Here is a 60910-nt window from a genome sequence, read left to right on the forward strand (position 1 = left end):
GTTCCCTTTCCTTTACGGCTATTTATTCGGCCAGCCTTACACCAGATCTAGACTCTAGCTTTTCTTCTTTCTTTTTACCCCTAAGGGACAGCCCTATCTAAAACTGTCAAATAAATTATTTGAGTTTTTCAAAATAAGTAGGGCATGTATGAATAACACAAAACCTTTCAGCAGAAAGTAGCCATTTGTTTCTCATTTGGTTCCATACTGCTTTTACAATATCTTCCTAGAAGGGGGTCAAAGGATGGGAGATGTGACAACAATGAGCTCAGGGGATTAGTTTACTTACTTTTTTGTTCATCTTTTATTAGCCCTCCTGATGTTTCCTTGATAGATCTCCTCCATTGTATATCTCTATGTACATTTTAGAGCTAATCTGCGTTTTACAAGCCCACTTTGTGTTAGGAGAATAAGTTAAAAGAAGTTTGTTTTTGTGATGTGATTAGCAACTTTTCATTACAATAATAGGAATGGAATTTAGTAAGATTCAAATTTACATCTCCTTTCACTAGGAAAGAACTGAAGGGAGTTGTCTGGAAAAGCATCTTCCCCCATCCGCTCAGCGAACATCTAATAGTTACTGCTCAAGCCAAAAGATTTCTATCAAGCCTTTCTGTGCATAGATCCCATACATTAATTGAAAGTAATGACAATATTAAAACCAAGTTATCATAATTTCTTGAAACAAGAACCAGCATTGGTGAGATCCAGCAAGGGAAGAAAAGAATGCCCTATAAGAAATCAAACCATTTTCCCTCAGTTTCTGCTTCATATCTGGTTGGGGGAAGGAAGTTACTATTAGAAGGAAGAAATGAAAATGTTTTATGTGGATTTTTTTTTGTTTTGGTTTTGAGTGTTTTTTGTTTTCCTTTTTTCTCTCAAGGATTTTTTTTAACACGCTCATCAATGTGCAAGTAAATGGTTCCAAATGCTAATTATATGTTATAACAACAAATTGAGAACTACATGTAGTTTCGGTAAATGATGTGTGGGTGAGGGTAAGGAAGGTGTGTCCTCATGTAGCGTTTGTCAATTTCCATGGTATAAATACCACCACCATGGCTGATTTCAAGCTACCAACACAATGTTAGCTGAGCACAGAGTTGGTAAGAGATGTGACAGTCACCTCTTCGAAGTCGATATAAGCAACGTCCAGCGCACCACTGAGACTACGATTAATGTCCACCAGATGAGCACTGCTTAATAAATGAAGGCAAATTTATATAATATTATAATACTACCTACAATATTGCATAACTGTGGGCAAAAAAGAGGCCACATGCCAATCCTGACAAGCTCAGGGGAGGCTTGCATGGTGGGCCTCAGAAATTCAGAGACCAAAAGTAACCACATAGGTTGATCTGAACATAACAATTCCTAAAAGCTGGTCATGGTTAGTTGTCTCCTCCTAGTTCGGTAGCTTCCTTGACAACAATCTGTACCTTAAGTGAGTCTGTTTATTGTCTTTTTGCTTCTAAGATAACTTATCTTTGAAATGTCAGAGTAATCTTCTTTTCCAGACCCCTCAAGGCACAATCTTGGTCACCAGAGCAGGGGACCATAGAAGCCCTCATTGTTATCTTGTTCCCTGCATACCATCTCTATGTGCTGTACATGCTAATTATTAACTACCATGTATCCACCAATGTAAAACAAGTATGTGTCTTTCCATTTTGTTTTTTATCCAATCCCAGCGATTCCCACCCAGCCGCCAACCCCACTTTGCTTTCTCTCTCCCCCTTAATCTACCACTGATGGATTTTGTGTAACCCTCCTTACATATCTTACTTTTATTCTAACATATAAAATAAGCTGCAAAACTGCCATTATTGAGAAAACCTTGTCAGTATGTTGAGATTTTGCTTCCCAGCAATTGTCATCAGTTTGGCTCAAAAAAAATTCATAAAAATTCTCTGCAGGTTTGTACATTTCTTACGTTGACATAATCCTTAAAAGAATGTGATGGAAATATATTAATATAAAAAAATTTCAAGGTGGATATTATTAAATAAAAAAATAAAATTCTCTGATTCACATGTCTATAAAATTAATATATAAAATGCATATTATACAAACATAAAAAGTGGTTAACCTTAAATGAAAACTTAATAAAATGCCATGTGTACAGAGAATCATTTGTATCAGCTCATTAAATATTTGCAATTTCTTGACAAGGTAGGTAGGTATATTATTATCACTTTAGAAAAGAAGAAACAGAGCATCAACTAGTGAGTAGGAGAAGTCAGAATTTAGACACTTAGACTTCAAAACCAAAGCTCTTAATAAGTTTTCTTCCTATATATGTACTAACTACAAATGCATAAGAGAAAATATCTGCAATATATTTACCAATTGTTTACTTTGGTATGTGAGGAAGGAAAGAGATTACAGATACTAGACCATTTACTAAACCAACATATCTATAGTATTTTAACATTTACCACATTTATTATTTATTTAGTCAGAAAAAAAAAACAACTTTTTTATCAACTGCATCTTTGCCTCTTGCCAAACAGAAAAAAACAGAGATATTTACTTGTTACCGAAATTAGCGAGATAAAAATCAGTACTTGGCTCTATTATAAGATCAACTACTAATAAATATATTCATAGCACACACAGACACATATATACGACAGCAACAAATATTCAATATTGTTAAAGAACAACAGATCTAAAACTGAGTCACTTATTCTAAGCCCACATTACCAAACTGAGACTTAATTATAGTTTCGGCCCTCCTAGAACTGGAATCTTAAACCAGTCAATCAGGAATTGAGTAATCAGCATTAGTTAGATAACCCGCCTGATAGACTCCCGGTCATCCCCTATAAGGAAAGTAACCTTGCAATAACCAATCAGCTTTTTGGCCTATTATAACTTCCTTGTTACTGCTGCCTTCTAACTATAACATCTCTTGCCAAAAATGTATTTAAAATTTACTTAATTTGATTTTGGTTTTTAACAATATGGTCCTAAAATAGGTCACATCTATTATGAAAGCCTCGTTTTCTGGTTTTGACATTACTTATAACAATGTACAGGAACATACAGATGGCCGACACATGAAAAGATGCTCAAAATTACTAATCATCAGGCAAATGCAAATCAAAACCACATTGAGATATCATCTCACACCTGTAAGTATGGCTATCATCAAAAAGACAACAAATAACAGGTGTTGGTGAGGATGTGGGAACCAACCCTGTGCACTGTTGGTGGGACTGGAAACTGGTGCAGTCACTATGGAAAACAGTATAGAGAGACTTCGAAAAATTAAAATAGAACGACCGTATAACCCAGGAATTCCACTTCTGGGTATTTATCCAAAGAAAACAAAAATAATAAAAGATATATACACCCCCGTGTTCACTGAAGCATTGTTTGCTATAGCCAAGATATGGAAGCAACCATAGGTGTCCAAATAGATGAATGGATAAAAAAGATGTGGCACATATATACAATGGAATATTACTCAGCCACAAAAAAAAAAAGAATAAAATCTTGCCATTTGTGACAACATGGATGGACCTTGAGAATATTATATTGTGAAATAAGTCAGAGAAAGAAATATACCTTATGATTTCACTAATATGCGGAACCAAAGAAAAAAAACAAAAGAAACAAACAAATAAAACAAAAAAATTATAATTGCCAGAGGCGAGGGGGTGGGGAATGACTGAAAAGGGGACAGGTATTAAGAAGTACAAATTTCCAGTTGTAAGTCACAGATGTAATGTATAGCATAGGGAATAGAGTCGATAATATTGTAATAACTCTGTACAGTGATAGGAAGTTACTAGATTTATTGTGGTGATGAAACTGTAAGGTTTTTAAATGCTGAATCATTATGTCGTACACCTGAAACTAATATAATACTGTGTGTCAATTATAACTGGGTCCCTCAGAATGGCAAAGGAAAAGGACAATAAATCCAGATCACATTAAATACACATTTCTTGAAAAAACTAGAAATGCCTGGGCTGGAGATGAAAAGGCTCTGGGAGAGGCATACAGTTCTTCTCCAAATACTTAAAGGTATTTTTCATAAAACACTATTTCAAAAGAAGAACTAGACATTCTAGAATGCCACAAACTTCAAAACTAAAAAAAAAAAGTTCGCTATTTCGGAAAGGTATAATTCATTATCATCTTAGAAAACAATTTTATTAGAAATTAAATTTTTCAAATAAAAATACATTTTAAAAATGAAATCTTTTCAATGGGCTTCTTCGGAAATTAATTAACTAATCCTCATTGGAATTGTTGAAGATGACCATCTCTCTAGGATACTGCTAAAGAAATTCTCCCACTGAGTGAAAAAAAAGAGATTAATAACCTATCAGTCCTATAATTCTGTGAAAAGTTATAGCTTAGTTCTCTTTAGAACCATCAGAAACTTCCAATGATAAGAAAACAGATCCACTGTGATCCACTATTTACCACCACAGACATTCATTTTCTTATCCAGCCATAAAGTTTGTATATTGACTAAGAGAATCTTAAGGTTGGCTGAATCCCAATAATATCTAATCTAGAAAACACCTCACCATTCTCCCACAAAAAGCATTCTCTAGTATATCAGAGCAACTCCTCAGTTCATATTAAACTGAACTCTCAAGACTTCACTGAGCCTTTTACCTAAATTCCAGACTGAATCCAGAATCTATCTATCCTAAGGAACTGAAACTCACATTATATCCTAAATTAAAGGAATTAGTGCAAAATCAAAGCAATTTAGAGAATACAGAATCTGGCAAGATGTATCAATTTTTACTTCCCTTGTAGTAAAATTTTATAATAAATAAGGAGGCTGTCCCATTTTAAAAATGATACTTAGGCACTGGAAATTGCAGTGATGAAAGTAAAACAGTCAGATTTACTGTTGACTGGTTTGTTTGTTTGTTTTTTAACTTTTATTATCATTCAAACTATGGTAATCAATGCCCAGGCCTAGTTCCTCATTCCGCATTTCAAGAGCTTTCTCTGAAAGCAGGTGGAAATAACTATCTGTGTAAACCCAGGCAGAATTTCACTTACTAGGCTTGTTCTCCACCATGAAAAGATTGGATAGATAGTCAGATATATAGGCAGAGTTATGGTCCTTTCCCACAATTTCAGAATTGAGAGTCATTTAAGAATTTAAGTTAGAGGAATCAACGGGTTCCATGATAACTTTATTTTCCTCAGAAATGTAAGTGTGTCTTTCTTTTAGTATTTTTTCAATGTGAAGCACACACATCTTAGATCTTTCAACTGAGATCCAGCTACCTCTGCCTCGGTAAAATTAGATTTTCCTTCCTCAAAGAAATGTTCCTCGGATGACTTCAGTAGGGAACTGGTTACCTTCCACAGGCTCTTCTGAGGGTGTCTTTCAGTGACAAGTCCTGTAGTCTTCATTTGTCATATTAAAGTCTAGGGTGTTTATTTAAAAGTACAGTTGACATTTTCTCAAATCTTTTTTAGCCATTTTTTGAACTAGCATATATATTTTAGACTCCTCAAGTAAAATAAATTATGACTAATGAGATTAATTTGGAAATGAAAAATGGAATTGAAAATTTGTTGCCCAAACTAGCTATTCTAAAACTTCTGTTTTCTTTCTGATGACCCATTCCCATCAAAGTTAAGTATACATCTTCCACAGAGCCAGCCAGCTCTCATGATCACAGTTATTAGTTGGAAGGTCTATGGCTCCTTATAGATGTAGCCTATGATGCTCTATTAGACTTGTATGGGTTTCAGGGAAATGTCTAACTCAGGCTCATCACTCATTTACCACTAAGTCTTCTTGGTACATGCATAAGATTTGAAGAAGCATTGCATTTTTTTGTATGCCCCCCCATGACCACTGGTTACCAGAAAGAACACTTCTGTCGCCAGCTAGCTACCACCTATAAATGAAATAGTTTTGAAAAAACATTGCTTTGTAGCTTTAGAAATATGCAATACTCAAAATTCCACTTTTGGAAATTGATCTTGAAAAAACACAGTACATGTTCAGAAAGATGCTTTATAAGAATAATCATTACAGTAATGTTTATGACCGCTAAAATTGGAAACGTAAAATGTACAGATGATGATTTGAATAAATCATGAAACAAAAATGATGGAATGCTATAGAGCTTAAAAAATGATTATTTTGCTTATAATTTATTAAACATAAAAAGGCACAGGTATAATCTATTAAATAAATAAAAGATTTTAAAATAGAATATTATTATTTTTAAAATACATGTCATTTTGCATAACATAAAATCTGGCATAAAATTCACTAAAGTGTTATCTCGAAGTGTTAGAATTCCTATTGATTTTTTTCTTTTTTCCAATTTTAATAAATATTGATATTTTTCAATCTATGCTATTGCTTTGCAGAACGATATACAGTTGACCCTTGAACAATGAGGGGTTAGCAACATTGACCCCTGTGCAGTCAAAAACTTTTGACTTCCCAGAAACTTAACTATAGTTTCCTTCAATATCCACAGGGTATTGTTTCCAGGATCAAAATCCACAGATGCTTAAGTCTCTTATATAAAATAGCATAGAACATTTAGAGGATACAGAATCAAGATGCACCAATTTTTACCTCCCTTGTGGTAAAATTTATAATAAACAAGTAGGCTGCTCCATTTTTAAAATGTTACTTAGGCATTCGAAATTGCAGGTGTTCATTTCAAAATTCTCTTTTTATTTATGTTTACATTTTTCCACAATAAAAAGTTTTTAAAAAGCCACAAAAGAGTGAGTTGAAGAGAAAATGAGAGGAGAGAAACTGGAGGCATATCGTCAAAATAATATAAGCAGCTCTTTGAAAAGTTTGTTTTAAAGAAAAGAAATAGATGGTAACTAGAAGGTATCTGAGGTCCAGAGAGAATTTTTTTTTAAGATGGTAGAAAGTATAGTATTTGTAAATGATTCAGGAAAGCGACTGGTGGGAGGGAATTAATGATGCAGAAGAGATTGAGGGCCACCTGCTCAAGGGATAAATTTAAGTGGGTGAGGGTAAGAGAGGATTATGAAGGTAGAATGGCCGGACATAAGTGGCAGGAAGGTCCGGGCCAAGATGACAGCCTTAAATCCTCCTGTGTGAGGCTGGATTTTACTCAGCAGATTATTGGGAACTTTCAAAGGATTTTAAGCAGAGGAATGGCATGTTAAGTTTGTGCTTCAGATAACAACAGCTATCTAAAATGGAATTTAATTTAGAATGTGAATTGGCCTCTACTGTTCAATATTTAGTATTTGTTATTGTGCACCAAATCCCGCAGTGTTCAAGTTAATTCTTTGGATGGCATTTTACATCTTTTTGCTAATCCTTTGAGTGTCAACAAAGTTGTCTAACAAAAGACAAGTTTGTCTCACAAAAGAATACCAACATTTATTATGTCACTACACAATGGTCAATATTAGAAAGTGTAATCATTTTTCTTTGTAATTTATTATACAAAAGTTGGTATTTTATCACTGTTTTACATTACATTTATTCAACTTCTAATGAGACTAAATACTTCCATGTGTATATTCGTTTTGTGTATTTCTTTTTCACTGTATTGTTAGTAAACTTTATTGGAGTTGTTATATAATGTGTTTTAATAACTCAAGAAGTCTCCTAAAGTAAAACAAGAAACTGTTTCTTGACTGTTTCTATTATCAGCCCAGAACGTCCCTCTCAAAGAACCCTAAGCTTTCAAATTGATGTACAATATTTAGTTTTAACTCTCTGGACATAGAGTATAAGGAGCTCAAAACACAGTAACCATTATAAAAATACTTCCTCCCTTGCAGACAATGTAGTCAGATCTCATGAGGAGACTATTCTTGGCTGTCCCATTATAAATTATGTCAATACACGTCTTCTGTTAGTAGCTTTTTATGTCTGCAAGATATAAACATCACTTGTAAGCTTTTTTTTCTTTCTTTCTTTTTTTTTTTTTTGGAAGGAATATACAGACATTCACACAGTATTAAGAAAGAAGAGAAAGTAAGAAAAAATCTAAACTTATTTTGGGTTATTTGCAATTTAAGGATAAAGCTTTCGTGTAGTCCTCAAAAATATTAAAATCATCAGCTCCTATTAAATAGCTATCTAAATGTCTCTCAAGTTTGGGAGTGAGAAGGAAGTACAGTATGATATTTGTTTCTATAATGTAGATGTGAGTAAACTTTTTCCATAAAAGGCCAGACAGTAAATATTTTAAGCTTAACAGGCCATACGGTTTCTGTTGCAACTATTCAATTCTGCTGTTCTGTTGAGAAAGCAGCCATAGATATTAAATGAATAAGCATGACTGTATTCTGATAAAATTGTATTAATGGTCACTAAAATTTGAAGTTCATATTACTTTCACAGGTCACGAAATAAGATTCTTCTTTTATTTTTTTTCCAATTACTTAAAAATGTAAAAACCATTCTTTGTTCGTGAATTGTATAAAAATAGGCATCAGGCCAGATGTGGCCCACAGTCTGAAGTTTATTTACCTTTGGTGTAACAGATTGATTTTTTTTTTATCAGCATTTCTGAAGGACTCCGAAGGTAAAAAGCCCTTCTATTCCCCAGTTGAAGATAGTATCATAAATACTACATACTAAATGACAAATTGCAAAGAGCAGATGAACAAGTGTGCTTGGAAGTTGAAGGTAGTATTAAATTCGATCATGTAAACAATTCATAGCAATTCATTTTTTTTAAAGGAGTGTCTAACATTCAAATGCTTGTCGTTAATTACATGAATGTATCTACTTGGCAGCTAAACCATGGCAATAACGATAATGGATAAGCCCTGGGAAGAGACTTCGCAGCTTCGAAACGAGCTAGCTGTGTGATCTGGGACAAATCATTTAAACTTTCTTGCCTTCCATTATCTTATCTATAAAATAAGACCATTAAATCATATTATACCTAAACATCCTTCCAGCTATGAGTTTTTATCAGGTCTAATGATTTACCGCATAAAATATTTAACCTACCCCATATTCTTGGAATTTATGCAGCCCAGGAAGATAGAACATTACTAATCCATGTTTGTCTTTGGTCATCATTGATTCTGACTCCAGGATCTAGAGAAGTACCTAAAACATAGTAGGAACTTAATAAACGTGTTGAATAAATAAAAATATATAAATTTTCTTACTTTATAAAACAAGATATAAAAAGCAATTTAAATAAGTTAATTTATTTATTCAGCAAATATTTTCTGAGCAACTATGTGTCAGTTACTGAAACTGGATAGACACCGAGTGTAATAAGACAAAAATACCTGCTCAAGAAATTTCACGGCCTGGTGAACCTAAGGGCAGAATGGAGTTGGGCAGGGTAGTAAAATTTATTTATTTATGCCAATTTTACCTTTCATTTTCCTTTTATAGGTCTAATATAAGCACATAATAGAAAGAGTTAAATCTGAAATAAGACTGTTCCTATGTCTCCGGTCCTTGTCTTTAGAAATAAATAAATATTATTTGCTATCATTTGCTCTCTCCCTAGCATAGTGTCTTTTTTACTCGTATACAGACAAACACACAAACACAAACAAACACATGCATACCCTCGTGGATCTTCCAAATTATGACCTTTTAATTGTCATGTCTGAAAAATGAGTAGCTGAGTTGAGAAAAGAGTGCAACATCAAAACGATCGCTCATACTGTACTAAGTAAACTCTGGACCACACAGTCTTTAGTCTACAGGATTATAATTTTAGGTGCTTTCTTTAAAAAAGTTATCAGGAAGAGATATATACATTTCCTTGTTCATTGCAACATTATATACAATAGCTAAGACGGGGAAGCAACCTAAATGTCCATTGACAGATGAATTAATAAAGAAAATGTAGTATATACATACGATGAAATATTTTTAGCTTTTAAAAAAAGGAAAATCTTCCATGTGTGATAATATGAATGAACTTTGAGGACATCATGCTAAATGAAATAAATCAGTCATAAAAGGACAAATACTGCATGATTCCACTTATATGAGGCATCTGAAATAGTCAAATAGTCTCGGCTCATGAAAGCAAAGAAAAGAATTGTGGTCAAGGGCTGGAGGGAGGGAAAATGGGGAGTTGCAAATCAACGGGTATAAAATAGTTAAACACTGTGCATGTAGATCACAATACTATACTGCACACTTAAAAATCTGTTAAGAAGGTAAATCTCATGTTAAGTGTTCTTATCACAATAAATTTTTTAAAAATTCATTATGACAAATATTCACTGTTTTACCCTGAATGGTTTTGGGCAAAGTCCTTTAAACCTCAGTGAGTTCAGCTCCTTTTTCTGTAAAATGGAGACAATAAAATTTCCACATTATAGTACTTATGTCAGAGTTAAATGTGAAAAGAGAGAGAAAAGACTCAAATATGCCTGACTCAGAGTTACCACCTCATAGTTATTATTCTTTTTATCTGCTTTAAATTATATTTTTATTGATAATGAGATTAATATGCAATTATATAAATACATAGTTTTCTATAAATTTTTGCATTTCTGTTTTTCCTTTTGTGTCTTGCCTGTTCCTATGCCTATTTTTTATTATGTGTTCATCTTTGTTCTCATCGATTCATAAGAGTGATTTATATTTTAAGGATAATAATCCTATTTGTAACATATTTAGCAAATATTTCTTAAGTCTATCAGTTGAGTCTTAACTTAGCATTTTTGATTATGACTTTTTATTAGAAAAATTTACCCAGCAAGTATGCAACTGTATTTTAACAATTCATCACATTTCCTTTATCTCTATATTTTTTTGCTGAAAATTTTCAAAATATGTTGCAGACATCATTTCAGTCCACATCTACATGCATTTTCTAAGAACTTCAACATTCTCATACATGTCCACAAGCATCATCACCACCTCAAATATTGTCTACACTCCAGTGTAGAGAAGCTTTTAGTTGTCTCATTAAAATTCTATAAATAAATACATAAGCCTGTTAGTCTTCAAAATCAAAGGCAATCTTTCAGTGACTATTTTTCATTCCTATAAAATTTCTGGTGAGCCTATGAGAAGCTATAAAAATCAGAAGATTTTACTTTTGCCCACACATCTTCGCACCTCAGCTGCAGTAAAAAATAGAACTTGAGCATTTTCCTTAGGCTGAGAGAGGCCCACGTCACCCTTGTTCATCCCCTGCGTCTCTCTATTCTAAATAATCCTCATAAAGCAATTCAAATGAGAACAACAGCTAAACAGAAGACACCTGGAACAACCGCCTCAAAGGCAATTGTGGAAGTTGTTAGCCTCATATAAACGTGAGTAAACAGACCAAATAACAGCTTGAAATATTTAGTTTAACCCTCATGAATCTACCGGATGTGCGAGTCATTTGTCTTGTAATGACCTCCTATCTCCTAGGCACAAATTTATCCTGCTTCAAAAATTCCCCAGCAGAGCAGCCTTTTTACAATAATACATCCTGGTGCAGTCCAAAGAGAAGGCATGATGTTCCCAGAACTTTTGTGCAACCACATATGTAATAAAGACATATTTGTATTTTTTCCCAACCATTTATCTCTACTCAATACTCCACAGGGAGAATCTTGTTATTGAAATCTTAATCAAATGATACAAAATAGGAGTTATAAATGTGTACTCATTTGAACTCTCTTACTAATATGACTATAAAAACTTGGGAGGAATTCAAATATTTTACTTTTAAATATGACTTAACAGAGGCTGGAAGACATTAAAGACTACAGAGCTCAGCACCTGTTTGGTGACATTTAATGAAAAGCAGGAGCATCTCCTTTACCCACAAATGCAAACAATTTAAAATTATTACCAGTTACGGACCTGAAACCTATTATGAAAAGTGTGGTTTTTGTGCCCTGGAATTTATGTCATCAGCAACTCCTTGGAACTAGGAACTTTGGCTGTATCAGCAGAGAAGAAAGCAAGCATCCACAATGATCTTGCATGCACCCAGGCACTCATGAAAGCCCAAAGTAGCCAGCCCCACACGCTAAAATACGAGAGCCGTAGGAGGGCGCGTCCTCCTATGCTCAGCCACACTCCTTCTTTGCATTTAAGACTGGAATTCTATTCCAACAAACAGATGTTACTTCTCCACATCTTACTGATTCATGAAAAAGAAAAAAGCACACAATAATAAAAGTATCAGCTAACATTTATGGTTATTTCAAGTTTATGGGATGCCTTTGTGTAAATTGTTTCAATATATAACGTAATACACACACACACACACACACACACACACACACACACACACACATATATGCAACAGAGTTCTGTTAAATCATTTTTCTCATTTTTCAGTACTTCATGATGATCCTTCAAGAAAATATGGATAAGTAATAAAAGTGGAGTTTAAAGAGATTTTATGACTTTCTTGATGTCATACAGGAAAACGATGCTAGGTCTGTCTAAGCAGGCAAGTGACAGAATTGAAACTATTACCAAAATTTTTTTAAATGTAGTGCTTGTTCCACCATGACTCATTAGAGTCTTACTTTTCATAAGTGGCAAGGCTCTGGATATTTCTACGCTGGGCACCATCCACCTCTAGGGAGGGCAATCTTAAAGATAGGAGCTGAAGGAAATGTAGGAGCTGAGGACGCTGCTTGCTGTGGTTGAAATTCCTGCTAACGGGAGAAGGTAGGCATCGACATCCACCACTATGGGAAGAACCTGGCTGTTCCAGGGAGCAGGGGATTGAGGAAATGGAAGTCATACTGCTAAATTTCACTAGGCTCCGACACATTGCATTTCTGGTAAACGACTTAAGTCAGACCTCTGGAAAGATAATCATTTGATATTTGCAGTCAAAGTGCTAAGATGGTTAAGGACCTCAGGAATCATGAGAAGTTTAATCTTATTCAATTCAGTGTGAGATGCCTTGTCTCCCTTGCTTCTGACACAAGATAAAAATGTCTTTGTTTTGTTCCTTCCTCTGATTGTCAAATTTTCTGTTCCCCCACATATGCCATACTAGGACAGGTGAAACAAGCAGCAGGAAATGAGATTAATGGGTTGTGTTATCAAAAATTAAAGAAACTGGACATCTTGCAAAATTGTGTTCATACTGACTATTCATTCACCAGCCACTGTTGTCTCCTCTTGAATGTAATTTAAAATACAGTAGGACTGTCATTAATAGTAAAAGCTAGCATTTCGCTCACTAAGCCCTACACTGAGTGCTGTACCTGGATGCTAATTTATTCTTCACCCTTTCCTATTAGACTTTATTCCTGGTTACAGAGAAGAAATTTAAGACCACACAGTTAACATGTGGTAGAGCTAAATTTTGCACCCAATCTTTCTGATACCAGGCTATAGGGCTTTTAACTACTACGTTATATGGCCTTTATTGAAATAAATTGAGATATTGAAAAATTAAAATAAATGAAAGAGAGGGGGGCATAGAAAAGAAATGCATGAGATGTTATCTACATTCTTTTAAAAAGGCAAATTCCATTCCCATATGAAAAATGCAGATGATGTTTCCCTGCCATACACACAAGATGTCACTGCAAATGACATCAGTGAAGCTTTTTTCTGTGCTACATGCATGTGCATGACAGCAATTGAGTGAATGTTGTGTCCAACTGGAACCACTGCCATAGATGGTTTGGAGGAGCTGAAGACTCTTCAGTGCCCTCCCCTGACTTGATTTCCAATGGAAAATAAATATCTGACTTCTCACTACAAGTTACACTTTTAATGCTTCATGACTTAGTAGCAAGAATCAAAATATGTATTACTATCCACATTCCAAAGCTGAAGAATGTTACTTTTTAAAGAATATCTATGGGGCATGGATGTCTTCCTTGACAAGGATAATTAAATTTGGTGGCAGAGAGAGTCAAAAGCAAAGGCAATTCCTTTCTGTTCTCTAGTTAGACTACTACCATTGGACAACTAGGTACTTCTAGATGGATAGTTATGACCCATTTGACAAAATGGAAAAATTTTGGAAATAAAACCGTAGACAGAGGGTTAAATTTATTTGGATTATTCTAAATCATGAAATACTAATGTCTTTATGAGTTGAGCATCTTCAAAGTACCTGATGACAAAATCCTGCAGGTAGCCTTAATGAGCATTTTAGATAGTTGAGAGGTATAAAGCTATTTGTTGTGTTGTTTTTTTAAAGTCAATATTTGTTGACTATTTCATGACAATAGCCAAGTCTATTTCCAATGCTTCACTCAATTTCACTTACTAGAAGAGCCTTTTAAAAGATAATATTATAGATCTATATGTTTAAGTTCAACCTATGAAAAACTGAAAAAAGTAATAAAGACATCAGTATAAAAACACTTTGAAAGCTAAATCTTTGTCTATATGTAACTTTAACATTCCCCAGGGTGAGGAGCTACCTGAGAGATTAATAAAAAAACTTCCCTTCTGCATAAAGGTCTTGGCTATTCCTCCTCCCTGTCCGCTAAAATAAAAGAAATAATATTTAATTATTTTCTTCTTACATCTCTAGAGATCTAGATTCATCCTAAAAAACGATAAGCACCGTATAATTTAAAATTTCTCTAAGTTACAAGTTAACTTTTCATATGTAAATTTCATAGAAGCAAATGGCTAGGAAGAGTGCTGGTTAAAGAAGGAGGCCTGAGGTTCAGTTAAGTCTTAATCTGCCACACACACACACACACCCTCTAAGTACTCTTGACTTGTCCATCATCACTATATAGTCAACATATTCTGATAAGGTCAGGGTGAAAGTTTTTCTTTTAATAGGAATGAAACTAACACCAACTACACTAAAAGGCACTTACATTTATCTTAGAATATGTTAGAATCAAGAAAAATAGAAACAGTTTTGCAATTGAGCAATATATGTGGCATCAAAGCCAGTCTGGTAGACACTTGTTCCATGACTTAAGGTTTAATTTACAATTTTACTTTTATGTACAAGTGAAAACTAGTGAAAAATTGAATGCCGGTCTTCTATTGAACACCAGTTTTAATTGGCTGGAAACCATTAACTGTCCTTTTCTAATTTCTTCCCAAAGGAACTCCATCAATAGGACAGAATCTTTCCCGTTAGTTCCTTTCCTTTCCTACATTATTGTTTCTCTTTTTAGAAGTGAATATGAAATATTATCCAAATTTAGAGTAATACAATTTCATAGCAGAATATTTATTTTACAAAGTACGATATAAAAAAAAAAATCTAAAAACTGGGCACAATTTTTTTATGTCTATTTATTCATGACAGGACTAAAGTTAGCCAGACTCGCACTCTCATGCCTGGCATTAAAGTACAAACAAGAAGAACAACTCAACCATCAAATGTGTAGAGTGACATTTTCAGTAGAAGATAAGGGACAATATGAAAATGAGAAGAATAGGAGAAAATATTTTTAAAGAAAGAAAAGAATACTCCAAAATGTTAATAGTAGCTGCCTCTAAGTGTATTATAATTCTTTTTTTTTCTTCTTCTTCTTCCTTGACTTCTCTATTCTATGAGCTTTAAGTATGAGGTAGGTGCAGAAAGACCTATGGTTTAAAATACCCAAATCAAAAAGAAAGAGGCTCAGACGTTTTTGGTTGGGGGACAATAGTGCCATACTAGTAAGGTACGTTACTATCATGCATTCTATATTTGTCTCTTCACTTTGTCTCAAGCAATCTTCATGAAGTATAATACAGATAGTTTTGCTAATTGATAAAATAATAATTAAATTAAAATATTTTCTCGTGTTTACACCCTAAAATTTCAGAAGAAATAAAAATAATATGTGAGGGCCTTTTCAATATCCCTTCTGTAGTTTATTACCTGAAAACCCGGACACAGTTTTTAAACCAAAGTAACTGATTCCTTCAGAACAAAGTGTTTTAGTTTCTCAGAGTTTACAAAACTTCTTGAAATGGGTACTCTTAATCTAATGTGTAAAGCAAATAGATTGAAGCTTTATAAATTTGCGTAAATTAAACCTACCAGTCATTAATTCAGAGGTGACCTTTATCAGTTGGCGGATGTTTTCTGATTCTCTGAAAACAAAGAGAGTAGACAGTATATTTGAATGGCTCCCTCTGTCTGGCATTTTGTAATCCACCAGATAGGTCTTCGGCATACAATGAGTCAGCCCTGGGCTGTATTATCTGTTCTGGGTGGACAGTGACAGGTCACTCTTATGGGATTTAGCCCTTACCTTTGTCTTGCAAATTAAGTGCTTTTACAAAAAAAAAAAAAAAAAAAATTGTTTCAACTACATTACAATATAAACATTTTCTCCTAAAGTTAATGTAGTTGAGTTATAAAAATGCTATGTGGCATGGGTGGTAAGGATATAAATATCATTTCCCAATCTGGTAAAGGCCCTCAAAGTTAGCTGTTTATTGCAGAAACGATATATTATATTGTTTCTCTTTATCCTTTAACTTTTTTTTTTTTGCCTAACTAAACATAAATTAGTTACTTTTTATGCATATGAAACTTTTTATATTTAGTTACTTGGAATTAGGCTTTTGGGACTTACAAGGGTTAGCATTTATGAACACAGGTAAGATATTATCATGCAATATTATTTATAAGCATACACAGCAAAAGTTGAAGGGTTTTCTGCGGCGACAACAAAGTCTTCAAATTCCCCTTCTCCACGCTCTAGAGTCCTTGCAGTGAAGCTTGGGTACTCAAGTCTAATTGAAAGGGTAAATCCAGAACAGCAGATGGTAGAGCTCATGCAGAGACTATGCATTCATTCATTCAATTATTGATCAAGGATTTATTGAATGCCTACTATGTCCCAGGCACTGTTCCAGGGTCTTTGGGTAGAATGAGGAGCACAAGAGATAAGGCCCCCACTTTCAAAGAGTATACATTCTAGTGGGGAGAGATCTACTAAACAAATACATTAAAAAACTTAAGATTGCATCAAATGTTCCAAAGATAAGGAAACAGAATAACATGAGAGACTCTAACTAGAGGGAGTGGCTGAGACCAGAAGGAAAAGCTATTGTAAAGGAGGAAAAAGTTTTCCTCGACTCTCTTAGTATCCCTGGCTGGGTTAGAAAATTAAACTGACAGACTAACAGGAGAAAAGCATACAAATTTATTTAATATAAGTTTTACCTAACACAGGAGTCTTCTGAAGGAAATGAAGACACAAAGAAACAGACCTGAGTACTTTTATGCTAGGTTTGATGAAGAGTGGGCAGTGTGTAGAAATATGATAGATTAGAAAGTATGAGATAAGTGTAATAAACTGGGGAAACAGCAAGGCCTGTTTGTTAGGATTCTTCTTGGCGGCCCTTTGGTTTAGGAGATAAGGATGCTCCTATCCTACAGGTAGAGGGAGGGCACCTCTCACATGAGGGTTTTATGACCTGTTTCATGGGAGATAGGAGGAGGGAAAATCGAGCGACCTTCCCACTTCTGCCATTTTCTCAAACTTCCTCAGTTTAAAATATTCAATATGCTCGGGAGTCATATTCTGGGGTAGCATCTTCTTAACCCCATCACTATCCATGTGAAAATCTGAGGAAAAGAATTCTAAAGAGGAAAAATAGCCAGTGCAAAGATCCTGTGACAAGAAAATGTACAGGTTTCGTAAGCAGTGGACCAGAGCAAGGGAAAAGGAGGAGTAGAGGGTGAGGACAGATATAGGCCATACCACAACAAACTTGGAAGAAATTGGTGCCATATTTGATTTTCTTCTCACTGGGAAATCTATCCAAAATGCCTCTCACCTTTTAGGACTTTGCTTCTGAGATTCGACGTAATCTTTGTTCAAGAAGGGCATCTTTTTTAGAAGCATATTTCAGACTGTTCCTTTAGCCACACTTATCCCCAACTAGCTCCAGCAGCCATTTGGAGTTTTAGTCTGTGTTTCAAGCTATTTTTAATTTTCCAAAATTATTTCTAAACTATTATGGAAATTTTAGACATAAAAGAAGAAAGAATAATATAACAAACCCCCGGTTTTGACAATAATTAAACAAATTATTTTTAATTGCACAAGCAATTCATGCTCTCTGAGATTTAAAAAAAAAGGGGGGGCACTTAAAATTCCACTACAAAGTGATAGCCACCAATAACCACGGCACAATGCCGCATGTCCTTCCTGTTTTTTTTCCCTCTTTTTTTCATATATTCATATACATAGTGTATAGTTTTTCTTGTTTGTTTCTTGTTTTTGTTGTCAAGGTGAGTTCGTGCTATACATGCTATTTTTTTTTTTTTTTTTTTTTAGGTTTATAGGCAACCCTTGGTTGACCTCACAGATTTAAAGGACCTTGTCAGCTTACAACCCCTTATTTTTTATTTTTTCCACCTACAGCACCTGGTCGGTCTAGGTGGTCTCCCATCCAAGTACTAACCGGCCCAACCCTGCTGAGCTTCTGAGATCAGACGGGATCGGGCTTGTTCAGGGTAGCATGGCCGTAGAAGTATATGCTATTTTTGAAGCTGAGGCAATCTTTAAGTCATTTCTTTTACTCTCCTCTCTTCCTTCCCATGGAATTCTCTGTTTTACCTGAGCTCATAACACATTTATTTTGACATTCCTAGTGTTTGCCATGTCCAGCATAGCAAAACCAGGCTGTGTTAAGAATAATTCTCAGTCTGTTGAGATTTTGCTTCCAGGTATATATCCTCTGTTTTACTCAAATAAACTCATATAAAAATTCAACAGCAACAACAACAAAAGGAGTAATTTCCATATTGGAAATTGCAGGTTAGCACCATGGTTAGGAATGTGGACACTGGGTGAGACAGGCAAGTGATTAACCTCTCTGTGGCTCTCAGTTTTACTGCAGGTAAAATGGAGATACAATAGTTCTAATGTAGAACAATGGATGTACTTGTGGTGCTTGTCACTGTTAAAAAAATAAAATTCAACCAGGTAAACTCGAAGATCTAATTGTCTTTCTTAACCAATTCATGAATCTGGCAGCGTCCCATCTAACAACCAGAAGGGTGCTCTGAGGGGTTGTGCAAACTGGAATTTTTCATGGGCAGAGAGTGGGGCAAGGGAACTATTAACAAAAGACAAGAAAAGATTGTTTTTAAACCAGGACATCTCCTTTTGGGGGGAAAGGAATGGTGAGAGTTTTTATCCTGTGGATTGCCTCTTGTTTCTTTGGAGGATGAGAAGGCCTTCATATCAGATTACTTCCTTGATGTTGCTCAGAAAATTCCAGACTAGTTGATTAAGATTATTTTTCTGGAGAGATTGAAACATTAGTGAGGTCAGGTATTAAATTTAGGTTCCGTATCATGGGCTCTCACATAAGTGACACCATTAGGGGACTATGCTCTTCTCTTAACATTACATACTATGAGTTCAGTAAATGGTTGTTATTTTTATTATTAAAATATTTGTTATTGGTGAACTAAACTTTCCTGTCAAATGATAAAATATCAAAGATATTGATTTAACCCAAAAACTGTATGCAACACCTGTGGAAAGTCATTGTCTTATAACTATATAACTCAGAAAGCTCATTTGCTTGTTAAGCCCTAAGTTAAAGTTAAACGATAATGTCATGTTGGCATTCTTATTTATCAATCTGTTATCATAAATGATATGGTACTTCCATAGCTCTTGGTCTGTGTGCAACTGGATCAACTTTCACTACCAGGTGGGAAGGAAAAAATCATTGATCATTACTACCTTTCACTAATCATTGAAAAATGATTACTACCTTTCACTAATCAATAGTGGGCATAATGAGAGCAGCAAGAGTCTTGCTAATACAGACCTTCATGACAGCTTGAAGGATAGCTTATCTGGGCTACACCTAGCAGGTCTCTGTGCTTTATTCTTAACCTGTAGGTAGCATTTAAAAATCATTAAAAATAAAGGAATATAGTCTCCAAAAGGGTGGAGGAGAAATCCATCTTCTTAATGATTCTATCTTGAAATTTTCCTTCCACCCTATTTTATTGAAAAAAATTCTCTTGCATTAGATTAAAAAAAAGAAAAAGACTAAAAAGGAATCAGAGCAGAGATTCAGCAGAAAATAAAGTGAAGAGGTTGATCGCCTTTGTCAGTTTTATTTTTAAAGTGAGATTTTAAGGGGGAAAACCTCCATTGTCCTCTGCCACAATCAGGAGGGAACATTGATATGTTAACTACCCACTCTGCCTTTCATGCTGAGGCGTGATTAGATCACTAGCAGAATATTTTCAAAATTTAAGGTTGTTTCCATGAGAAACAACTCTACAACTTCCTTAAATGCATTTAACTTGACATAGCTTTAATGTTTCTTTTTACCAGGAGCAATCGTGTTGTGTGGTAATTAAATTCACAAAACAAATTTTCCGGAAGTAAACAAATAAAGACGTCACTGAAATTCCTTAACATTTAAGCTCTCTGTTTTTAGCTTTGTCTTACTCCCACCACTTCTCTCTTTACGTCTTCCCATTTACCCCTTTAACTTTCCATTTTATTCTTTTCCTTTTCAAAAGACTAGATTACCTTAAACATTTTTTCCTACACACACACACACACACACACACACACACACACACACACACACACACTCACTCACTACCTTTCACCTAACTGTATCTGCTACTGATTGGCTTCTTCCAAAGGACAAAGGGTCAGTTAGAGGAGCCCTCGTTCAGTTTGCATGTACATAGATCTGCCAGACCAGCTGAAATGGGTAGAAGTAACCTTCTTTACAACTCTGCAGACAATTAAGTAATTGGATCCATATGTGCTGGCTTATAGGATTTTTAAAATATATATATATTTCAATGTGGAGTTCTGATTTCAGTGAGAAAAGACACACCTACAATTATCTGTCTAGCTTACTTCCTGGCAAGCCAGTATACCAATTTTTAATAGACTTGTGCTTATGTTATAGTATAGATTCTTGTGCTTGTGTTATAGAGTAATTGGATATTTTAAAGCTATTCACAGGAAAGTAGTAGCCTAAACTTAAATTTCTCTAAGTACATACATAAATAACATACATATTCTATAACTCTATAACCATTATATTTCTGAAAAATAACATTTGGCTGGGGAGTTCAACAGTCAGAAATCCAATATGATTTGTTCATTTGAAGAAAAGAGCAGAAATTAAACTTAAAATTCAAACAAAGTCTCATTAAAAATATACAATTATTTTCATTGTAAATATTAAGGAAGATTTCACAAAATTTAACATATGATAAGGACTGTGTTATTCCTGCAGCTGCGGAGAGGTACCTAGCAACTCAGAACAGGAACTCTAGGGTCTGTCTCACGTCTGGGTTCAAACTTTAGATTTGTTTACCAGATACGTAATCTTGAAAAATTATCTTATTTCTCTATATCTAAATTGCCTAATTTGTAAAACAGGAATAAGAGTTGTTATGAAGATTAAATCAGTTAACTCAAGTAAAGTTTCTACTATAATGCTTGCATAATAGTAGCTGATAGAGGATCTTTCACATCACACTTGCTTCTTACAAGAACTATTATCAGCGCACATTTGTTCTATTACTTGTTTTGGCCTTTAGCAAACTATTTAATGCCAGTTTTCTCATTTATATAAAGAAACCATATTGAACTTCATTTCTAACATTATATGTGTATATTTCGAGGACATTTATTGAACAGCAATAGCATATAAAGTAGTTTAAATATTGTAGTGTGAGATATAGGCTCAATAGCCACACCAACTGAGTAATCGATCGCAACCATTTCTAGTTCAAGTGCCAAACTTTGGGACTGCTGGGGTAACAACATAATTATACATAATAATAAAATACTCTTTCCAGCTGGATCAAAAAGCATGACAGAGAACTGTTTCCAACATTTTTATCAAATATCTTGTGTGGGCACCCACTGTAGAAAGGAGAGAGTTAGAAATTGTTCTTGACGAATTATCAGGAAAAAGTCAAGCAAAGTGTAGCAATGCTAGACAGGATAGACAATGCTGAGTATCCTGGGATAACACTAATTAGACTAGATTCTCTGGGAAAGAGAAATAATGATATTTTGCAGGATGTTACTAAGGAGTGAAATAAGGGTCAGGGTTAAAAGGATGAAATGCTTGGAAACTGATCAACAAAGTTTTCTGTACTTTGTCAACCACACATCAACTAGCATGCTACCACCCTAGTATTCTATTTGAAACATGGATGCTTTGGGCTTATATTTTTCTTTCTCATAACATGCAACAAAATCCCTGCATATACTAAGTGTTCATTTCATGTTTATTAAATGAATTAATGAACCCTTTTAAATTTTCAGCCAAAGGAAATCGAAGTAGAGCCAAAAGTTAGGATTTCAGAGAACTTAGGAATCTATAAATGTAAAGACTAAATATCTCACATTTTAAATGAAAGATCTGATAAAATAACTTGACCGAAGTCATATGACTTAGTGACGGGAACCAGGAATAAAAATTCAAGTAGCTTGACTTCTAAGGTCATGCTATTTCCATTAAACTAAACTACCTTCACTTTTGGTGATGAACAAAATCACCATAAGCCAATATTCAAATACCAGGTTTCTATTCTATTAGTTTAATGTTAAGCTCTAACCCATTCAAGGTCTGAAGTTCAAAAATGTTTCAAAATTTTATGAATCTCAAAGTTTTAAATATGTCCTTAAGGAATTCCAACATGAGGTTTACTAGCAGTTTTATGTGATATATAATTCATCCAGTAAACAATAATTGTTTCCCAGGAGTCACTCAGATTTATTATGAAAATTCCTGAGACTGTTTTTGATAAAATAAGCATATAGACAAGGTTAAAAGTAGGGGTAAAGAAGATGAACTCAAAACATCTCATTTATTTTAAAGAGAAATATTACTAAGTGGGATCTCTCATGTCAATTGAATGATTTTTAGCTAATTTGTTCTTATCAGAAAAATATGTAAAGCTCACCAATATCTCTTATAATCAATAAAAAAAAATCTTCTTGATGCTATTTGGTCAATCACTTTAACCCAGTAGCCTGAGTAAGAATAACCACAATGTAGAGGGTATCTAAATGTTCCACATATGTTGTGACTTCTATTATTTTTGTACTTGACATAAATGAGAGTCTAATACTCCCATGAACATGTTATTTTTTTCAGGTTTGCCAGGCATATGAGGGTTAGGAAGATATCCATACTCTCAAATGTGTGTGCCTTTTTTGGAGATATGGTTTCTTATGAAAATATATGTTTTGGCTCAGATGTTAGCTTGATGCAGCATTTATGATCAGTAATGTTTTTTCAACCAGCACATGTGCCCAAGAAGATCCTGGGAAAAATTTTGAGTGAGCATTGTACTGAATAAATGTTTTACCACACTCGATAATCTAAATTTATACGTTTGACATCTCCAACTTGTCTAATTTACTATTTACTCTAAACAGAGAAAATGTCAATTTTGGTCATACATTTTCAAAACCAATAATTTTTTATTTACTCTGATTCTATTTTCTATAACTTTGTTAGTTTCCTCTTCAGTGTTAATTTGGGACCCAAGAATGGCAGTAGATAATTAAGGGAGGCCTAGGAGAACTAATGTAGGCGATGAAAACTAAAAAGCATGGGATTGATCTAGACCTAGTGGTTCAAATGGAACCAAGATCAAAAGAAAAATGGATACTAAATTCGGAGGCCAACCAATGGATTGGTTAAAAATTCAGAAATAGTTAGAAAGCAGAAAAATGAAGAAATGGGAAACCAGAAGGAAATAAGGCCTCAGGCAGATAAATGAAGTCAAAATGAAGTATTGTGAATGAGTAGTCAACACTATCCAAGCAATTAGGACTCAAAGAGGTGATATTCTACAAAAATAAAAATTAAAAAATTAAATAAATAAATAAATTTTAAAAAATTTAAAAAAATTAGGTGATATTCTTGGGAAGACAGACTCTAAATTAAGCTGTAATCCATATTCCCCAGATTAGTTTTAAATGTCTCCATCTGTGGGCAGGATATAATCTCACCACAGAGACATGTAGTTAACCAGGAATCAAGAATAGATCCTGATAATACTAAGATCTACTTTCCTATACTAGTAATGCTTAGAGTGGAATTTTACTAATTTATTTATTCAATAATAGGTTAGATAATGAATATATAGCAATAAAGAACAGATAAAATTTCCTGTTCTCATAGAGTTTACATTCCACAGAGGTAGGTAAATCACAGGTTATGGAGCTTAGTTACAGAACCAGTTTTCAGACATGAAAGGTACCTTAGTTTCTATCCTTATCTAGGTCAAGTTCCATAAACTGCTATCCTAGTATTTGCTCTAATTAATTTCTGAACTTACCTCATTTTTTTTTTCACCTGTTCCAGGTAAATATTTTTCATGTATTCCTTTCCTTTATCCAACATTCACCTCCAGAGCCATATTATTTTTTAAGTTCTCATCTATTCATTTTTTAATATCTTATGATTTCCATGTTCAATTCAATTCAATATGAATTTAATATTTCTAAGAGGAGACATCAAAAAGATAAAAGGACAAGTCTCTCCATTCAAGGAGTTTTTATTTCTGCAGGAGTCCATATGTCCTCAAGAAACTGTCAGACCAGGATGAATGTACTACGGCCCACATGGGAGGAATTAAGTGCTACGGTGGTGAAAAGGCTATGATAACAGGAAAATTGCCAGCCCTCCAGAACAAAATCAAAATCACACTCAGTTGGCAGGAATGAGGAAATACTTATAGAGCAAACCTAGTGAATTTATTTAAAAATTAAATTAAATAAGATAACATTTAATGAATAAACATTAAATTCAAGAATAGGGACTGTGTATGATTCCTCATTTTATCCCTATACCTAGAACAGAGCCTGGAACATAGTAGTCCTTTAAGTACTTATCTGTTGAACCGATTTTTAATGATTGCTTTAAACCTTGAACAACTCGTAAGACTTTGATTATGAAAAATTGGGACAAACAGAGCAGATGTTTCCAAAGAAACACACAGCATGAGCCAAAACCAGAAAGAAAAAAATGTGAGCCGAGAGTAGACTAATTTGGATGGATTGAAGTTTTCACGGAAAAGGCCCTATTTAAAAGCTTAATGATTTGATGTGAGACACACCAGCGTCAGCAGTGTGGTGAAAGTTGTCATCCAGCATCAAGGAGAGGAGATGTACCTGGAGAAGATGGTGATGCAGCAGAACAATCAGGGTGGACTCTATTTCAGATATCTGACTGAAAAGAGGCCGAATGAAAATGGGCAAAAGGAGGTAATTTGTAGGTTGGGGAGAGCATGTTTGAAGGGAGAGAGCAATAGAAGGAAAGATTAAGATGCAGGTGGGAAAGAAGACAATATAGATGGGGCAGGATCTCTTAGGACAAATGATGGCACAGGATGAAAATCAAAGGAGTAAGAGGCCCAGAACTGGATAGATGCAGGCCTCATCTTGGCTTTGCTATTAGCTCATTTATTTAATTTCAGGCAAGTCACTTAATTCTCTAAGTTTGTTCTCTTATCTGCAAAATGGAAATGAAGCTTATATCATACAATTATTATGTCTAAATAAAATAACTTTTTTTACATTCCTGGCATATGCAATATACCACTATATAAATAAGTATGTTTTTTATAGAATTATATAGAGAATATATCTACTTATAGAATATACAAATATATAGAAGTGTACTGGTTTCCTAGGGCTGATGTAATAAAGTACCACAAACGAGGTGGCTTAAAACAACAGAAATTCATTCTCTCACCATTCAGGAGGCCAGAAGTTCAAAACCAAAGTGTCAGCAGGTTTGATTCCTTCTTGGGGACTTAGAGGGAGAATATGTTCTATGCCTCTCTCCTAACTTCTGGTGATTGTTGACAATCCTTGCCTTGTAGCAGTATAATGACAATCTCTAGCTCTGTTGTCACATGGCATTCTCTCTGTATGTCTCTGTGTTCTTCTTCTACTAAGGACAACAGTCATATTGGATTTAGAGCCTACCTACTTCAGTACAATCTTAATGTTAACGAATTACATCTGCAAAGAACCTGTTTCCAAATAAGATCACATTCTGAGGTTCCAGGTTGACATGAATTTGGGGGAGACACTTTCAACTCAATATAAAAAGTATTTTCCTACCTTATCCTTATAATAGCTTCAATAGGCTATTATTGTAAGAATTAGGATTTGGACCTTAGACAAGAGGATAGCAAAATGGTTGAAAGCTCAGATCGCAGAATTTGAATTCTACCTAGGCTTCTTTCCAGTTGTGTGGCCTTGAAGCTTACACCCTCTTTAGTTAATTGTTTTCTCATTTGGTAAAAAGGAAGTAATACTTCAGAGTGTTTTGAGGAGGTTTAAGTTATGTAATATGTGTAATACATTTAGCATTGTACCTTAACCAGAGTAACAGGCTTGGATCTCAAAGAGAGCTGTGCTTAGGTAGGGTAAAAGTGGAGGTGTCTGGTCTCATAAAGATGATTTATCATTTTCATCTAGTTGAAATCTAAAAAATCTAAAAGCCCCATTTGCAGAGCCACTTTTGTTGTTTTGACTTAGCACTTTGATACCAAAATTTCTCCACGCCTGGTGGTTCAATACTACCATGAATGATTTAGCACCATTGCTGATTCAAATTCTACAGAAATGCTGGCCCATAAGCAACTGCTTAAACATAATCATCCTCACCTTCCTTAAGTTGTTTTCTGAGAGAATAATTTTAAAACATATAAAAAATAATGTCTTAAGTTTCATAAGTTTTATATATTATCTCACCAAACCTTTATAACTCTTAGGTTGAAAACCAGGTACTTCATCTAAATTTTTTTAAATGAAAAAATTAATGTTCAAAGTGGTTATATGACAAATACAACATTTTGCTGTATCCTGGTCAGTGGAGATGTCATATATACTGCACAGTACTTGCTTATGTTGTCCATATTCTAGTTCATTGTTGATTATCTGGTTATAAAATATAAAATTTTAATCTATATATACAGTCTATGGTAGTCCCAATATCCATAAAGAAAACTCACTACTATATCTTTGAATAGAAATATAACTTGTCTTGAAGTTACATTGTCAAAATCTATATTGTCCTCCTGTTGGTTTGCTCGATTTAACACTCAATCTTGTTAGCTGGCTGTTTCCCAGTGTGCTGTAATGAGAAGCTTGCAGAGAAAGTAAGTCTGAACAAATCCTTTGCCATTCATGGAGCACTTTTATCCCAGGAGTCCAAACTCTTGTATTCTATTGATTGTATGGAGTGACGTACAAACACAGCACAGTAATGCAGTACCCTATGCTTCCAGTCCCCAAACTGGCAAATATCTTTGGATTTTAAGAAAACAACTTTAGGAATTTCTGTATGCTATTGCCTGTTATTAAGTGCATGCATAACTAGGCAGGCAGGGAGTTCTGCAGACTGACTTGCAAGATCAAGATAAATTATGCATTACTTTCAAATCTCAGGAAGCCCAAGGTTGTATACCAAGTACCTGAATTTAGAGAAGCCAAATGCAACAGAATTCCTGGCAGTTTATAAAAGCTTCATGTGCTTTAGATTTTGTATTTTGGCTCTACATGTGTTTCAGAAGTATATCTACATTTATCCTTTTGGTTTACTTTATACTAAGTACAATGATTTCCGTTTATAATAGCTACATATCACAGAAAAGGAAGCACTTAAAACAAAAAGGGACCTTAGTGTATGTGTGCAAAACACAAAACTAGACTGTTTCTGTGTTTTTCGAACTCATTGGGAGGTGAATTGAGAAGCTTTTTCCCATCTCTAATTTCTGTGTCTGTGATATGTTAGACTGGCATTCCTCCACATATAAATGTTTTAACAGAACACAGATTCTATAAGTTTGTGGCTTGTTTAAACTTCCTTTTTAAAAATCCTGGCCATATCGCGGACAAAAATAATCCCCATTACTTTTTTAATTGTTTTACAAAATAAAAATATAAACATTTTTCAGATTTATTTCAGAACATTCTAAACTCTAGGAATGCTTATTGATATAAACACACATAGATTAAGCAATTTAGAGATTTGGGATAAATTGGTACCACTTTGTAGTAGGTTAGGAAATAAGAAAGAATTTCAGCACATGTTTTGCCACAAAGCATTTGGGAGTCTTAAGTTAGAGCTTCAGAATTCCTTCTGAAAAGGACAAAAGAGAGACTTCCTGTCATTTCAATTGCTTTCTGCATGTGGGACCAATATGGGCAATACAAAGTTTAAACACATGCAAATGGTGAGGGGAGGAGGCAAAACCATGCCTAGTTTTACAGGTTTCTCCAAATTCAGATTGCATCAAGTCAGTATCTCCTACGAGCTTCCAGAGTAGACTTCCACTGAAGTTACAGCACACTTGAATGCTTTATTTCAGCAATATTTGCTTATGGAAATAAAGGGGAGTGACAGAGGGGAAGGAGGAGAGGCGTGGAGGAGGGGTTTGAGGCCGGGGGAGGCTCTCACCACAGCACAGCGCACCAGTAACCTTGTCTGATGTGATCATTAACCTTTCTAAAAAAACGCAGCTGGCAGTTCTCCGAGGTTTGTCATTAGAATGTGAGAAGAGCCACACAGATATTGCACAGACTATTCAAAAAAGTTTGGTTTACTTTGAGAGCTATAGCTCCCCTTCAGTGTGGCAGAAAAATGAGATTTCAACAATTCTTTTTTGTATTTTTTATTTTTATAACGAGTCTTCTTCTTATCAATGGACAGAGACCAGGTAAGGCTTTGGTACATTTATACCGAGTAACTTGTGTTTATGCCTGTTTGTGTCCATGGGCCTGTGAGCATGATCGTGTTTATGTTTGAAAATCTCTTAGGTGTGCTTGAGGGTATTGGGCTAAGTGTGTAGGATTTTGGAAGTATGCTATCCTGTTGGATCTATTTATCTGGATATATTTTTTAAAGCTGGAAATTAAAACGATGATAAATATTTTACCACTATTTTTCTAATTTCGAAGAATATTGATCCCTTAATTATTGTAGATATGTTGTCCTTATAAGTAAGAAGAAATTGAAATGCCCGGTATATTCATTACAGACATAAACAAACTTACAGATTTTAGGTAAAATGCAAAATCTAAAGAAGTTTATTAAAAGCACATGGCTGACTGAAGTTGGAAAATGTTAGCTGAATTAACAATATAAAAATCATAATATGAAAAATTATAGATGAAATCTTAAAACAGTCAATAGCTGTTATTTCTAGTTATATAATAAGATGTGTCACTTTTAAAAAAGTATAATTTTTAGTATTGTGCTTACACAGCCAAAAAGTGTCAAAAATATATGTGGTCAAGATAAATAATATTAATTTACTTGACGTATTTTTAAAGATGATATCAGCTGTGTTGTTCTTATTCAATAGAAATTTAATAAACCATTATTTTAATGTGTTTTTCTTCAAAGTCAAATATCTAAGATTTCAAAGCACTGACAAATAAAAAAATTTTAAAGTTTTCTGATTCAGGGCAAAACAAACTCAAATTTAAGTAGAAAGGTGATTAAATTTATATCCAGATATGAAATGTTATTTACTTGATAATATATTTCTCCGCTTAGTACAGAAAATAGTACATAACTGGTTAAAAATTCAGTTTCTGCCTTTTAGTTAATCAGAATTTTGATCACTGAGGTTATTTCAAATGGAATCTCCTGGTATGCCCTTTTACATAAATAAGAAAAAAGTCAAATTAGCAACTCAGAAAGCATTCCTTTTTACTATTTACAGCAATTGCTATTTAACCCATTTCTACTTTTCTGAAATACGTAGCACCTCGAAGCATGTTTTTTTAAACATTTGTAATTAATTCACTATATAAAATAAATGGTCTAGGAGCATTTAGGAAGAAGTCATGTAGAAAGAGGAGGATATTACTATTAGATCCTGCTATAACATGAACTGTTAGAAATATATCTTGTGTATTTGCATCACATTAATTTTTTATATCATAATCGCAGCTAAATAAGTAGCAAATAATCACAGTATAGGTTAAAAAATATTCCCTTGTATCTTCCAGATTAAACAACAGTTAATTTTCTAAAAAATGCTCCTAATACTTCTTTTTTTCCCCAGCTAATCTGGCAACGAGAAGAAAACTGCACAGACTCAGCTGCCATCAGAGGAGATGCATGCCTCTCCATTCACGAGTGCCCTTCCCCTGAGGTATTTCTGATGGGAAATAGCTTTCCTACATGTAGGCAATGTTCTAGATTGGATATACCAGAGAATGTCTATTCATATTTTGTAAAATGTGATAATGGCTTTATGGTAATGTCAGTTTAGGGGATGCATACTAACACATGAAATGACATGATGTTTGGGAATTGCTTGAATAGTTTAATGAAATAGATGAGGAAAATGTAGGGAAATCTTAATAATTGTTTAATCTGTGATAGTTATATAGGGATTAATACTATTCTGTGTGTTTGACAATTACCATAATTAAAAAATCAGGCACCAGGAGAATATAATTATGAAAGTATATTCAAACATGTGTTTTGAAAGAAAAACACTGGATAGCTTTCTATGTTATCCAGAATAAGCACATTTCCCATTAAGACCACTGTGTGCTTGAAAGCATTTGGACATATTTGCCTAACACCAATGATGTTGTAGCCTCAATATGCAGTTTATTTTACCTGAAGACATGTCTTTTAATATAAAAAATCAACTTAATATTAATGGCAGGGCAGCTTTTTGGCCTCACTTACAGAATTGGTCTTAATGGTTACATCTTCAAAGATAAATTCTGAATAGAATTTTGCTCCACTCCCATATTTGGGGGGAGAAAAAAAAGATGACTAAAAGGCCAATGATTTTATACCACTACCACCATCACCAGTGATACTGCCTAAATCAATTAACTTCAAACACTTGCCCATGTTCAAGTTACTTCATACTCGAAATAACTTTGAAAAAATAAAAAATAAAAATAAATTTGGCATTCTATTGTAATTATTTTAAGCTCTGTAAGTCATAAAATATATCTTCCCTTAAAAAAAGTCATAGAAGTAGTCCTCAACATACACAGGCAATCGCTAAATTAGCTTATTCAGTTGGTCTATAGACTAGCATTTATGGCACTATTCATTCAGAGGAAAGAATGGTTGCTATACCTATTGTTTAATAATGTGCTTTTCAAATCCAGTGAAGACCCTGAGGAGGACACTAAAGGAAGGAAGAACAATACAGTAATAAGCATTTATCATGAGGACTAAGACAAAAGGCCAAGTTCTCTATGTCTGTATCAGTAACAGATTAATCTTTGCTATCAAAGTATGAAAAATAAATTTGGTGGAGGAATCCAGAAAGATACAATAAGTTCTTGAGAAGACAATTATTAGGGACTAAAACAGACTTCGAAAGGATTTTATACATTAAAAGATCTTTTGCTGTGTGTCGATAATGCATTTCAGTCTCACATAAAATAATGGTAAAACCTGTGCTGAGGAGGAGTGGAGAAGTTCAAGATTTTCCCAGCACTCCTCCACAAATAACAAAGAGGAGAAGAGGCATTTCACAATAGGGAGGAAATTCCTGCATACACAGAGAAAGATACCTTACATAACTGTGAATAAAAGCCCTTAGTTAGCCACCACTATCCTGGCTTTCTCCACAAACCACCTGCCATAAACCTAGGGTTGCAAGTAAACAAGGTAGAGTAGTAAAATTTGAAATGTCAAAGTGAAGGAAAATCTTGACCTGCAAAACCAAATTTGTAAACCAAAGGGAAATTTAAGTAAAGGCCATGTAAACCATTTCATAATAGCACTCCTTTACAAAATTAGGCTGATCCTTTAAAGATCTGCTCAGCTTACAGCATCCATTTTCTCAATGTTTAGACTAGTCCTGCATTCCAGCTACAGTTCTTTGAAGAATGTGTAAAAGCCACATTTTGGAATCCAGAGATAGTATAAGTGCAATGCAAGATAAAATAATTTTTCCAAGATCTTGCTGAATCGTTGCTATAACAAGTGCTATCTTCAAATCTGATAGCACAATGCTCACTGTCCTAAATATTTGTACATTTTTATATATCTTGCGACAAAAAATCTTGACAACTTGACAACTGAGTAAAGGCACTATAGACCTAGGTAGTAAAAATCTAAGGCAAAACCTCCCTTTCATTTATCCCCCTCTGTTTTCTTGCAGGCTTTAGATAAAATCACATGTGGTTATTTGATTCAGTTAGGGTCAAGTAAGACTGTAAAATGATAGTAAGGTAAACAGCTGACTTTGGAATTTTTCCAAAATAACCCTTTAGAGTGGTTTAGACTTTCCACTCACTTAGTAGGAATGTTCTGTTAACTTTACTTCATCAATTTTTTCAGCTCCCAGCGTCCTCCTCAATGGTTCTCAGTAATGTTTCCTAACAAGTAAATAGAAATAGAATTAAATAGAAAATGTGTGCTGTATATAATTAATTTACTTTGATTTTTTCCTCCCACAAAAATATTTTGGCATCACATTCAGCCTTAAGTGAATTAGAGGAGAGGAAAACAAGTGAAGGGGTATCAGGAAGTCCAAACTTACAGATTAATGTGAGAGCCACAGAGTGGAAAATGGGGTAGAGGCTTTAGATTCTAATGACATTGCCCTTCTAACAGTAAAATTTCACTACATCAATGCTTTTATTTATAAATATGTATTCCAGGTTACTACATACTCTATTTATATATACTTTATCTGGGTTTTTAATAATAATTTAATACGTTTTCATGCTGTAAAATTTTTTTCTAATAGTATGGAAGAGTGTAAAGTCAAAAATAAAAGTCTTCCTATCCTATTGCCCATTTTCACTCACCAGAGATAATAACTATAGCTATAAAAAGATTTTTGGTAAAGGTAGTTTTTATAAATTGAGACCAGATAATATTCTCTTGCCACCCTTGATTATTATTCAAAATATAAGTCCTTCAAGTTTTCTATTTTCTGCATTATTCTTACCCCTCAAAGTCTTGGACTTCTGACCCCCTTGACAGAACCTGTCTTGCCTCCCAGCTCTTTCCTCAAATATCCTATTGTCCTGACCCTTCTTACTCCATTCTGCTTGTTTGGCTTAACTGAAAGCCAACTTTGTCTTCAGCACAGAATCTCCACTTTAGTGGAGTATTTCATCTCCAACTTTAGCAGGGCTCTCTGGAAAATACCCTTCTGCTAACTCTTAGATGTTTCTGATTCTCATTCAGCTCTATTTCAAATCTTTAATGACCTCTAGTTTTCTTAACTTCTTCACCTCCTTTTCCAACTCACAGAAAGAAGTAATTCCTCTTCCCAGAGAAAAGGAAGATAATCAAGCTTCAAATCAGACCTTGCCCCAAACTACAAATATCCACATCTGCAACATGTCTTCTATTTTTCCTCCCTAGACTTTCACTAAGAGATTCCTCTCTTGGGTACAGTTCATCTATCTACACCTAAGGAACTCTGATCCAACAATTACTCCCTTTCTTCCCCAGAATGTTCCTTAGTCAAAATTCATCTATTTCATCTGGAAAAAAAAAAAAATGTACCATCAACCCTATTGTGCTCTCTGGTGACCAATCCATGTTCCCCTTACAGCCAAATTTCTTGAAAAATTGGCCGTTTTTTGACCTCCCATCTATTTTCAACACACTGTTCCCCATTATATTCTGGGAAAGGTCTCTAGAGACTTCCTTCTTTCTCAAATCCAGTGAACACATTTTGGTCCTGATCTCACTTATCTTACTGCAGGTCTAATCACAGAATGAATTTAACTGGGTTTCAATGACACCATGCTCCCTTTTAACTATTTATCTCTGGAACAAATCACTATTCCTTTTAGGACCTGTAAGAGTGTCCAAAGGATTATGTGGAATCTCCTTAGCACTGATAAAATTTTATTAGAGAAAAAAAAATAGATAGAATACACAGGCTTTCCCAAGACCTTCTCTTCCACTAGGTCTCAACCATGCACACCCATGGTTATGCCAGGAGCTTGGACAGCCACTGCCGCTATTCTAACTTCATCAGGTCTTCCAAAATATTGACCACCTTTCTCCATATCCACTGCCTGGTCCTCTCTAGTCTTCCTTTTCTTCATCTGACTCTAGTCTTCTTTTTCTTCATTCTTTCCATAACTGCTGCCAATATTGCAGGTTTCCTTGCTGCTATCTTCATCTCATTATTCTGGAAGAATCCTAAAGTCTTCATCCAAGCATGTTATCGCTACTGGAGAATATACAAGAAGTCTGATAGGAACCACTTGTAAATTCCTCATCTTCAATGTTGGTTCTTCACAAGTGTCCGGCAAACCTACTACATTCCTGTGGTCAACTTGCCTCCTTGCACTCCACAATAACTGTTTCTAACTTTTTCTACTCACCTTAAATTTTAGACCCTTTTCTTCATTTTCAGCAGATGGCCTTATCTATTATATCAGAGAAAAAAAGTCTTCAGGTGGTCTATATCTCAACTTTCCAGTACCAAACTAGAATCTCATCTAATCTACTTCTCATCCTGCCCACCCCCATTCTTTTCTTCTTTCTTCTTGCCATGGAAGGCATGGCCATTCCTCCAGGAACCCATTCTCCCCTTTGAGGGAAAGGAAGGACACGTATTAGGAAAGCTAGAAGTTACTGACCAAATCCTGACTGTTCGGGACCAATTGCTTCAGAGGTTATGGTTTGGCTTCCTGGGCTGGTTGTTAACCGAGTTTGTGGATCAGAGTTCTGTTTTAATATATGGTCTGGCCATTGTCTATTTGGATATCAATTTCCCAGCTCCAAACTTATTTCAACTCGAAATTCACACCACCTAAGCCTAATCACTGTTTACCTTGCACCAACCTCCTCACATCTTCTTTTTATCTATTCTTCTTATAGCTTCGTACTGCTTAAGGCCCTATAGTGATTTCTCATTACTCTTAAGATGAAAATAAAATCTTAATGTAACCCATAATCAAGCACTTATCTACCTCTCCAACCTTATCTGACTCATTGTGGCTATATGAGTTTATCGAAGGTGTCTTGTTCTTTTGCACTGCAGGGTATTCATTTATTTTCTCTATCTAGAATCTAAGGTGTTCTTTCCCTTATCTATCCCTAATTATTCCTACTCAATCAAGACTTTGATCAAATGTCACTTTATTTTCGTGTACGTGTGTGTGTATGCCACATATAACTTCTCTCATTACACTGGTCCGAGTAACTTTGGGAGGAGACCTTGGGGTTCTTTTGGTTTTAGATTTTATTTATATTGACATTGTGTTAGAGTTTTCAACTTTATACGTATTCTTTTTTTTCTCTAATGATAACATTTTTATATATACAAAAATTATATGTATCATATATATTTAAACATATGTGTAATGCATTTACTACCTTCTTTACAAGTTGCTAAACAGATGTATTTGTAGATATGGAGACAGTTATTTGGAATGACTAGTATTTCGTTGTATGGACAGCCTTAATTTATTTAACTTGACTCTATCGATAGATATTTATGCTTTATTTATGTTATTTGGAACAATGGTGCAGTGAACACGGATGCATACATCTTTGAACACTTGTATACTTTCTTAGAAAATATTTATAGAAGTAGAATCACTAGGGCATGCATATTTTTTAAATTTTTTGAGATATAATTCACATACTATATGTGAATTACTCATTTAAGGTCTACAGTTCAATGGTTTTCACTACATTCAAATAGTTGTGCAGCCATAACCATAATCAATTTTAGAACAGGAGCTTGGACATTAAGACATACCCATACCCAGAGTGTGCATGTGGCTTGCCACATTTGCACGCACTGGTTTGTAGTCTTTTTTCCTGAATAAATCCTTTCTGATGATGAAAAAAGAAAAGAAAAGAAAAACCCATACCCATTATCAGGCACTCTCCACTTCTCTCCAACTTTAATGCTAGATAACTACTAACCTACTTTTTGTCTACAGATTTGTTTATTCTGGACTTTTCATATAAATAAGTTCTTAAAATGTGTGTGTGTGTGTGTGTGTGTGTGTGAGAGAGAGAGAGACTGGCTTCTTTCACGTAGCTTAATATTTTCAAGGCCCATCCATGTAGTAGCATGTATCAGTATACTATTCTTTTTTAATGGCTTAACAAAATTCTATCATATAGAAAAACCACATTTTTTTTTTACCAAGTCATCTATTGTTTCCACTATTTGGCTATTAAGAACGATTTTACTCTGAACATTCATATGCAAGTTTTTGTTTAAACCTTTGTTTCAATTCTCATGAGAATATACCAAAGAGTGAAATTGCTGAATTACATGGTTATTCTATGTTTAATTTATTGAGAAACTGCCAAACTGTTTTCCACAGAGGTTGTAGCATTTTACATTCCTACCAGCAGTATATAAGGGTTCCAATTTCTCCACATTCTCACCAGCTCTTGTTAGTATAGCCATCCTAGTGGGTATGAAGTGGTATCTTATTGCAAGCTTGATGTGCATTTCCCTAGTGACTAGTGATGTTGAACATCTTTTCATGGACTTATTGGCCATTTGACTCTCAAATCCTTTGTCCATTTGTCAACTGGCTTGTCTTTTTATTGTTGAGTTGTAAGAGTTCTTTATATATTTTGAATACAAGGCCTTTATCAGATATATGATTTTCTTCCATTCTATGGGTTGTCTTTTCATTTTATTGGTGTCTTTTGAGCACAAAAGCTTTTAGGTTTGTTAAAGTACAATCTGTCTATTTTTTCTTTGGTTTATTGTGCTTTAGGTGTCATATTAAAAAAAAATGATTAATCTAAAATCACAAATATTTACACCTATGTTTTCCTCTAAGAGATTTATCACTTTTATGTCTATGATCTACATGGAGTTCAATTTTGTACATGGTGTAAGGAAGGAATCCAAATTCTTTTGCATGTGGATAACCAGTTTGGATATCTGGCCCATATGTTAACAATGCTATGCATTCTCCCATTAAATTATGTTGGCACTGTTGTTGAAAATCAATTGACAATAAGTGTAAGGGATTATTTCTGGACTCTCAGTTCTATTTCATTGATCCACATGTCAATCTTTGTGCTAATACTATACTAATACTATACTGTGCTAATACTATAGTGATTGTAGTATTGTAGCAAGTGTTTAAATTAAGACTGTGAATCCTCCAATTTTGCAGTTCTTTAAGATTGCTTTGGTTATTCTGGTTCCCTTGAAATTCCAGGTAAACTTTAAGACCAGCTTGTCAATGTCTGCAAAGAACAAGCTGTAATTTGGATAGGGACTGTGTCAAATCTGCAGATCAACGAGAAGTATCACCATCTTGACAATTAAGTTTTCCAATTCGTGAACATGGGATATATTTCCATTTATTCAGATCTACTTTAATTTCTTTCAACAATGTTTGTTTTTAGAATACAAGTTTTATACTTTTTTTTGTTAAATCTTAAGTATTTTATTCTATTGATGCTACTGTAAATGAAATTTTATTTCATTTTTGAATTGTTCATTGCTAATGTATAAAAGTATAATTGATTTTTGGTTATTGATCTTATATCCTATAACTTTAATGAAATTATTGATTCACTCATAGTTTTTAGTAGATTCCTTAGGATTTGCTATGTACAAGCATATGTCATCTGCAAACAGAGATAGTTTTACTTCTCTCTTCCTTTCTAATCTAGGTGTTTTTTATTTCTCTTTTTGCCTAAATGCTCTGAGTGGAATCTCCAGTACAATGTTTAATAGAAGTAGTGAGAACAGGCATCCTTGTTTTATTCCTGGTTTTAGATGAAAAGCATTCTGTCTTTCACCATCAAATATGATGCTAGCTGTGGGTCTTTATAGATACCTTATCAGGTTGAAGGAGTTCCTGTCTATTCCTAGTTTGCTGAATGTTTTTATCATGAAAGAAGAGTATTAGGTTTTGTCAACTGTTTTTTGAGATTATCAATGTGTTTTTTTGTCCTTTCTGTTAAAATCATGAAATTTTCATTACTCGTCTATTTAAAAAATTAAGCATGGGTCAATTTGTCTGCTGAATAGCATATCTCATTATGATCTATTCTTTCTCTTTTGCCTTCCAAATATAGATCTGCCAGATGAAGAAGAAAAAGAGTGAAAGAAGAATACCTATCTACCCACCTACACATTAATGTGCTTGCTTAGAATTTCCTGTGTGAAAAAAAATCATTTGAAAGCACCTGAGATGTATTATTAGTTTCACAGGATTCTTTTCTTCCCGTTTTCTTTTTAGAGGGAAAATAACATAAATCAAAAAGAAATTACAGTTTGAAGCACAATTATTTACCTGCATAATAAAAATTTCTCATCTTTCCTGCACATTCATATATGGATTAAAAAGAAAAATACTTTGTAATGTCTTAGAACTCTCTAGTAGAAAAAGTGCAAGAATTAAAATTTTTTTCTTTCATAGTCCTATTATTCTTCAAAAATATTAAAATAACTTGTATATGTTTGAGTGATTATTTTAAAAATGCTAAATCTGAAATCAATTGCATCAACTATTTGGCTTTGCAGCATTGAGAGAAATAATTAGTTCGTCAATTATTTATATAGAGAGACTAAAAATAAGCTATTAATTGCTACCAATTTTATATTATAAGCTTTAATGTTTATGAAAGTATTTTTATTTTGAATAACATTCATTTAAAGTTGTAAAAGAACGTTCGATGTAGTCATTGTAGTTCATTTATTTTAAAACTACTATGTTCATTTCTGAATCTTTTTGTCATCATGTAATTACTAATCAAGCTAATGTTTGATTTCCTTTGAAGTTCTGTTTTATATTTTTGATTCATTTGTACAGATAGTTTCTTAGAAAGGGCCATTTAAAGTTTACATTTAAAGTCTCAAGTGGGGCAATAGCTTTATCTAACATGAGTGCCCATCTTTGTTCTAGGTTCTGTTTTGCTGCTGTTCAACCTGTGGTGGTGAAACATGTTTAAAAAAAAAATCAGAAAGAATTCAAGGATATGAAACTATCCTGTCTAAATTTGAATTGTACTGATAATTAGGTGTTCCCAAGTTGTTAAATATACTCTTAATTTGTATTTATTTAAAGACTGTTAGCTCAGTGTCATAAAGTTCCTATTACTTTACTGTAATTTAATCCTAAGTATAAAGTTTATATCTTGACTAGAAATTTTACTTTATAAACATTATAGAGAAAGCCATAAACTATTAACCCTTATTTTGCTAAAATAAAAGGTTGGGATTAATATGTAAAAAATTTGATATAGAAATTCTGACATAAAGTTTTTCTACCTTTCATAGCTTATTAACAGTGTCTTTTGGGATAGAAGGTGCTTATATAAAGCACTGTAATTAAATTTACACACAAATAAAAGACGTTTCATAAAATGTATTACCTCATTTAAATTAGATATTTGGGGAAATTCTAAATGATTTTTAGGATAAATTATAATTTCTTACATGAATGCATTTCAGTAGAAACATAAGCTATTATCAATTTATGTTAAAAACATGTACTTGTTGACATGTTTATACATTTTGTACAAAAAAAGGAAAACTATATACTTAAGATATATCTCATTGGATATAAGCCTGTACATTTTCAAGTACAGATTCTCACATTCACTGAAAAAGTTAAAATCGAGCCATACCATTGTAAGGTAATTAATTGGTTATAGATTCCTGCTCATACCACTTCAAAAACTTTTCAGAAAAACACTCAGTGATTTGAGTATCTATTTGTCCTTTTTAAAAATGTTTTAATCTTCATAGTGTTATTTTATAGTTGTCCTTAGTTTGTAAAACAAATGTTCAGAGTATTGAGTTCTGTTTCTAACACTTATCTCTCTTCCATTATTTGTTCCTTTTAATTAAGGCATTTAAGACTTGATATATACCCTGCCACTAAAAATTTTTTACTTAATTCAAGATTATTAATGTAAGGGCAAAGATTCTCTCAATATCTATAAAAACTCAACAACCAGTGGCATGTATGCTGAAAGCGGCATACCAGAACAAGTCCACGACAATAGAGCCATGTTATTCACTTGGCCAGGGAGAGTGGTAGACCAGAAAAGTGTCAAATATGTGTACTTTCGGCTTAATCATCCCTATGATTTGGTGTTTTATTCTTTTTCTATTAAAAGTCTTTTGTAATTTATAATATTTTAAGAATCCAAAGGAGAAGAGATTTTACATAGTTTACTCAAGATGTTTAAGCGTATTAGAAGTAATGGTGTTAGTGAAGTAGAGCAGTTGGAGTGGTGGACTGAAGAACAAATGCTGATCCCTTCTTTCTTGGCTCAGTTTCTTCCAAACTCTGAACTCAGTCTCTGGTCCTATTCTTGCATCATTTTCACTCTCCTTTGCAGGGTGAAGACTAAAATGAGTGGGCGCAAAATTTAAGGGTATGCCAAAAGCCTCAGTAATCAAGATTAGTAATATTTTAACACCGTTTTTGGGGAAAAAAAAATTAACACCAGAAAGAAGCATGATGAACAAAATATCAAACTTTTAGGAAAAAGACAGTAACAAGAGCCTTTTTTGAGTCATATTGGAGCCTGAGTTCCAGCCCTTTGAGTCATCTCTTCTCACTTCTCCAAATGACCTCACTCCCTAAACCCTAAATCTTTATCTCATTTTTTGTTCTTGGCTTCTACTTAGCCAGAGTGTTCATGGAAAGAAAACTGGATTCTAGCCTCGACTTTTTACATCTAAGCTCCCATCCTACTATAAAATGTACTTAAACTCCAAGGAGTCTTGGAAAGAGGTAGTGAGGTTGGTAGTTTGAGGGCTGAGCACCTATCAATTGTTCTGCAGAAAAGTCCTATGAACCCCATCTGAAAGTTTGTGATCCAGTTGTCCATTTAAGGAATACCTATACCATCTGGTTATTTTAGGATCATTACAATACTCTATTTTTACAAGTTTTCATAATACCTTATATCAACTGTTTTGTGGCTATGTGACTGTATAATATTCTTTAAAGTTTTTACTCTGTAATGGGTAAGAGTAAAGAAATATTGTGGCATGTAGCCATTTCACAGTTTTTCTATTTTTACCTGGTTGGATGTGTTAGTATGTCAGTTTCCACACTATTCTCCAGTTAAGTTACAGATAAAGCTTTTGTGTTTCATAACTCAAAATAGTTAACAGTTAACTATTAGTTTATGTGATTTTAAAGCCACTTGTTTATGACTTAGGTGAAGTCTTTAGTTTGTATAACAAACTAAATTTGTATAGTTAACAGTAAATATGACTTGTATAAACTGAGCCATAAGTGTCATGAAAAGCTCAATTGCTACAAGTAAACCAAAACAAAAATATTTCTAATTCTTCAACATTTGGTAAACTCTTAATAATATGAATCTTAAAAAATGAAAAGAAGTTCTAAAATTGGAATTTGAAAAAAAAAAACACCAAGATTTTTCTGTTAAAATCTTATAATTTCTGATGAGATTATGGATGATATTCTCCATATTATGATTTTTGCAGTCTTTTTTTAGTGTACCTGAGTCTTTTTAAATTCTTTAGGTTTTTTTTTTTTTGTCTAATTTAAAAAGTACTTGTTAGGAAGAGAAGGAGGAAGAGAGGAAGAAAAGAGAAAGGGTTCACCCTCTGCAAAGTGGTTTCCCAGTAATCCTGTGGGAGTAAGTATTATTTTGTCCATTTTTAGATGAGGAAACAGGGACTTAGTAAGAGGAACCTAAACTCACACAGGTAGTAAACTGATATAGCTAAAATACAAATCCAAGTGCTTTCCAAAATGTGCTCTTAACCACTAGGATGTAAGAGGAGTTTTAAATTATTAAAGCCACATATTTTGTAACGCTATAAAAAATAGTTTCCTGACCTGCAAATGAAAAATAGAAAACATTTCCTGGTTCATAGTTTTATTCCACCTTTTGGAAGCAGATCAGTGCAGGGACCACCACTTCAGCTTACTTAGCCAGAGACCTGTGCATGTCTCTGTATGATTCAACTGAACAAAGTTTAGATTAATTCCCTCTTAACTTTCCTGTTCTCCTCTCCTTTCAAGGAAACTTGAAAATTATTTGCTTTAACTATTTTTTCAAAGAGAAAGTACTCACATAAAATAAAATTTCTTTTTGTTAATCATATTTAAGCAGAATATTTCTAACAATGGAATGTTTTTTTGTTTTGGGGACATAGCAGAACGATGTTCCAGAAACTTTTTTGTCTTAACCAGTAAAAAATTTAGCACAGGTTTGATGTGGGGATCATAATAATTTCATAAGCTAATAGCATACAGGATAATCTCTTAATAAGCCAAGCAGAGAAATACCATTTTAAGCAAATCTGTCAATTAATCACACTATCGTTTTGGGCAAGGGGAGGTAAAGAAATAAAGTCTAAATTTAATATGAGGTGTATGTTTTACATGAAGAGGCACTCAGAGAGTCGGCCACTAACAAAAGAGCTTATTTCCAGCTGCCAGGGCAAAAACAAAAGGCCCCCATTGCTACAGCATGTTGCTAGGGAACAAAAATGCTGGTGTTGGTAGGCAGGCTGATCTCTTTCACAGGGCCAATGTGAGTTTATCAACACTGTCTTCAAGGAGTGTCCCGCTGACAGGAGCGAATGCCGCAAGGGTCTTCAGAGAGTTTTTAGGTTAGCTATGAGTTGCCTCACCCAGACCAGTACTCAGTCCTCACAAACTCTCAGGATTTATAGCTAAATGTCCCCTTGCTATAGTGGCTTCTTCACATATTCTCATCAAAAGCCCTTAGCGGGGCTTCTCAGAAGCTGCTTATTAATGACGGAGATGTAGAACAATGACACCCTGACATCCTGGCATGACTACTTCATTCATTCTTCTCTCAAAGCAACTTGTTTTCCTTTGTCATAAACAAGTGGACTAAAACAACTTCACCTAAGTCATAAACAAGTGGCTTTAAAATCACATAAATCAATAGAAAACATAGCATCAAAAAAGCTTGGCCTTTTCTCTGAAAAATTATTTTCAAATGGCAAAGAAAATACACAGATTTTAGCGTCTTTTTAAAGACAGCTTTACAACTATATAAAGCAAAATATGAAACACCTGCTCCCTCTATGATAGAGAAGGACTCATATTTTGTATCTTACAGTATTTAAATTAAAACCATATACTCGCTCCACAGTAAGAGAACAAACAAAAAGGGGGAAAGCTGCTGCCACCAAAAGTTTAGGAACCACAACTTTAACAATATCTGTTGAGGATGCTCTAATCCACACCTGTATTTAACTGCCCACTAAGCACTACTTTTTGAATTTCTTAAAGTCACCAAAAGATCTCTTCCCCAAATTGCAGCCAGTCATCCTTTCAAAATTCAAATTTTAGAGTCCATGTGGAGCGAGCGAGCTGAGGGGTCGTGTGGTCACATCTTGGAGACCTGTGGCTCTTGCAGCATGGCTGACCACCTGACTGAAGAGCAGGTTGCAGAATTCAAAGAAGCTTTTTCATTATTTGACAAGGATGGTGATGAAACTATAACCCCAAAGGAACTGGGAACTGTAATGAGATCTCTTGGGCAGAATCCCACAGAAGCAGAGTTACAGGACATGATTAATGAAGTGGATGCTGATGGTAACAGCACAATTGGCTCCCCAGAATTTCTGACAATGATGGCAAGAAAAATGAGAGACACAGACAGGGAAGAAGAAATTTAAGCAGCTTTTCCACGTGTTTGACAAGGATGGCAATGGCTATATCAGTGCAGCAGAGCTTTGCCATGTGACGACAAACCTTGGAGTGAAGTTAACAGATAAAGAGGTTGATGAAATGATCAGCGAAGCAGGTATTGATAGTGATAGTCGAGTAAACATTTGTATGAAGAGTTTGTACAAATGATGACAGCAAAGTGAAGACATTGCACAGAATGTGTTATATTTCATGTCCAAAATTGTTTATTTGCCTTGTTTGTAACTTACCTGTAAAAGGTTTCTCCCTACTGTCAAAAAATATATATATGTATAATAATTAGGACTTCATCCTTCCATGTTTTCTCCCCTTATTCTCATTGTCCTGAAACCTTATTTTAGAAAATTTATCAAGTAACATGTTGCATGTGGCTTACTCTGGATCTATCTAAGCCTTTCTGCACATCTAAATTTGGAGTTGGTCAAATGAGGGGACATCATCTGGGTTGTGCCTCTTTTTTTAAGTAGTTTTCTTTAGGAACTGTCAGTATGTTGTGAAGTATGGAGTTGTAACTCTGCGTGGACGATGGACAGTCGACAATATATACTTAAAAGCTGCACTATTGCAAAACGGGTGTATTATCCAGGTATTCGTACACTATTTTTTTCTACTACTGGTTTTGTGCCAGAAACATTTTCTTTTATTGTTACTTGCTTTTCAAACTTCGTTTAGCCACTTAAAGAAAACGTGCTTATGGTACAATTTGCCTCAAATCCATTCCAAGTTGTATGTTTTCCAATAAAAAAAATTTACCCAATTTTACCCCCCCAAAATTTTTTTCCAAATTTTATTACAGGCATTCTTTGCTTTATTGTGCTTCACAGGTATTGCGTTTTTTACAAACTGAAGGCAAGACCACCAGCAAAAGACCACCCGCAATATCTCTGAGGTATGCCTGTATATCACCTTAATGGTTTAAAAGCTTCGTTTCTTTCCTTTGCACTTGATAATGACCAAAATCCTCAACTCTGCCTGAAAGGTCTTGCAGCAGTAATTCTAACCTATCTCATCAGCCTCACAAAAGCCGTTTTTTTTTATCTTATCTATTTCCTGCACCTCCCTAGTCCCCTTTGAGGTGCCAGCTAAATCAACCTCCTTCAGTCACTTATGTACCAAGTTTTTTAGAGTTAAGAGCCTTTCATTGGCTCTTCCTTCAGCCTTGAACATTTTTACCCTGGAATTTGTCCAAGTAACTCAAATTCATTCCTCAAATTTTACCTTAAGCGTCACTTCCTCAGGTCTTCTCCAGGAGCCAGAATTGAGGTGTGGCATAATCCTACAGGTTGGGGCAGACCCGCCCAGTCACCCACTGACACGCAAACTGATCCACAGAGGCGACTGTTCCTCTCTCATTTCGAGGTTTACTACCTCCTTACTAGCCCCATCCACAGCAAAGCACTCCATTCCCTCCTTGAGAGGAGGAAGGTGTGGTGGTGAAGCTTTTAAAACCAACCTGAAAACCTTATTGGCTCTCAAATTGCTCATCAGAATCATAGTAAGAATCTGCAGTTTGCCACTGGGAATGAAACAATCAGTTGAAGCCAACAATGGCCTGATCACTGTGGGAAACGCCCCCAGCTGTGCTCAAGACCGCTCCCTGCTCTTCCCCCTGCACTTAAGGCCATTGAGCATGAGCCTGTTCCTTTCCTGCCCGTTTCCGGAGGAACCGCCAATCATCCCCCCGGCAGGTGTGCGCCTCTGTCTAGGAACGCGCTGGCTTAGGCTTGTTGGGGTCGGTCCTTCGTTGAAGCAGGCTCTGAGGTTCCAGCGAAGTCTCGGTGCTGAGCTATCAGTGCAGGTAAGCTGGGAGCCCGCAGAGCCGTGCCAACCGGGGCTGTCGGAGGCTTAGCTGAGCACGTCGTGGGGTTTTCCTGAGCGTCTACTGTGCGCCAAACCTCCGTGTCGCGGCTTGTCCTCTAGTGGGTCTTCTCGGTCTCAGGCAAGGATCTTCTGAAAACTGTAATAACTTTCTGGTCCCAGATCTGTGGAATCAGAATGGCGGTGGTGGGCTTAGTTAATTAAATTTCCATGAAGATTTTGATCCGACCAAGAATCTGAGAATTGCCACGTTACTTCCAAAGAATAACAGTTTTTGGTGGAGGAAAAGTGAGAGGTTAAGGGAATGGAGAAGTAGCCACCATTTGAGACCCCACTACCCTACATTACCTACACCTCCTGGCCAATTTAAACATCCTTTAATCTTCACAAAGATCTTGCTGTTAGAAATTATCGTTACAAATTTACAGATGAATTGGTTTAGGCTCAGTCATGTTAAGAATCATCTAGTATAACATGGTTGGAACTCAGGGCTAGGTATCTACCACCGATTTTTTAAGTTTTGATTTCCTTAAAGCAGTGGTTCACAAAGTCTGGTTCCCAGGCCAGAGGCATCACCTGGGAACTTAGAAATACTACACATCAGCTGAATCAAACTGGGGATGTGGTCCAGCAATCTTTTCCCAAGACCTAACGGTAATTATGCAAGCGAAGGTTTGAGAACTACTTTAAGTAATAACCAGTGGAATGTTTTAAGTTGGAAGATAAAAGGCTTATATTTGTATTTGAAAATGTCAATTTAGCTACAGAGTTAGGGAATTGATTGGAGGCACCATTGTGGTATTTTAGGGTAGAAAAAGGGCTGAGCACACTAATCCAGGGAAGAGACAGGGTTAGCTTGAACTAGGGTGGTGGCAGTTCCTGCAAAACTGGTTCTGTGCACTTCATGATCTGTTTGCTTAATGGCCTGATTCTGAAAAGTAGGGAAGACTGATTAGTGTGTGTACTTGGGAAAAGAGGACACGGTAATACCTGGAGTGAGTACCTATTATGTTCCTTACAATGTACAAGAATCTTTTTTTGTACATACTTTCTTAAAAGTTATATATATATGTTTTTTCTATTAGTTTTCCTGTTATGCTTTGCAATTAGCTGTATGATATTAGGCAAGATTCTTAAAACTTCCTTCAGCCTCAGTTTTCATATCTATGACTGCTCTGTGCAGCGTCACCTCCAGTCCCATGCCCTCCCCATTTTTCTTTAACGTGTCTACCTCCTGTATACATGGGAGAGACCCCGGAAAACTGAGTAACTCGCCAACATAACAAACCACCTTAAATATCTTCAGTTGAAGACAAAAGAAGATGTTGGGGTGAGGGAGTCAGTTATAGGTGGTTACCAGGAAAAGCACAGTAAACGAGAGTAAGATTGTTATGCAGATTTAAGGCATTATCTTATGCATTGATAAGAGTTCTTGGAGATAAAGTCTTCTCTCTCTTCCCACACAGACCTAGGAGACACCCTTACAAATAGAGGTTTCCTTTACAAATGTAAATGTCTTTTACAAAGGGTAACTTCTAACTTGTACTTATTTTTGGAGCATCTCCCTGTTCTGCTCTTTCTTAAAATTAACAATCCTAAAATATTCCTGTGCCAAAGAGGCATATTTTAGGATGACAAATTCTGTTCTCCTACAATTCTTGGGCTATAAATCTGTAAATCATGTTACTGTACTGAATAGGCACTTGTAACACAATGGTATTTGTGTAACGCTTTGCGCTATAGTGTTACTAGGTAATCGGTCATTTTCAGCTCTACTATAATCTTATGGGGCCAGCATAAGTATATGCGGCCCCTCATTGACCAAAACGTTGTTATGTGAGACATGACTGTATTAAGCAATGATGGGAAGTAATGAAGCCTTAGCTATTATAACATATAGTGTGGGCAGGTAAGGAGAGTGGCTTGGAAGAAACTTATCCTTTATTTTATGTAGCTGTGTGTTGGAATTTTTAAAAAGCTGAATGTACTTTAAAATAAAATTAAAGGTGTATTTTAAAATTCTGAAACTTCTCTCTTGTACCTCTAAAATTAGTGTAGGAAAATTTCCTGCATCATACTATTACAATTATCCTGGTGGAAATTAATGCATTTACTAGTCGCTGAGGATTTAGCAACTAAATGAGACATTGCAGCTTTTAGGTTAAATATCAGTGCTTTTTATATGTAAGTAAATATACATTATACAATATGTAATGTAGAGTGTAACTTGCTATGATATAACACAAGTATGTGGGTTTGGCTAGATTTCTTAGAACTTTTGAGATTTTATGAGATAGTCTTACAATACTTTTTATTGTACATGCGTTACATGTGCCTTACATTATTTTCTCATTTAATGATCACAATGATACTATTATTTCTCACTTTGTGAAAAACTGAAGCTCAGAGAAATTAATTTGGCCAAGGACGTGTAGCTCGTTAATTGGCAGAGTTGGATGAAAACTCAGTTCTGTTAGGTATTGCTGCCTCTCGATTTGTGTTATATCTGTTTCACTGTTATAGTGCTGGAATCGATAGGCCCATTTTCCTCCTTAAAATTTTTTGGAATACGTTGTCAAATATGAATAAATGTGAACATATCAACACAAAAAATACGTGGTGCTTTGAAATAGATGTAGAGGGATGCATAGGGATGCTGTGGGAGTGAAGGAGATGCAGTAGAGCCTAATGACTGAGCATCATGCCAGTGGTTATGCCAGTTAATGTAAAGTTGTATAAGTGTATTCAAATTATTGTAGACTCAGCTTTTACAGCTCTAATTGCCAGTGATAGCTCCTAACTTATAAGGTTGTTCTGAGAGTTTAATTGAATCAGTGACTGCATGAAAGATCCTTAGCGTAGTGCCTGATACATAATAAACCATCTTAGAGAACATTTCTTTGGGCTGAGTCTCCCAAAGGAGCAAAACGTAGTCCCAGGAAAGAAGTGAGGAAAGGGTAATTTAAGCAGTGTGGTTTTTGAAGAGGGCAGCATGACATCTCTGTTAAAATAAAGGCCAAGTGCTTTAGGGGACCATAGCCAAATGAAGATAATGAGGTATGAAGTACTCTGGTAAGCTGAGAGTGGAGTACTTTGTCCTGACTTGTGAGTATAATCGACAGGTTTAAGTGAGAGGAAAGATTTAATCAGTTTAAAAAGTGAATGCTTGAAGGATACGTTAAATTATATCATGAATCAATAGCCAAGCATAAAACTTGGGATAGCCTGTAGAACAAAGATTAAGTCAAGGGACACTATTCTACATTGAAAGATATTTATGAGAACTAATCAAATGCAATGTGCAGGCCATATTTGGATCCATGTTTAAATCTAAAATAGAAACTCCTCACTTGCCAAGAACAGTGGGCCTATATTAGCAGGCATTTATATGATATCCTTATAAAAAAAAGGTTATAATACTCATTTTATTTAAAAAAAAAATTTTTTTTGTAATCCTCACTTTAAAAGTCAAAGAAAGAGGACTTAAAGTTACATGTGTTTTCCTAAAAAGACAATTAAGTAGCTCAACCAGGATTCAAACCTAGTGTCCTTTTAATGAAGCTAGCCCTGACGTTGTAAAACACTGCCTCCAATAGCATGTCATCATAATAGCTTTTCTTGTGTAGGCCCAAGACACTGAGTCAAGGCTTGAGTTTGGGAATAATCTATCAATGGAGACTTTTTAAAACTACTGTATTTTTCCTGTTCTGCTGGTAGGAAGAGAAAGTCTGTATAGTTCAAGAACTTGCTAGGTAACCAAGACAAAAGCCAATTCCAAACGTCAAAACCATGCCCAAGTTATTCTCATTGTCTTTGGGTTATTAGGAAAGAGAAAGGATGAGGAAACACCGAGAAAGTGTTCAGTATAAGGAGAAGGGAGAGAATACTGTTTGATGGTTGGGTGGCTCACAAGCTTGGAGGAATTCGATTGGGTTAAAATTGGGTGTCGGTGGGTATCTTGAAAACAAGCCAAGAAATTTCCTCCTTAACTTTTTATATTGAAATTTTCAAACCTACAGAAAAGTTTAATGCATGTATAATAAATATAGATAGATATATGTATATACCTTTTACCTAGATTTATCAGTTGTTAACCTTTTGATGTATAGTTGCTTTGTCTTTAATACAATAAGTCCTCACTCAACGTTGTTGATAGGTTTTACAACTTTAAGCAAATTGGTGTATAACAAAACCAGTTTTACATAGGTTAATGAATATAAATGAGTTAAGTTCCTATGGCATCTCATCAACATTGAACAAAACAACAAAACAATGTTATTCGAAGACCTGCAATATATACATTTTTAAATTATTCAACCTTCAGAAAGTAAATTGCATCATCACGATGGTTCCCCCATTTATTTCAGTATATATTTACTAAGAACAAGGACATTTTACTTCTTGTCTATGATAGATAAGTTAATGTATGTGATAACTTAAACGTAATTTAATAGTGATTTCACTGTTTTATGATATCCGTACTAAAATTCTCACATTTGTCTCCAAATGTTAATTTAGTTGTTTAACTTTTAATTTTAAGATCCCCGATTCAATCAGGGATCTCACATTTCATTAGTCATATTTCTTTAGTCTTAAACGTAGAAGAACTTTTTTATGACATTTACATTTTTTGAAGAACGTATACCAATTGTCTTAACTATTTTTCTCATGATTAGATTGAAATGGAATATTTTTGGCAAGAATAATTCAAAGGCAATGTTGTATGCTTAATTTAATGTCTTTTCTCACTCCTGTGAAGGATTTCATGTCTTGGACCTAAGGCTACTTTCTTGAACAAGAAAGCCGTTAAGCTTGATTTCACATCACTGAGTGGGAAGAGTAGCAGCCCAACTACTGTGAATTCATTTGCAGTAGAGTGTAGCCTGTGGTATATTCTCGGCAACAGACTCTGAAGCTAAGGGGTAGAGGAATAAACAAGTTTGTAGAGGCTGCCATCCACATGCCAAGCCAGTGAAACTGGAAGCTGGCCAGTTTGTGAGATCTGAGGAAGGATAGCCACTGCTGACTGGGACTTGAGTAAGAGCCAGGCCTTACTAAAGGACAAATTACCCACCACCACCACCTTTGTTCACGGCTCAATGGAGTTTGTGACAGCGCCGGGCGACTTTCAAGCAGGGACTAGCTGTCCCATCTGTTTGGACTACTTAAAAGACCCAGTGACCATTAACTGTGGGCATAATTTCTGTCTCTCCTGCATCGGTATGTCCTGGAAGGATCTAACTGATACTTTCCCCTGCCCTTTTTGCTGATTTTGCTGTCTAGAAAGGAAGTTTGCACGTAATCCTCAGCTGGGCAATTTGATTGAAAATGCTAAGATACTCCAGATAAGAAGCAAGAGGAAGAGACAAGAAAAGCTTGTGTGTGAAAAGCACAATCAGGTTTTGACCTTTTTCTGCCAAAAGGACTTAGAGGTTTTATGTCCTCAGTGCAGTTTCTCCACTGATCATCGGAATCATTACGTTTGGCCCATAGAGAAGGCTGCCCCTGTCACAGGGAAAGATTGGAGTATTGCCTTGAGCCATGGAAGGAGAGAGTGGAACAATTTGAGAAAATGATAACTATGCAAACCAGAAAATCATTGGAACTGGAGAAGAAGGTAGAATATAAGAAAGAAGAAATAAAATCTGAATTTGAGCAAATTATGTTGTTTCTTCAAAATGAGCAAGAGAGTGTTCTTCGGCAATTACAAAATGAAGACAGATATTTTAACAAAACTAAATGAAAACCGAACAGAATTTTCAGATCATGTTTCTACATTAAAATGTCTATTAAAGGAGATAGAGAGCAAATATATGAAGTCAGAACTGGAACTCTTGACAGGTGTTAAAAGTAAATACCATAAATATCAAACCTTAAAGGCCCCTGAACCTTTTTCCTTCCATTTAAAAGAATGTGGTTAACATGTTCCTCCACAATATTCTGATCTAAACAAAATTATCAAGCAATTTAAAGTTGATGTGATTTTAGATCCTGAAACAGCACATAGTAAACTTATTGTTTCAGATGATAGAAAAACTGCAATGTGGAAATAGAATGCAAAACTTACCTCACAACCCAAGAAGATTTTATCTCTGCCCAGCTGTTCTGGGTTCTGAGGGATATAATTCTGGCAGGCAGTATTGGAAGGTAGAAATGGAAGACAAGCCTGAATGGGTCTTGGGTGTCTGTAAAAACTCCATTCTCAGAAGAAGAAAGTGTCATAATCCATCAGTTCTATTTCAGGACAAATTATGGTGTATTTGGCAACGTGGTCAGAGTAATTACATTGCATTGGGTCCTAAAAAAATTGATCTTCTGCCAAAAATAATACCTAATAAGATTGGCATTTTTTTAGACTGAATTGGGTGAGTTTTCTTTTTACAATATGAGTGATAAATCTCTTCTCTATATTTTTAACGATTGTTTTATAGGAGCACTTTGGCCTTATTTTGATACTGGAACTGATTCAAAACCTCTTAAAATCTGTACAGTAACAGATTCTGAATGATGACCTATTTTAAGACTCTTGTTTTTCTTTTCCGTTCATAGACAAAACTAAGCTAGAGAACCTAAGTCTCAATAGTTCTGTATTTTTTTTTTTTCCTTTAGGCAACCAGAATGGTTTTTATATCAGTTTCAGCAACTTCTTAAAAAATGTGGTTATGAATCTAGTTTATAGATAAATTATGGGAACCAATTGGAAAATGATTTAGAAATTCTAAGATAGAATACTTAAGTAACATATTACTTTAGCAGTCCAATAATTGTTGATAAAAGTCCAATAGCTGTTTTCTGTATTAACTGCCTTTTCCCCTTAAAAAGACTTTATTAAAGGCACTCCAGGACCACCTGCTCTGTAAAGATAGTCACTTTGAAATTCCATCTGTTTACCTCTAATTCTCTGTAATATGTTTTATTTTCATTGTGTCTTTGTGAATCTAGACTTAGTATAATGGGAAGTGAGGTAGTGCCCTACTATATTACAGACATCATATACTGATGTTGATAATTTTCCTCTGTTCCTATTTGGACAGTGTACCTCTAGCTCTGTTCATCTGCCATCCCTCACCTCATTTGGAAACTGATCTCTTCTCATATTCCCTGTCGATTTAGTTCTGTTTTCCTCCTTAGGCTTTCTTTGTTCAGCAAATCGCATCTTTCGGCAAATCATAAATTAGTAAAATTTAGAAGAAACATCAACAAAAACAACTGCCGAGCTTTTGGTTGGGATTGTGTTGAATCTTTAGATCAATTTGGGGGAAAATGACATGTAGACAATATTGAGGCCTGTAATCCACAAACTCATTTATTTGGGTCTAACTTCTCTCTGCAATATTTTATAGTTTTCATTATACATGATTTTAACATCTTTTGTCAGAGTTATCCCTAAATAGAGTCCATCCATTGAATTTTCTGTAGAGATGTTCATGCTATTTGTGAATAGACATTTTTACTTTTTCCTTTACAATCTATGTCCTTTTTCTTTTCCTGCCTGTTTACACTGACTAGAACTTCTAGCACAATGTTGATTCTTATTTTATGATTGGCTTTACTCCTCATTTTACTGCTCATATTGACTCAATTTCTATACTTCTTTTTCTATTGTTATTTTTATTAATTTTGATAGAACCCAGTAATTTCTGTTTATACTATCAATTTGATATTACCTAACCATTTCCCCACTGGTAGATATTGATTTAGGTCATGTCTGACTTTTGCAAATAATGTACAATAAATACATATTTATACTTTTAACAAAATATTTAGTATAAGCATAGAGCATAATGAAGATGAAAACACGCATGTATCTGTGACCTAATTTAACAGAACATTAACATCACCTTTGAATTTTCTCTGTGCCCCTTCTCAACCCCAGCCTGTTCCCTGCCTGGTCTATCTAGTTCTCTCCACTATTCTCCACTGTTTTTCTAACTTGTTACCATGTATGTTTGTATCCCTAAATAATAATATGTTCCATGTTTTTGAATTTTACATAAAGTTGATAATTATTCTGTCTTGTATTTTTTCATTCAACATTATGTTTATGAAATTAATCATGCTTTTGCTTCACTTTGTTTTCATTCTACTTTGATGGATACCCAGTTTGAAATTTTCACGAACCGCTGCTAAGAAAATTATACATTTGGTTTCTTTGCAGATGAATTGCTGGACCTTCATCTTTATTAGATAATGCAAATTTTTTTTCCAAAGTGTGCCAATTTACACACCTACTCATAGTGTATAAATGTTCTCATCATTCTACTCTAACAGTACTTGATTTTTAAAAATTCTTTACTAATTTGCAAGGCGTTAAATGTTATCCCTGATTTTAATTATTTCTATGATTTCTAATAGAGTATGTTTTCATAAATTTAACAATCATTCCTGTTTCTCTTCTATAAAATATCTGCTCTTATTTTTTTTCTTTTTTTTTTTTTCTATTAGTCTCTTTGTCTCACTGATTTATAAGAGCTCTTTTCTGCATTCTAGTTCTGTAGAATTTATAGTCATTACAGATACCTTCAAGCTTATCTCACTCTTATGGTGTCTTGTACAGAGTCCTTAAGTGTTATGTAGTTGATTTTATCAGTCTTTAGAGGTTTGGATTCTTTTTAAAGAAATCCTACCTTACACCATTAAAATATATGTACTTCCAAATGTTTTAAACATTTACTTAGAGTCTACTTAGAGTTGATTCTGTGTTTGGGAATAGAATGGGGGCTGCCTTTGCATTATATAAAATGTATAAATAACCAGTGGTCACAACACCATTTATTGAGTGGTCCATCATTTCCTCAACAAATTTGCAATGCCACCTGTAGCTGATATCTGATCTCTTCTACTGGTCTTTTGGTCTATCATTGGGCAAATACCATAGTGAAATATTGTAGCTTTCTCAGACTTGGTATCTATCTGGTGACAATTTTCATCTTCTCTTCAGGGTTACCTTGGCAACTCTTGGCCTCTTCCATGTAAATTTTAGAATCAGCTTGCCAAATTAAACATAACCACAGAGATTTTCTTTGAAATTATATTGAAGCTTTAAATCAAATTGGAGAAAATTGACACCTTTAATGAGTTGACCAATCCATGAACATAATAATATGCCTTTACATCTATTTAAGTCTCTTTTAATAACTATGTAATATTCACCAGTTGGCTGCCTTAAGTACTATAGCTACACTTTCTAACTCAACATGACTTCCATAGGGCACACTTGGCATCAAGATTACTCAGACGGATGTTGAAAGATAAGCAGCTTGCCAGTAGGTAGTTTCTAACGTTTTCGCGGGAATCCCTACTGTAGTCCACATACTTAGACATCCAGGAGTACTTCTATTGGGTTCCCTATGAGATGGCTCAGGTAAGAGTAAAAGATATTGAGCAGGTGAGAGACCTGAACTGACTTAGCTTCACGTTCCAGGAGATCACGAAATCTTGTAACTTTCCTGACGAGAGGTCTCCATAGACTGAAAGGGACCTGATGGAAATTACACTGAAGAGTTAATAAGTGATCTCTGGAGGAAGTACATATACAAGATAACAAAAAAGTTGTGGAGTTTAAATTGGGTAGGTTTTGGAACTAGTTTCCTTTTTAAAATAGGAAAAAAATCTACCTCATAGGGTTGATTAAAGACTGCAGCTAATTGCCACTTTCAACACCAAGACTTCAGGCCTAATCTCCCCTTATCAATTCAGCTAGCATTCTGTACTTTTAGTTTGATTTCACTCGAATTTTAAAATCTAGTTTTAATGTTTCAATTATTCATGTTCATTGTTTATAAGATTTATTAGAATTACTAACCACTGTTTCTCAGATCCATCCATTTTCAACTCTTTGTTCTTTGGGTATGTAGTTTTAATAACAAGCTAATAGTGAAACTTCTGGTTTTTTCAGCTTGAGATATTACCATTTGATGTCCTGCTTTGGAAGATTAGCATTTAGAACAGTATTGACTTAACAGAATTCTTCACTTTTGTATAGAATGTTTACTGATATTTATGTCATTTTGTCTGCCATTTACTTATTACATGATGATTGCATTTTGTTTTTCTATAACCTTTCTTGTAGTTAATAGTTCTTAAATTTCTCATTTGCTTTGTTTTCCATGTCCTTATACTTAATTCATCCTCAGACTCCCTGCAGTGGCCTAAATCTCTCAATCTAAACACATTTAGCTTTCTACCACTTTGATTTTGCAGACTACACTCAAGGAGTTGTCTGACCTTCAATGTAAGCAGATTGTTCACTAAGCCAGCTGCTCAGATATCATCTTGGGGATACCCTTGGCATCTCTTGAGTTTTTCCTGTTTCTGTATGTTTTTCCATTTGAAGGTTGGTGTCTTGTTGGAGAAAATCTTTTAGTAGCTATCTAATCAGCATGCATGGGAACCATTTTTTGAGAACTTCATGTCTGAAAATGACTTCAGGCTATCCTGATAAGTAAAAGTTCTTTTGGGTGTAGAATTCTAATTTTTTTTTTTTTAAGAGAATGTTTATGAGTTTACTTAAGCCAAACTGACAACGCACACCGGGAGCAAGATCTCAAATGCTCCAGAGAATGGCAGTTTTGCCCAGAATTCTAATTTTGAAGTAATCTATCCTTATGTATTTTCAGCATTTTTATTGTCAAATATAGTTCTGCTGTCTGAACTGTGTTTTAAAACACATCAGCATAGACAATGTGCTATAAGCACAACTTTTAATACTGTATACGGAGTTTCATCAGTTGCCCTAATCAGGAATTCACATCTAGGGATGGTCAGCTAGCTGGCTTTCTAATGGAAAAACTCCAGCTCCAGGTGTACAATTGCTTCAGTTATCTTAATCACCCATAAATTCTGAGGCTATAATTAAAATAATGGATTATAAGATATGAGATGGCATTGATGAAATTAATGATATTGGATATACAGGGATTGACTGAAGTATCTGGGTCACGCCACAGTCTTGCATGTATAGGACAATAAAGTCAGGGACACCTGTGATCGGCACCTCATCAAACATGAGCCTCAAACTCCAAAAAAGTCTGTCCATCATTACTTTTGAGGATACTGGTAGTCTTGTGACAATTGTTAGATGAATCTTGCTTTTATTGTTTGCCTTCAAATCAACCTTTTGCAAGATCAAAGCACTAAAAGAACAGAATGCTGGGAACACTGAGTTTACTAACAACTATGAATGTATAGTGACTGCCTGAGTATATTGACTTTAAAAATATCCACATATGGGGCAGAATTTTGACTGATACTTTTATTATTACCTAGTAGTAGTTATTAATCTTTACACACCTATAACTTGACAGGTAATCTATTGAGAAGAGCAATAATTATGCAAAAACACATTGGCTTAGGTCCTTTCATAACACGTGATGAATAACCTGTGTAAATAATATAGAGACATTCCTTTATATGTTTAAAGGAAAAGAATACCATAGTCAAGTGGCTACCATTCAACTTAAGAGATATACCTGTAACTTAAAAGCCCCCCTCTGCCCCTCTTCAATTGCATTCCATTTCCTCCCTAGAACCAAAAGTTTTTTCCTGATTTAGGGCTTAATATAAATGGAACCATATGATATAGATTTCTCTATGACTTGCAATTTTCTCTGAATGTCACATTGAGATGCATCCACCCTGATACGTATAATAACTTTTTTCTCTTCATTGCTACATAGAATCTATCGTATAATAACACAATTTTCCCATTCTATAATTCCTATAGTTAGTAGGAGGATCTGTGACATTTTCCTTTGCCAGAAAGGAATGGCTTTCTCTAATTGCCAACTTAAATTAGTCTCATTGGAAGGAAAAAATCACTAGTTTCCTATTGAAAGAAACATGGAGTGCAGCCTGTTAATCTGAAAAAGATAAGTGCTAGTTGCTATGAAAGAAAACAAAGCTGGGAACTGATAGTTGGGGTGGGGATAACAATTTCAAGTTGGGTAGCTGAGGGAGGCCTCATTGAGAAACCAGACTGGGAAGCAAGCATTGAAGCTGTACGAATCTGACAGAAGCATGTTCCAGGCAGAGGGTCTAGCAAGTGCAAAGCCATGAGGAAGAATTGTATTCTTACCTCTAGGAAATGCAAGGAGTTCCAAGTGGCTAGAGCAGAGTAAATAAGATTAATAAGATCGAGAAGCAGTAGAGGCCTAGGTAGTATAGTGTCTGGGTTATAACTGTAAGGGCTGCCCAGTGAGATGGGAAATAATTGGTATATTTCGAGCAGAATGACCTGTTTATTTTTTGAAGGATAGTTCTAGCAGCTGTATTGAGGATAGATTATAGGGAGCAAGGTTAGAACCAGGAAGACAAATTCGGAGACTTGGAATAGGAGAGAAATGATAGTGCTTGGACCAGGGAAGTAGTGGTAGAGGTGATAAGAAATAGTCACATTTACTTTATAAGATTTTTTTTATGAATAAAACATCAATATTTTAGTCCAAGCAGAAAAACAAAACGTGTTTCAGTGGTACACCTCACAGGTGGCAGCTTTTGAAAACCTGTTTAGCCTTTCCCCATTAGCAACACTGCATCAAAGCAACTGGAGGATTCTGTAGCCTGCAGTCGGTCACAGCGCAGCCATTTAAGGCTTAGCCAAAAAAAGGAAAAAAGAAAAGGAAAAAAAAAAAGCCAGAGTTCAAAGACACAGAATCTTTTCTGAGAAGAGTTTCTTGACTGAAAAGAAAATCTGATGGTATACTTCCAGCATCCCTGCCCTGCCCTGGCCAGTTTCTGGTTACTTAGTATTCCTCCACCATTGCTGTGTCCCAAAAAGTCATCTCTATTCTTTTTCCAATTCCCCACATGTTAGTCAGGTTTACTCCCAGTTGTCCCTTCTCTAACCTTCATCATCCAAACTAAGGCAGTTGAATAGTGAAAAGAGCACGTATTTGAAATCTCAAACTATGTTGCTCTCTTTGTGCAAATCAATTTATTGCCTCTCAATTTTATCTTTTCAAAAAAACAGTTTTGGTTTCATTGATTTTTCTCAATTATTTCCAATTTTTTAAATTAATCTCTGCTCGAATTAATTTCTTCTGCTTGCTTTATGTTTAATTTGCTCTTTTATCTTTAGTTTTTAATACAAAAGCTTGGGTTATTGATTTTTAGATCATTTTTTATCTTCTAACATACACATTTAATGCTATATAGATTTCCCTGAAAATTTTGCTTCAACTAAACCCCACAAACATAGACATATTTTCATTTTCATTTACTTCAAAAAGTTTATTTTCCTGAGACTTAACTCTGACCCATGGATTATTGAGAAGTATATTGTTTAATTTTTAAATATTTGAGGATTCTCCAGTTATCTGTTATTAATTTCTATTTTTATTCTGTATGGTCTGAGAATGTAGTTTGTGTGATTTCTATTCTTTAAATTTGTTAAGGCTTGTTTTTGATGCACGTCATTTCTTTGTGTAGATAAAAGTTGCTGACGTGATCTGAAGAACTTTGATTAACAATCCTTGTAGTACAGAAACGGCAATTGATTCCCTCCATTTTATTTTTATAAGTATATCTCCTTTATTTTTGAGAAGTATTTTCATTGGTTATGAAATTATCAGTTGACAGATTTTTTTCTTTTAACACGTTAAAGATGTCACTTTAACAAAATCGCTGCCCTCCAAAATTTTTTCCCCATTTGTAAGTGGTAAAGGTAGAATTCAGAATTATAAAGACTATATTCACTGGTCGAGTTGTATAGTACATAGCTTTCCTAAATACAAGTAAGAAAATAAAGCAGAATGTACCATAGTTTTTAAATAGTTCATTCATAATCTATTGTACAGATTGCAAGAAGTTGTGAATCACATCCAGTATGAAATAAGGCCTAAGTATTTTGGTAAAAATATCACTTGAAGAATAGATGTGAAACCTGGCATTCAAATTATAAAATTAAACCTTGCCAATTTTAGTCCAGAAAAATGCCAGTTCTGCTGGGTTCTCCTTCTTGCAGAAAAGAGGTTGCCACTGTAACTCCTGCAGGAAAGTCATCACAATTCTGTAGATGAATTCTACAGCATGAATACTGTTGTGATGATATCTTCTTCTTTTTCCTGGGAAAATAATTTTTTACAGACTCTTATATCCCATTCCCACTCGATTTTGCCCTCCGTTTCTTGCTCTTAGTAATTTTAGCCTGACAGAATTTCTTTTGATTATAGTTTTTGTGGTCTTTCCAAATCCCAATGTCTTTCCTGTCCTTAGAGATAGTAAGATTAGGATGTGCTGTTTCAGGATCTACAACCAGATTTATTTTGGACTGATAGTTTTGTAGGCCATCATGTAGTTAAAATGAAAATGTGCTGGAGTTTTATCATTTAATATCTGTTGTGGATACTTTTAATGTCACTAGTTATTGTCAATCTAACTGACATGTTTTCTCTGTTGTCTCACTTATTAGTGCTTTTAGTATGAAAACATGGTCTGAAAATTTTGTTTTCATTTAGTTTGTATGTAATATTCTTTTAAGGATTTTAAGGCTGCAGCCTGTTCATTTTCCAATAAGTGCCTACATTGCTCAAACCAAAATTCACTCTTTCTCTAATGTTCTGTAGCTTTAATGTATTTCTCCTTTACATGGCTTTTGCTTCTTCATGGCAGCTTGCTCAGTGGAACAAGAGGTGAGCCCAGTGGAAGACTATTTGCAGACACAAACCCTCTAGGTACTTCTCACAAAAAAAAAGTGGACATCATATTTCTCTTCCTGCCTTTTCCTTGTGCTACTTGTTATTTGGAGTTGCTTGGCAATTTCGATTATCTATCCGGATATTGCTACTAAAATTCTTCTCTGGGAACAGTGAGAGGCAGATAAGCAGAGAAAGTGTTTAGCTTCTCTCTGGGGTGGTGATTCAAGAGGGACAGCAGTTGTGAGGGTACAGTCATCTAGGTCTCTGGGAAAAGGGCACAGTCGTGGTTGTGTGCCTCAGCCTGAAGTTTGTCAGGGTGACCCACCCAATGCCCTGAGCAGGGAGCACAGTGCTCATCTAGTTCACCTGGCATGGCCAGCTCTCCAGGCACTGGGTTCACGTTTAAGAGCACAGCTCTTCTGTCCCCACCTTGTGTCAATTCCTAGCACCTCGTGTTATGGGTAGCCTACAAGGTCACACTCGACCTCCAGTCTCAACAGGAAGCCAAAACCCAGAGGCCTCCGACTTCTGCTTTGAACTCCACAGAGCTATGATGTGCGTAGCCCTTTGGGCTGTGGGAGCTGAAGGACCCAAACCATAATAAATGCATAATAAAAGCCGCACAGGAAACCAAGGCTCTGACCGCGCTCCCGCTGCCCGCACTGAACGTGGTCCCAGCTCACCTGGAACCCGCTGCTGCGTGTGCGGCTGTGAGGACACTCGCCCTCGCTTCATCACCCATAGACATTCCCTGTTTTTGGACCCCTTAAGGGTCAGATTTGGGTATCTATGTTTTTAGCGAGCATTTCAGTGACTCAGGACAAGGCCGAGAGGAACCGGGAAACTATAATAAATCACGTGTGTTTTCGAATAAGTCAAACCCGAGTTTGGATTCCCTTTCGAGATGCGATCTCTCAGCTGAGCCTAGAGCA

The 60910-nt window shown here is 34.9% G+C and overlaps 1 protein-coding gene and 2 pseudogenes across 1 annotated transcript; all 3 read left to right on the plus strand.

Moving 5' to 3' along the window:
* The first annotated feature begins 28203 nt into the window (after window positions 1–28203).
* On the plus strand, window positions 28204–40293 carry APELA (apelin receptor early endogenous ligand). Its single transcript, XM_039876305.1, has 3 exons — window positions 28204–28598; window positions 29955–30044; window positions 37919–40293. Exons 1-2 carry the CDS (start codon window positions 28523–28525, stop codon window positions 30041–30043), a joined length of 165 nt encoding a protein of 54 aa, XP_039732239.1. The 5' UTR covers window positions 28204–28522; the 3' UTR covers window position 30044; window positions 37919–40293.
* Window positions 40294–41367: 1074 nt separating this feature from the next.
* On the plus strand, window positions 41368–43803 carry LOC120613471 (calmodulin-1-like; annotated as a pseudogene).
* A 138-nt stretch (window positions 43804–43941) lies between these two features.
* Window positions 43942–52163, plus strand: LOC120613469 (tripartite motif-containing protein 60-like; annotated as a pseudogene).
* Window positions 52164–60910: the final 8747 nt, after the last annotated feature.

The sequence above is a fragment of the Pteropus medius genome, unplaced genomic scaffold (genome assembly GCF_902729225.1).
Source record: "Pteropus medius unplaced genomic scaffold, Ma_sr-lr_union100, whole genome shotgun sequence".
In the NCBI taxonomy this organism is placed as follows: domain Eukaryota; kingdom Metazoa; phylum Chordata; class Mammalia; order Chiroptera; family Pteropodidae; genus Pteropus; species Pteropus medius.

What these genes read in the sequence shown, in the direction of transcription:
- APELA (XM_039876305.1), top strand. Translation starts at nt 28,523, where the DNA reads ATGAGATTTCAACAATTCTTTTTTGTATTTTTTATTTTTATAACGAGT. An exon ending in TATCAATGGACAGAGACCAG is followed by an intron (nt 28,599 to 29,954) that starts GTAAGGCTTTGG and finishes TTTTTTCCCCAG; the next exon opens with CTAATCTGGCAACGAGAAGA.